At 41.4% G+C, this 72,089-nt stretch overlaps 1 protein-coding gene across 2 annotated transcripts; it reads left to right on the top strand.

Annotated features, from left to right (window-relative positions):
- Positions 1–17,751: 17,751 nt before the first annotated feature.
- TNFSF15 (TNF superfamily member 15) lies at positions 17,752–35,338 on the top strand. 2 transcript variants are annotated; one of them, XM_059925453.1, is made up of 4 exons: positions 17,752–18,045; positions 27,552–27,594; positions 28,551–28,598; positions 32,072–35,338. In XM_059925453.1, the coding sequence occupies exons 1-4, from the start codon at positions 17,821–17,823 to the stop codon at positions 32,524–32,526; spliced, it is 771 nt and encodes a 256-aa protein (XP_059781436.1). In that variant the 5' UTR covers positions 17,752–17,820; the 3' UTR covers positions 32,527–35,338. The 2 variants fall into 2 exon arrangements, with proteins under 2 accessions (XP_059781436.1, XP_059781437.1); XM_059925454.1 differs by lacking the exon at positions 28,551–28,598.
- Positions 35,339–72,089: the final 36,751 nt, after the last annotated feature.

The following is a 72,089-nucleotide window of genomic DNA, read 5'->3' as shown; positions in this document are numbered from 1 at the left end:
AGGAGGGATTACATGGAGAGGAAGAGGATTCTGCAGATTAAGAGCTGGACCTCTGGAAGCTTTCCATGAGGATGTTTCTACGCCCTTCCTGCTACCCCATTTGGGGGCACTTCTTTTCTGACCTCTTTGAAGAGGAGAAAGGAAGGTCCAAGGGGCCCAGGGTGAGGCCATCCTGGCTCAGTCCTTCTGGTGGCCACACCCCAATCCAGCAGTGTCCTGCCCAATTAAGGGAAGCAATCACGAATATATGTTGCATAATGTGCCCAGCACTTTATGAGTAATATGTCATTTACTCTTTATGACACGTGGTTCTATTGTTGTCATCCCACTGTGGCTAATGAAGACACTGAGGCTTAAGGAGGCAACGTGGTTTGCCCAAGATTACACAACCGAGAGATGCAGGAGGCACTGGAAGCCAGGCGGTGGGGCTCCTAGGTTCACGCTGACCCACTTCTCAAAGCTCACCAGAGAGACCCTGGCCTGGGCCTCCAAAACCCAACATTTCTTCCATGCTTACAGGGAGCAGAGCTAGCTTCTTCTGAATACATGGTTTGGGTGTCACTAAAATTCCACTCAGCCAAAGTCATCAGAAAGCACATTTCACTGGATTAGCCTACTCTTTTGGTACACAGATGAGAACTGTGAATCTGGGTGGGTTCTCAGCCCACTTTTTTTTCAGAGATCAGAAACAGCAAGTTTGTGACTGGTCTCCTGACTCCTTGACTGTATCATATTTGGAAACAGAAAAGCAAAAGGAAAAACACCAACTCTGAATGCTGCTTTCTCAGGAGTGGACAGAGACTTAACCTCAGGACAGTTTCCTTCTGAGACAAAGACATTTGCATGCAGTGATTCCCCAAAAGACTTTAGAGAAAAGGTTTTCTTGTCTCCCTCTGCCAGCTGAAGCAAATGGGAGTCTGGGTTGTTAAAATAGCAACTTAAAAGGGGTAAGTAAAACTGCAGAATGAAAAAGAAAAGCTATTTGCAGATCCCAAGCCCAAACAACAGTTTCAGTTCTGTAAATTTTCAAGCCAGAACCCAAAGCTCCACTTTCCTTTTTAAAGAAGGAAAGGGATACTTACTCTTTCCCTAATTTCCCTTTAATAGCAGCCATCTTCCAGCAAGAATGCTTTTGATCCACTCATTTACTCTATAGCTCACCTCATCCCCAAAGGTATTTTGGTATTTTGAGGCAACAAACAAAAGTACATGCAATGTTGGGGGGCGGGGATGGAAAAAAATCGAAGTCATGGGCAAATGAGTGTCAAATAGGAAGATGAGCCAGGGAACATGAGTAAATGGCAATGAACAGCTGTTATAATGAGCTTCCTTGTAGCCAACTCAAGGAGGAAAATCGATCTATTACCAGGCTCACAATGCCCCTAAGAAAAAAACATATTTGTTGGTCGGGAGAAAAACAGATTGTCCTTGACATGATGTGAAAAACAAACTTTTATCGTTTAAGACACCAAGACTCAGGGAGGTTGTCTATTGCAGCAACTAGCACCAACACCTGACAATTCCCCACCCCTCCAGGCCCCCACCCCACCCCCGGTTTGCAGGCACTCAGTTAAGTGCTGAAGGAAGGAATGAGCACCAACTCCACTCCAGGCTTTCTTATTTGCAGGTGATGCTCACTAGTCTTGCTATCAGGTCGGGAAGCTACGACTTTTATTCCCTAGACCAAAGTGTATTCCCTAGACCTAATATGGACATTTTAGACTGGACAGTTCTTTGTTTGGGGGAGGGGGGGCTGTCCTGTGCATTGTAGGATGTTTAGCAGCGTCCCTGGCCTCTATTCAGGAAATGCCAGTAGCACCCCTCCCCCAGTGTGACAATCAAAAATGCCTCCAGGTTAACTAACACAACATTGTAAATTAACCATAGTTCAATTTTTTAAAAATGCCTCCAGGTACTGCCAAATGTTGCCCAGTTTAGAATCACTACCTTACACATAAGATCTAAACGGACAAATTATATATCCCTCTCTCCCAGCCATCCCTATCCCCCAACATACACATCACTTATCCAAAATACAGTGGACTAAGAGGGGCAGGATAATCACAATCAACATACCTGCTGTACGGCACAGGGAGCTCAGCTTGGTGCTCTGTGATAACTTAGATGGGTGGGATGGGGAGGTGGGAGGGAGGTCCAAGAGGGAGGGGATATATGTATACACATAGCTGATTCACTTCATTGTACAGCAGAAACTAACACACCATTGTAAAGCAACTATACTCCAATAAAAAATAAAATAAAGTGAAATAAAAATTTTTTTAAAAACATACCTGCTTGGAAAGAATGGGAAACATACAAGAGTCACAGATCCAGAGCAGTTCTGAAATCCTGCTGGGCAGACTTCAGGAAGCCTCCTGCTCTGGGTAAGGGGGAATAAATGTCCTCTCAGAGCAACCAATGCTTATCCACTGTTCTCATGACCCCAGGGTCCCCCTTTTGGGAGCCATGACTTTCCTCAGACACTTATGAAGTGAGTGTTAGGGATTTATGCCCTCCCGGGTGTTGTATCTTTTTCTTAGTCTACTTTCTGTTCGTGGAAGGTTGGCATTCCAAGGGTTGTTTTAAGCCTCAAAGATTTTCTAGACCAGGCTCATGGTTTCTTGGCATTGCATTTCACCCAGTAATATAATAGGCTTCTGATCTATTTCCACTGACCACAACCAAAGTTCTTTTTAAGATATAGTTCTCAAATCTGTCCTTTTCCTTGCTTTCTCATGCCTTGCTTCTCTCTCTCTTAAGCCAATGGCAGCTATCTTGAGACTATATGGAAAAATCAATGAGAAGTCTGCTCTTTTCATTTGATCTATGCCCTGCATCATTTTTCCAAGTGGCAGGTTTTGCTGGGCCTTTGCCACTTAAATCTTTATTGAATCCCATCTCTTATTGCGTGATGTCTATAGCAGTATGCTATTCCACCCTCAAGGCCTCACATTTCTGGACTCTCTCTCCTTAATTTCTGCTTGCAATGCACCTTAGAATTTTCTGAGCTCATCCCATACTTATAATACCTTGTCAAATGCAGCCATGCTACCATCATTCTATTTTCCTACATCTTCCCTGGAATGACAAGTACAGTAAGCGCAAGCTCTGCATTTCCAAGTCACCACAAGCAACAACTTTACAAATACCTTGTCACTGAATACTCTTACCTCCATCTTTCCAGTCTCCAATTCACTTTCCCATTACCTGTCCCCGATCACTAAGATAGCATATATTTTATGTTTTTGTTATGGAGCACTCCACTTCTTACCAATTTCTGCATTAAAATAATTAACAGTAGCTGTCAAAACAGATAAATCCTAAAATTTCAGTGGATTAAAACAATATAGGTTGGATTGGAAGAATCAACATTGTGAAAATCACTATACTACCCAGAGCAATCTACAGATTCAATGCAATCCCTATCAAACTACCAATGGCATTTTTTACGGAGCTAGAACAAATCATCTTAAAATTTGTATGGAGACACAAAAGACCCCGAATAGCCAAAGCAGTCTTGAGGGAAAAAAACGGAGCTGGAGGAATCAGACTCCCTGACTTCAGACTATACTACAAAGCTACAGTAATCAAGACAATATGGTACTGGCACAAAAACAGAAACATAGATCAATGGAACAAGATAGAAAGCCCAGAGATTAACCCACGCACCTATGGTCAACTAATCTATGACAAAGGAGGCAAGGCTATACAATGGAGAAAAGACAGTCTCTTCAATAAGTGGTGCTGGGAAAACTGGACAGCTACATGTAAAAAAATGAAATTAGAATACTCCCTAACACCATACACAAAAATAAACTCAAAATGGATTAAAGACCTAAATGTAAGACTGGACACTATAAAACTCTTAGAGGAAAACATAGGAAGAACACTCTTTGACATAAATCACAGCAAGATCTTTTTTGATCCACCTCCTAGAGTAATGGAAATAAAAACAAAAATAAACAAATGGGACCTAATGAAACTTCAAAGCTTTTGCACAGCAAAGGAAACCATAAACAAGACAAAAAGACAACCCTCAGAATGGGAGAAAATATTTGCAAACGAATCAACGGACAAAGGGTTAATCTCCAAAATATACAAACAGCTCATTCAGCTCAATATTAAAGAAACAAACACCTCAATCCAAAAATGGGCAGAAGACCTAAATAGACATTTCTCCAAAGAAGACATACAGACGGCCAAGAAGCACATGAAAAGCTGCTCAACATCACTAATTGTTAGAGAAATGCAAATCAAAACTACAATGAGGTATCACCTCACACCAGTTAGAATGGGCATCATCAGAAAATCTACAAACAACAAATGCTGGAGAGGGTGTGGAGAAAAGGGAACCCTCTTGCGCTGTTGGTGGGAATGTAAATTGATATAGCCACTATGGAGAACAATATGGAGGTTCCTTAAAAAACTAAAAATAGAATCACCATATGACCCAGCAATCCCACTACTGGGCATATACCCAGAGAAAACCGTAATTCAAAAAGACACATGCACCCGAATGTTCATTGCAGCACTATTTACAATAGCCAGGTCATGGAAGCAACCTAAATGCCCATCAACAGACGAATGGATAAAGAAGTTGTGGTACATATATACAATGGAATATTACTCAGCCATAAAAAGGAACGAAATTGAGTCATTTGTTGAGACGTGGATGGATCTATAGAGACTGTCATACAGAGTGAAGTAAGTCAGAAAGAGAAAAACAAATATCGTATATTAACGCATGTATGTGGAACCTAGAAAAATGGTACAGATGAGCCGGTTTGCAGGGCAGAAGTTGAGACACAGATGTAGAGAACAGACATATGGACACCAAGCGGGGAAAACTGCGGTGGGGTGGGGATGGTGGTGTGCTGAATTGGGCGATTGGGATTGACATGTATACACTGATGTGTATAAAATTGATGACTAATAAGAACCTGCAGTATAAAAAAACAAACAAACAAAACAACTAATACTAAACTTTCATTGGGTTATTTGTATGGAAATATGTTAATATAAATGTTTCAGACATTACATGAAATTTCTAAAAATCTTATATGTTCTGGTATAATGTTATAAGTCATAATCCTAGTTATTACTTTAAAATGTATATCTCAGAAATAACTAACTTTCTTGTCAACTGCATTATTATGAACTTTCATCAAATCTTTAACCGTGGTCATTTTTAAGTCTTTCGTCATTTACAGACAGTTCTGGGTGTACTCTGATGCTTTTGCAAATATGTTCCTATAAAAGGGTTTCATCTTCAAGAAATTCATGGAAAAGACTCTGACAAGTACAGGTTTCTGGTAACTGACTGTACTGCTGAACTGAATGAATAAGCATTTTCAGAACTCTAATGAAAAACTGACGAACTCATTAAAGTGCTAACAAAAGATCAAGATGAAAAAAAAAATTAATTACATGGGACTGAGTGAACTGATGAGGATGAGTATAAGTTTTGTGACTTTCTGTTTGAATTAAAAAAAAAAATCCCACAAGGACTCAGAGGCAAAGAATATACAAATCAATTTTCACTGCAAAGTAAAGGAGCTGCTACAGTGGAGGATTACTGGACTGAATGTCAATATTATGACATAGTATGAGTGTGTTTCATGTTTGGTAATTGCAATCATTGTTGCTTTTGTTGTGGTCATCCATGTAAAATGCTTGATGTCAGTCTATTTATCTCTTGCAAAAATAAAATACAGTGTGTGTGTGTGAAAAAAACAAAAACAAAAACAATATAGGTTTATTTCTCATTCATTCAAAGCCCAAAGAAGATAAGATGCCCTTTTCCATCCTGGAGCTACAGAAGAGCCAATTGCTTCTAGACTCCAAGTGATGAGACTTTTAACAGGCACTGAATGGTAAAGTCCAGCAGAACTTAGGTAGAACGATCAAATTAAAGGTGCGCTTCCTCTGGCGGTCAGCACACGGCAGAGCCTGGCGTGGGGCCAGGGACGACCCGGAGGGCATCCGTGTGCTGCATGCGTCACATGGAGGACGAAAGGCAACGCCCATGCTCCGCTGTCCTTTGCGCCCAGCCTCCTCTCCTAGGTGGGCTCCCTGGCGCTCAGAGAGAGGCTGCTTGACCAGCCTGGGTCCTGGAATGAATATGAATTGGAGCAGTTGTTCTGGCCCAGAGTGAACATACAGCGTGAGCAAATGACAAAGATTCTCTCCTCGGCCAACTCCATTCAGGCTCCTGGGAACTGTCTTCTCAAGTATACTCTGACTTTTGAGCTTCAGTGTTCATCTTTGCATTGTCCAGTTTGAGCAACAATCCTGCCAAGTCAGTTTAGCCAGAATCCTCCATCCTCCATATCTGATGGCTCTCAATATTTATTCAGGGCTCCATCCTCCACCACCCCGCAGGTGACATGTGGTCACCTTGGCCTGCCTTCAGTGAGAATCCTGTTAGGTCCTGTCAGCCAGAATGCCCCTTACTCCTGATATTTCTCCTTAGCAATTTTCCATCCACTGATCCCCACCCTGCTCCTTGGCTATAAATTCCCACTTGCCCATGCTGTATTTGGAGTTGAGTCCAGTCTCTGCAAGGCCTTGTTGTGGTGGTCCCTACACCCATCGAAATACCACCACCCCCCTTGAATAAAAGTCTCCTTACTATTCTTTAACAAGGGTCATGAATAATTTTTTTTTCTTTAACAGTTAGAATATTATTTTTTCTTTACTATAAGAAATAACCATATGTTCCTGAGAACCCCGGGGATCTTGGGATTGTTTATTACTACAGCATAACTTAGCCTGTCCTGACTGGTAACACCAGTGAAGGAACCGAAGATCACGGTCCTGAAGAACAGAGACCATATGGGAACACGGTCATTGTCATCAACAACCGGAAGAGCCAAGTGGAAAAGCAGCACCAGATTTGCTCATGTGATGCTCCCATACTGAAAGTCGCGGGGAGGTAGCTCAGCCTAAAGAATAATATTCTGAGAGTTAGTACTAAGTGGTTGGTCTTTGCAGTTCACTGGAGGGCTGTAAGCAGAGGTGTGAGATGGGAGGATAGGAGACAGCACTGAGGCCTCTTCCGGGACTGAGATGCTGTAGTTACAGGGAAAGTCTATACTGTAGGTGGCCTTTTACCCCAGTGTTTCCACCTGTCAATGAGGAGAGCACAGAGACTTAGGACTATCCAGCACCTCAGGTAAGCCAAAGAACCCTTCCTCCCAGGAAGCCCAAAGGGCCAGGATGCAGTCCTTCTCAGGAAGTTTATATGGTTTTTTTCCATTAAACACAGCTATCCATTGGGTGTTTGTGTCACTCTTCCCCTTTCTCTCTTTGCCTCTGTCCCTATCTCTCTGCTTCTCTGATTCTCTCTCTCACTGCCCTGGTTTCTATGTGCATCTGGATCTCCAGGGTGTTGTCTCTGTGTCTTTGTGTTTTTCTTTTACCTTTGTATGTTTCTGCCTCCACCTGTCTGTCTCTCTGTTCCTGTGAATCTTTTCTCCTCTCTCCCAATCTGCACTCTATCTCTCCCCCACATACACCGTCTCCATCAATATACCACTCAGATGTTTTTTTGATGACCCCTTGAAATTAGTCCTTGGGCTTCCCTCTCACCAGAACTGGGATTAACACCATTTACTTGTTCAGCCACATCTTCTGCCTCTGATTCTCTTTTTATCACTTCCTTTTCATCCCTAGATTGTAGTTCCTCCCCCAACCAGACATTACTCATCTCCAGCCCCAAAGGCTGAAGACTTGTGCTCAACCTCTCCCTTCTCAATTCCAAAATCATCTCTGGCCCTGGTTCCAGGGCAGTGCCTTGCCCTCCTTCCCTGCCCAAGCTCTCTGTCCAGTTCTAGAAACATTCCCCAGAAAGCCCATGACAAGGGTGTGGCCACTGCAGACTTTCTTGGGGATGAAGGGTGGAGGTTTACAGACTCTACATAGAACGTCCCTGACCACGGACACCCACCCCGACCTCAGGAGCAGCCCAGCCCTCTGCTGTAGCCTCATTCCTGTTCCTCCTCCACACAGTCCTCTGGATGTGTCTAACGGCTCCTGCCTCATGCCTTGGTGCTCACCCTGACCTCCACTGGCCACACCCTCTACACGTGGCAGTGTGACAGGATGGCAGAGGGAGCAGAGCACACGCTAGGAACTTGGGGGTCTGGGTTCAGCTCCAGCTTTACGACTCACTTTTTGGGTAATTCTGAGCAAGTTGCATCACCCCTCCACTGTCTCTTTCCTACTTTTAAAAATTGGAGTCATAGTGCCTACCTGCCAAAGTTGTGTGAGAATCAAATAAGATCATGTATAGGAAGTTCCTGATGCAGAGCTGGAATACAGATGGTGACGGTGAAACATTTATTCCTGTTCTACCTCTTCACCACCCAAACCCCAGGCCCCTCCTCGTCTCCCTGGCTGACCTGCAGCTGGTAGACACCGGGACAGCAATACTATTGATATTTGCCACCAGCGTCTACTCTGCTGGACCAGCAGGCATGCAGTTCCAGTTGTTATTTACTTTGAATATCCCCACCCCACGATCAACGCCACTCCTCCCCATTTTCCCCTTCCATCTCCATCCATGAAATCCACTTCAAAGGCCAAACCAAACCACCCCCCACTTATCTCTGAGCTTCCCTGGACTCCTCCAAACAGTGATAATCTGTCCCCACTTTGAGGTCCCAGTCACTGGGCACTGATGGCAAGGTGAAATGCATGATGCTCCCTCCACATTCATGTAGCATCTACACTCTGTCCTGAACTTGGGAGACTTGGCAATGAAAAACACATAGTCTCTACCCTTAAGACGTTCACAGGCTAGTGGGCGGGAGAGCTGTGTAAATGAACCGTGACAGTGCAACGTGGTAAGACTTCAGTAAGTGACGTGTGGGCTAGACATACTGAGAGGAGGGAGCTGTAACTTTGCCTGGGGCTACCACTGTGAATGCAGCTGCATAGTTGGGCCCTCTGCTCCTCTATTGCAAGATCCACTTGATGCAGTGCTGCACTAAGAGCCAGTACTGTCCGTGTTGAGAGAGAATAAGCCAAGGACAAGATAATAATGGTGTTCAACCTCAGATCTGGGTCACATCCGTGTATCCAGTTTCTGGTTGAGGCTGGGCCACAGAGTAGGTATCCGAGGAATCAGAGAATGCCCATAGCCGCAGCCAGGCCTCACAACTTAGCAACATTCTTGACTGAATACTGTAAAAGCCAGAGAAGGAAGAAAGAGTTCAAGGAAATAGTCTAGTCGTTTGGCCAAGACAACTCAGTTTCCATCTTGCCTGCTCCAAACTTGCTCCAACCCTCTCTTCACCCAAGCACTCTCCCCAACCAGAACACGTCATCTGTCCAGAGACAGCTCTCCCCCATTTTCTTACCATAATCAAATGGTCAACAAATACACACTCATAACTCCAGGGCCTTTTAAAGGAATGCTGATTTAAGGAAAGACTTAACAATGGGACCAGGTTCAACAAGACTTCATTTATCTAGCAACATCAGCTGCTGGACCAGAATCAAGAACGAAGAAGAAATAAAAACATTCCTCTGTGAGGCCAAAACAGATACCCTGAAATCTATGTACTAACGTCCATCCACGTGATTCATTGGAAAGTCTATTAGGACCACACGCAGCACTCACTGATTCTTATTTCTTGTCTATTTTTGGATCTCAAAAAGACAGAATTGGAATTGTCATAATCCCTGGATCATGTCACACACATCATGGTCCATGCTTGGACTGCCATTTAATTAGTTAATTAATTAGTTATAACGTTGTAAATACCAATTAACCCATGATGTAAAATGAAAGCCAGGACCTTGAGGGGTATCATATGACACTATATGAAACCTCTTGCAGCCACCCATTAACTGCCCCAGCTCAGGTATCCATCATCCTGGGTCCTGTGTTCATCATTGCTTTATTCTCCTTCTTAATTAGTTGTATCATATGTATTTCTGTGTGTGTACAGGCACATGCATTGTTTTTAACTTTATATAATCTTGCTGAATATAACCTCTTTATATAACCTTGCTGTATATAACCTTTCACTTTATATCATTTTGCTAAGATTCATCCATATTGAGGCATGTTGCGTTGTTCCTCCATTTGGAAGGCTGTATAATGCCCCATTGGGTGGCTTTGCCATACTTTATTCACCACCTTTCCTGGTGACATCCAGGTTTTTTCTACCGTGGTGACTGCTACGACAAAGGTCATTGTACGTACCTCCTGTTGAATGTGTGCAAGAGTTTCTCTTGAGCAGGTGCCTAGGAGTGGACCAGTTGGCTCTAACCTGCTTGAGAATTTTGATAAGTCTAAAGGGCATAAAGACGTAAATGTAAGACTGGAAACCATACAACTCCTAGAGGAAAACATAGGCAGAACACTCTTTGACATAAAATAGTATCAATATGTTTTTGGATCTGTCTCCTAAAGCAAAGGAAATAAAAGCAAAAATAAACAAATGGGACCTAATTAGACTTAAATCTTTTGCACAGCAAAGGAAACCATTAACTAAATGAAAGACAGTCTACTGAATGGGAGAAAATATTTGCAAATGATATGACCAATAAAGGGTTAATATCCAAAATATATAAATAGCTTATACAACTCAACATCAAAAAAAACAAACAACCCAATTTTAAAATGGGCGGAAAGGACTTCCCTGGTGGTCCAGTGGTAAAGAATCCGCCTTCCAAGTCAGGGGACGTGGGTTCGATCCCTGATCGTGGAACTAAGATTCCACATGCTGTGGGGCAACTAAGCCCGCGAGCCATGACTACTGAGCTCATGCGCCTCAATGAGAGAGAGAAGGGCTTCCCTGGTGGTGCAGTGGTTGGGAGTCCGCCTGCCAATGCAGGGGACACGGGTTCGAGCCCTGGTCTGGGAAGATCCCACATGCCGCGGGGCAGCTGGGCCCGTGAGCCACAACTACTGAGCCTGTGCTCCGCAACAAGAGAGGCCGCGATAGTGAGAGTGAAGATGAAGAGTGGCCCCCGCTCGCCGCAACTGGGGAAAGCCCTCGCACAGAAACGAAGACCCAACACAGCCATAAATAAATAAATAAATAAATAAATTTATTAAAAAAAAAAAAAAAAAATGAGAGAGAGAAAACCCACACGCCACAACTAGAGAGAAGCCCGCGTGCCGCAACGAAAGATCCCACGTGCTGCAACTAAGACCCAACAGAGCCAAGAAAATAAATTAAATAAATAAATAAAATTTTTTTAAAAATGGGCAGAAGACCTGAATAGACATTTCTCCAAAGAGGACATGCAGATGGCCATCAGGCACATGAAAAGATGTTCAACATCACTAATCATCAGGAAAATGCAAGTCAAAACCACAATGAGATAGCACCTCTTAGCTGTCATAAAGGCTATCATCAAAAAGAACACAAATAACAAATGTTGGCGAGGATTTAGAGAAAAGGGAACCCTCGTACAGTGTTGGTGGAATGTAAATTGGTACAGCCACTGTGGAAAACAGTATGGAGGGCTCGCAAAAAGCTAAAAATAGAACTACCATATGATCCATATGATATATACTCCTGGGTATATATCTGAAAAAAACAAAAACACTAATTTGAAAAGATACACGCACCCCAATGTTCATAGCAGCATTATTTACAATTGCCAAGATATAAAAGCAACCCAAGTGTCCATCAACAGATGAATGGACAAAGAAGATGTGGTATATATATATATATATATATATTATATACACACACACACACACACACACGCACACACAATGGAATAGTACTCAGCCAAAAAAAATTTAAAAGAATGAAATTTTGCCACTTGTAACAACATGGATGGGCTTGGAGGGTATTATACTAAGTGAAATAAGTAAGACAGAAAGACAAGTACTGCATGATATCACTTACATGTGGATCTTAAAAATACAACAAACTACTGAACATAACAAAAAAGAAACAGACTCACAGATAAAGAGAACAAACTCGTGGCTACCAGTGGGGTGAGGGAAAGGGGGAGGGGCAATATAGGGATGGGAAATTAAAAGCTACAAACTTATGTATAAAATAAACTACAAGGACATATTGTACAACACAGGGAAGATAGCCAATATTTTGTAATGACTAAAAACCTTTAAAAATTGTGAATCACTATCTTGTACACTGTAACTTATATAATATTGTACATCAACTCTACTTCAATATAAATAAATAAATAAATAATTTTTTTAAAAGAAGAAAAATTATTTCATCAAAGAACTCATTTCCCAACAGAATCGGAAAGGGGAGGCCCTGCAACCAAGAACACCATTCCAGGAATGTGGAGCTGTGCCCTGGATTAGCAATCTCCCAGGAAGACTGTGGATGTTGCACAAGTCAAAACACACTTAGAGGTCAAGAAGTAATTCCTGAAAAATGACTTTTTCCCAATTTGGGAAGCAACAGGGGAACCTCGGCCTCCCTGTCCCAGCTGCCCATGCTCATCCCTCATTGCGCATCGTGGGGAAATTGCCATGGTACAGTATGGACAAGGGTTACTTAGCAGACAAGGATGTGTAGAGATGGGGGGGCGGGGAACAAACAGTGAGAAGACACAGAGAAGCAGAGAGACCCTGAAAACATTAATGCCAAAAGCACCTCAGCAATCACAAAGTTCAACTCCCTGTCCCCATTTTACAGATGCAGAGAATGAGGCCTGAAGAGTAGAAATGATTTAGTCATCCTGTCTCAGTGAGATCAAGAACTGTAAAAGACATCAACTCCAATCATCTCTCTAATGATTGAATTTCTCCTAAAATATCCCCCAATAAGTGGTTATTCAGGTCTTGTATTTACTCATAAGACACAGAGTTCCCATCTTTGGAAGCACCATGATTTATCATTGAAGAGTATTGACGTAGGCTTAAAATTGAGCTGAAATATGCCTCTCAGTACCTTCCACTCATTCAACTCTGTGGATGCCACACAGAATGGTAAAATAATAATAACAACAATGATAATAATACAAGTTCACAATCCAAAATCTAAAAATGTGAGACACAAATGTAAAATGCTGTTATGATGCCTTTGGCAGCAAAGCTGACCTGTAAGGGTGAGTGTGTGTGTGTAGACAAATCCCACTCAGTATGAGTATACTGGACTTACAGAAATACCTCCGTGTTTGATTATAGAGTACTTTTCCAGACCGCACTGGGAGTGTTACATAAGGCATTTGGAATGTACTATTACGGTGAACCATATAAAATTATTATTATTGTAGGTCAAGAATAGTCAGATATTGGCAATTTCATATTCAACTTAATGCTTTTCTAAAACCTGGTCCCGAGGATTTTGCATTAAGGACTTGAGGACCTGTGATTAAAAGAGGAGCCTCCATTTTAAAGCACTAACTATGTGATAGGTACTGCCTCGGAAGTGACTCGAAATTTAATATCTCCACCCAAGCCTCTCCCCAGGACCCCAGTCATCCAACTGCCTCCTCATCATGTCCTCTCCACTTGGTGTCTAAAATCACCTTAAAAGATGCACATCTTGATCCGAGATCTTGAACTCCCTCCCCCAGTCTTCCTTGTCTCCATGAAAGGCATCTCCATCCTTCCGATGTTCCAACCAAGAACTTGGACTTGGACTTTTCTCTTCTCTTTCCCGCTCATTCACATTCAGCTCGGTAAGAAATTATATCTGCTCTACTCCAAAATATATCCTGAATCTGCCATTTCTTGCGATCCTCCCTGCCACCACCCTATCCAATCCACCATCACTCCTCACCTAGGAAACCGCAGTAGTTTCCAACATGGTCTCCCTGATGCCACCCTCCTGTCTTCAGGCCACTCTCAACGGAGCAACCAGGAGCACCCTTTTGAAGCTGAAATCGGAACCCGCCACCCTTCTGCACCACACCTTCCAAAGACTCCCCAACTCACTGAAGGAGAAGCCAAGTCCTACCCAACTGTCACCCCAGAAGTCCTGTGTAGTCACCCTCCTCCAACACTGCTCCAGCCATCCTGGCCAGCTTGATGCTCCTTGAACACACCTGCTTCAAGGCCAGGAGAAATCTTCTACCAGACACCCACAGGGCTTCCCCTCACTCCAGGTCTTCACTGAAATGTCCACTCTCAGGAAAGGTTGCCTCTCTGACCACCCTATTTTAAATTGCAACTAAGGTAACTCCCTGGCTCTCTTTTCTGTTTTTTAATTTTTTTCTAAAGCACTAAGGCCATCTACTATACTATAAATGTAATTTATTTTTGCTGTCTACTGGCCGTCTCCGCCCACTAGAATATGAGCTTCATGAAACCAGGGATTTTTATCCATTTTCATCACTGCTTTATCCCATCACCTAGAACACTATCTTGTACCCAATAGTAAGCACTCAAGTACAATAGCTCATTATTTGTCTGTAAGCTATTTACCTCTGCCTTAGAATCCACTGAGAATCAAGAAGGAAGGGAGTACCTTGTAGCAGCCAAAATAGATGTCTGTATAACCAAAAAGGTTATACAGATGGCAAATGAGTGCATGAAAAGATGTTCAATGTTGTTAGCCATTAGGGAAATGCAAATTAAAACCACAGTGAGATATCACTATACACTTAACAAAATAGCTAAAATAAAAAATAGTAGTAACCCCAAATTCTGGAGAGAGGATGCAGAGAGGATGTTGGTTCTTTCACACATTGCTGGTGGGAAATAAAATGATACAACCACTCTGGAAAAGAGTCTGGCAGTTACCTACAAACTAAATATGTGCCAACTGTATGACCCAGCAATTTCACTCTTGGGCATTTACACTAGAGAAATAAAAACATGTTCACACAAGAACCTCTACACCAGTATTCACAGCAGCTTTATTCATAGTAACTCTAAACCGGAAATAACCCAAAGGTTTATCAGTGGGTAACTAGTTAAACAAACTGTGGTCCATCCATACCATGGAACACCATTCAGCAATTAAAAGACATGACGTATTAATCATACAATAATTTGGATAGACCTCAAGGAAATGATGCTGAGTGGGGAAAAAAGCCAGTCCCCAAAAGACTCAGACCACATGATTCATTTATATAACATTGGCAAATAATGTAATTCCAAGTTGGAAAGTAGATCTGTGGTTGCCAGGAATTAAGGGAGGAAGAGGGGGAGGATGGCAGCTGCGACCATAAAATGCAGCACGAGGGATCTTTCTGATGGAGATTTTCTGTATCTTGACTGTAGTGATGGTCACAGGAATCTATACATGTGATAAACATCACAGGACTAAATACATATACACAAAAAAGTGCATATAAAGCTGGCAGAATCTGAATATCAGTGTCAACTTCCTGGTTGTGGTTATTATATCAATATTATACTTATGCAAGATGTTGTCTTTGGGGAAAGCAGAGTAAAGGGTATATAGAATCTCTCTGCATTTTTTCTTACAACTATATGTAAATCTACCTCTACAGTTATCTCAAATAAATGTCTGTAGGTCCATGCCCTAAAACTCTTATCCTCTTCCCATAGGAAGTTCCCCAGGCACAAACTCAGAATCCATTGACCCTTACTTTAAACAGAATTATAACAAGCTTAGTTACCACATTTTGCAGATAGCTAGATACATTAGAATGAGGAGAGTCTGCTAGAGTTCTCAAGGTCACACAATAAATGGACTAAAACACAGGTCTCCAAATCCCCAGTCTGGTGTTTTTAGTATTCACCATCTTTTAAGGCCTTCTTATATTGTGGATGATAATACATACCTCTTCATTTGAACCCATACGTTTACCACTTTTAAGACCCTGGTTTGATCAAGCACACCAACTTTCTAAAAAAGAAATACAAGGGTAAGAACACATTTGTAAATCCCTTCAAGATGATTTGATGTTAAGTGTGATTTTGTGTTTAAAAGTTACAACAGCAAAGGGTTAGGTTAGTTTCAAGGAAAAGTTTATTTGATTTGTTAAACCAAGAATGGGTAACCAAGGAACACAAAAAATCATCCTTTGCTGGGTTTCTTTGAAAATATGTTAAGATGCTTATTTCAATAGATGTTGGTTAAGAGTCTTCTGTGTGACAGTTACTATGTTAGAAGCTACAGGGAAGGGTTGTGACTGCCCTCTTAGATTTGCTACCTTAATGAGGGTGATGAAAAACAATCAGTCACAGTCTAGTATGAAGTAGTCAATGACAGAGGAAGAATGGGAAGCTATAAGAACATAGATGAGCATCTCATCCCATCTTGGAGGCAGGGAGATGCAGGAAAGTTTTCTACGTGAAGTTGAAAAAAATATGGGAGCTTGGTGATATGAAAGGAAAGGAATGGAAGATTTCCCAGTGAAGGGAACAGCAGATATAACAGTGCAGCTAGTCCACAGTGCATTTGGAGGAACTGCAGCTTGGAAAGTAGTAAGAGAAGAGCTGGATGCCGAGGAGGGATGATGGTGGGCAGGTCATGAAAGGCTTTTCCAAGTAGCCTGAAGGGTTTAGGCTATGATATAAGCAGAAATAGCCACTGAATGGAGGCACTAGTCAGACTGGTTTCCACCACATGCCACAGGACATCCTTAAGCTTTCCTCTTTCTGTAACCCATCTTTTTGCAGGGCCCTCTATTCTTGTCCACTATCACCCTCCCTAAGTTTCAAGACCTTGTTCCAATACCACCTCTTTCTCCAGGAAGCCTCCCAACCGCTAACCGGAAGGGATGACCTACTCCGGGTAGAGTGGGTATGGGTATCTGTGTAGGCGCACTGTATGGCATCACATACAGTACAGAGTAATAATCAGGATGCTCTGGAACCAGCAGCCTGCCCCAGTTCCAAGCCTGGCTTTCCTGCCTACTCTCTATGCTCCAGTTTCCTTATCTGTCAGGTGGAAATAACAACATTTCTACGTCAAAAGATTATCTCAGGGTGGAATAATTTCATGGATACATTTAACTCACTCAGAAGAGTGACTGGCCCAAAGCCAGCGTTTGTTTAATCAGTCTTAGCCTTTGTTACATGTTGTGGCCCCCGTACACACCCAACTGCAGGCTCAGTCAACTTTGCACTCATCAGAGAGTAGAAGTCAATGTCCTCCCCTTATAGACAGTCACCTCTATGACCTCATACTCTTTCCTCAGGCAATTGGTCAACACAGGCTAGAAATACGCTTTCCTTTCACAGGCAACCGTGTAGTAGAGGCAAGAACCTTAAACCATGATTTGGAAAAACTAGATCCTCTTCCTGGCTCCTCTGTCTCAATCCCTGGCTGACCTAAGGCAAGTGCCTTCGCCTTCCAGAACGTCAGTAGTCCCATCTGTGCAATGGGAACGAGCTCCTAGGAGACTCAAAAAGACAGAGGGCTTGGCAGCACCTTGCAAAGTGGTGATGCAAACGTCGTTTCCATCTCCCAGTCTGCAAGCCACACCACCCAGACTCACTTTCACTTCCGGAAGAAGCACACTCCCCAGACTGGCACACTGGCAGGCCTCCAGCTCAGGGAGCAGGTATATTTTCATTGGCCCCTCCCACTGACTTGATGAATTCATTTTCTCCTCCTCCAGGGACTTTCCTAACTTCCTTCTGTAAATGAAGGAAGGCGCACATGAGCACACTGTATATATAAATATGCTTGGGAAAGCTTTCCTCTTCTTCTCGCCTTCTCTTTTTTTTTTTTTTTTTTTTTCTTAAACCAAACTTGGTTTCTGTTGTAGGCGGTGCATTCCCTAGCAGGGTAGGGCGGGGCACAGTGCGCTGTGGAAAGTGGAGGGGGGAGGGCAGGGGGAGGAGTAGGCAGTGATTAATTCACCCACTGTGAGAGCTGGGCTTCTATTTAATGGGGGGGGTCTCTCTGCCCTGAAGGAGTCAGAGGCAACTCTAGGACCATCAGGAGCATGGCAGAGGATCTAGGGCCGGGCTGTGGGGAAACAGCCAGCATCGAAATGCTGCCCGAGGACGGCGGCTGCAGACCCAAGGCCAGAGCTGGGCTAGCATCCAGGAGCAGCAGTGCACGCTGGGCTCTGACCTGCTGCCTGGTGTTGCTCCCAGTCCTGGCAGGACTCACCACCTACCTGCTCGTTGACCAGCTCCGGGCCCAAGGAGAGGCCTGTGTGTTCCAGGTAAGTAAGACTCCGCAGTGACCTGGGGGTCAGCAGACCCCCTGGGGCCACCTGGCCACTATCACAGCTCTGGACAGAGCTTCTTGGTCCATCATGGTCCCTGCTTCCATATGCAAAGGAAAGGTAGACTGTGGAAGGTGGAGAACTCCAATTTGGTTTTTATTCTCAGTATTTCTGGGGGATGAATTCTGCCTTTTTAGGTTTATATGGAAACAACCACAAGCCACTTATTTTAGATTATTATAATCATAATGCACTGATAATTTGGGAACATTCATTTTCCTTAAAAAAAATGAAAAACTAAAAAAAAAAAAAAACTACATTACAAAACTAATACATAGTCATTGAAAAAAGGTAGAAAACACAGATAAGGAAAAGAAGATAATTATCATTACCCATAACTGCATAGAGTGACCACTACTAACATTTGAGGATATATAATTCCATATTTTTTAATAAGATGGGATTATTTTGAGTCTCCTATTATGATTTTGTTTATTGTTAGTAAATTCACAGCAGCATGATGATATAGATGGTTGTATTGTATTCCTATATATGTATGTGCTATAATTTAATCAACTCCCCTTTCTTGGGTTTAGAAATATTCTTTTTCGAAGCTCAAGAAAGAATCTCCTACCTGATTATTTATCTCTCTGGTCTTGGTAGGGGTGGGGTGTCAGGGAGCTTAGTCAAAAAAGAATACAGGGTCTAGGGAAAACAATGGTGCAATGGTGGGCAGGTGCTGACAGGTGACGGGGAAAACATAGTTCTGGACTAGGAACTTCAAAAACCTTAAAACCTGAAGAATGTGTCATTCAAGGGATACCCTTTAAAAAAAAAAAAAAAAAAAAAAAACTCTCCTACATTATCTCTGGTAGCCAATTTAACCCCAGTCCAAAGTATTAAATTCCAGAGGGGAAAACAGGTTTTTCAGTTGGTTTAATTGGAAACCTGTTTTCTAAGCACTGCTGGCAACTTCAAAGCAGAGACCATGAGCAAGCCATGGTTAATGTGTAACTTTCACCACCCATGAGGGTCAGCAAACAGACTGAGATTCAGACAGCAACATCCATGGCCACATGCCATCATTCAGGAAATGTAGAAATATACAGACAACCGGAAATGCTGTTCATGTTACAGGAGAATGGGAGGGCCTGGGGGTTCAGGCTGTGACCCCTAGACCGCCATGGGGCTGGTTCCAACAAAGTCAAGCTGCAGCGTGCAGTCAGCATTCTGGACTCAGTCCCTCTTTAGCCAGAAAGAGATGGCCGTTCTTGAATGAGGCATTAAGTGGCTTCCAGTAACCTGAGCTCTCCTGCGTTCTGATGAAAAACACTCCCCCTGCCCCAAACGATGTCTGAGATTGCCCATGTTGTGTTGATCTAGAAGTCCATCAGGTGGGATGCCACGGCACAGCGTAGGCCAGTGAGGTGCTTAGGAAGAGAGTGTGAAGCACAAGCTGGCGCTGCACAGGAAGCCCCTCGAGGGAAGGAGCTGCACGCCTGCCCTGTTGTAGGCGCTCAAGAGATGCAAAGGCCAATACCCCATTCTGTCCTGGGGACCTCTGGAGCTGTGGTTTGGCCAGGCTATATAACTTAGAAGAAAAAGAAAGGGAAATGGGGCTAAGGCTGGGGCACATGCAGCAATCGGGAGTACTGAAAAGAAACACCTGACCCATTCAAAGAAGAGATTTAAGTAAGAATGCTTAAAGAGTTCAAAGAAAGGTCAATTTACTGAGTTGCAGACAGATTAATGAGAACCACAGGGCCGGAAGCATCCTGGGGTTACCAACAGTATGAAGCTGGTCACCACCCCTTGGCCTGAAGAGGCAAATAGAGGGAAGAGTTTTAGAGGAACCCAAGGAGACCTAAAACGTAGGAGAGGGCCTGCCTGGAGGAGCTGAGGGCTGAGTTGAGGAAGGCCATCTGCCAAAGCAGCAGGGAGGGAAGAGAAAGCAGGGAGGGAAAACTCTGACCAGTCTGCCCCCAGCCTCTCATCCCCTTGGCCAGACTCAACTGGAAGCTGGGCTCAAAAGAGCCAAGGAGCAAGTGTGCCAGGAGGTCAGTGAGGGCTCAGGGCATAGAGTGGATCCGGAGGGGCTAACAGACAATAACCAGCTCAAAAGAGATGCAAGAAGATGGAATTCAAGTGGGAAAACCAGGTCACCGGGACAGCTTGGGGACATAACAATGAAATGGCAGGACTCTTGAGTCACCTGAGTTTGACCTCCAGCTGTGTAAATAAGCATATGGCTTCTTTTTTTTTTTTTTTTTTTTTTTTGGAGTCTGTTTCTCTTTCTACCAAAAAAAGATACTAACATAAGTACTCTGACAGCACTAATAAGGTATGTGCAGGAGCAGTTTATATGTTGGGAATGTGGGGAGAGCTACAAGTACGCGGTAACAGGACTCGACAGCACCATTTGTCACGCAGAGTTCATCCAAACTTCTCCTTGTAATTGAAGTGACCATCTGTGTTAGGTAATTGGCTTTCTCCAGAGGAAAAACCAACTTCTAATTTCTTTATGATAGTTTTGCAACTTGGAGCAAGGTGCCCACCTAAATTAGGCACCTGTCTTCCTACAGAAACTGGGAGATGGGGGCATTACCTCTCCTGATGTTTACATTTCAGAGAGATTCTCCCAGGTCATGGGGGTGGGGGGGAGCAGGAAGAAAAGGCCTATCTGTTCTTCAAAAGGATTTATATACATTTCAAAGCAAGAAGAAAGTACTTACAAGTTTTCTAACCTAAATGCTCTAGGAAAAAGGAAGGGAAAGAAATCTCGTCCCTTATTTTCAACAGGGGGAACTAAGCCTCTTATTTTTCATTTGCACTTGTCCTTATGATCTAGATCCCACAGTTAGTAAGACCTAGATCCAGAACTCAAACTCAGATCTGTCTCCCTCAAAGCCTGGAACATTCCACAAGCCCTGCAAATACAAAGCCCCACTATGAACTGCCCGAGTGGACTCCCCCAGACTCACCTAGGGGCCAATAACCACCTTCGCCGCCACCCACACCCGCTTCCCCTCTGTGTCCCAGCCTTGCTCCCTCCTCCTCTTCCCCTCCCGCACGCAGCCCCACAGTCCTCCTCTTCTGCCCACAGCCTTCAGGAGATCCATGGAATCTGAGATTGTTTATGGAATGAGTTTTCCATTCCCACAGTGGCCAGGCAAAAGGCAATTCAATTCTAACACAAGAAGAATTGAGCGAGGAGGGTCTCACAGACCTTCAGATACATTCACAGGCCTGAAGAGAAGGCTCAGCAGCAGCAGAGGATAAGCTGATGATAATAATGACAGTAGGGGCTTCCCTGGTGGCGCAGTGGTTGAGAATCTACCTGCCAATGCAGGGGACACGGGTTCGAGCCCTGGCCTGGGAAGATCCCACATGCCGCGGAGCAACTAGGCCCGTGAGCCACAACTACTGAGCCTGCGCGTCTGGAGCCTGTGCTCCGCAACAAGAGAGGCCGCGATGGTGAGAGGCCCGCGCACCGCGATGAAGAGTGGTCCCCACTTGCCACAACTAGAGAAAGCCCTCGCGCAGAAACGAAGACTCAACACAGTCATAAATAAATAAATAAATAAATAAATAAATAAATAAATAAAAGAACGTGAATTAAAAAAAAAAAAAAAAAGAGTCATGTACCACAATGTTCACTGCAGCACTATTTACAATAGCCAAGACATGGAAGCAACCTAAATGTCCATTGACAGATGAATGGATAAAGAAGATGTGGCACATATATACAATGGAATAATACTCAGCCATAAAAAGGAATGAAATCGGGTTATTTGTAGTGAGGTGGATGGACCTAGAGTCCGTCATACACAGTGGAGTCTGAAAGAAAAACAAATACCGTATGCTAATGTATATATGTGGAATCTATAAAAACGGTACTGATGAACCTCGTGGCAGGGCAGGAATAAGGACAGATGTAGAGAATGGACTTGAGGACATGGGGGCGAAGGGGAAGCTGGGATGAAGTGAGAGAGTAGCATTGACATATATACACTACCAAATGTAAAATGGATGGCTAGTGAGAAGCAGCCGCATAGCACAGGGAGATCAGCTCGGTGCTTTGTGACCACCTAGAAGGGTGGGATAGGGAGGGTGGGAGGGAGGCTCAAGAGGGAGGGGATATGGGGATATATGTATACATATAGCTGATTCACTTTGTTGTACAGCAGAAACTAACACAACATTGTAAAGCAATTGTACTCCAATAAAGATGTGGGGGGAAAAAAAACCACACCGTCCAGTGCACCTTAGAGGAGGATGAAATGAAACAACCTTGGAATCAAACAGGTCCAGGTTGGATTTATCCTTGTGCAAGTACAAACAGGAAATTGCAAGAGAAAAAGGCAAAGGCAAATGTCTGTGTATTTCTCCTAGAAGTGCTGGGAGGATGTTATGGATCATAAAACATTTATGCCTTTGCAATTGTGGCATTTATGATGGCAAGAAATAGATATCTCTTCCTGTTTATGAATATACTAGAGAGTGAGTACAGAATATGGGAGAAAGGCTAAATGGGTCATTAGTTAAAATACTGGGGAAATGCCAATAAGAGAATCTCAAAGACCACATCGCTTCAGGCTCATCCATTATGTAGTCAGCTAATGTTTATGGGGCTCCTGATATGTGCCAGTCTGTACTTGGTCTAAAGGTTTAGCTCCCAGGCCTTTCATGTACTCTTTGCCTTTGGCTTACAAAGACTGTAATCAGGTGATAAGCTCTTTTAAGTGCAGCTGGAGTACTTACTAGATGAGGAGCACACATAAACACCAGTAGGACCTGGCCCCGGGAAACCCTCAGCTAGACAGTAGTCTCCTCCTTCCCTCCATCCTTCTTTCTTCCCTGTTGGAAGTATTAGAGAATTCCCAAAATGCTTAAAGTAATAGGTCATGGTTAGTTTGAGTTGGGGCTTACCAACCTATATGCAGCCCCCACCCCAAAAAAAAAGCCAGAAGAAAAAAGGAAATAAAATCAAGTGAGAGTGAAAATTCCCTGACCTATAAGAAGTAAGGGGTGAAAAGCACCAGCTTACTTTGCTCGGGGTTAATAAATACCAGGGCGGCAGGCAACCCACTCTCCCACTAATATGTATGCCCATCGGCAGACACATTTGCCTTTTCTGGCTCTGATCCTGGCCAACTGTCACAACTCGCAACAAACCTTTCTAGAGCCATGGCTATGCTCCAAGCAGAGCCTGATGAAAAACTTTGGAGGCCCCAGTACTAAAAGATTATGGCTACCCACCTCTACATAATCAAGTTTTTTAATTTAAACAAAAACCCAAAACTTTGCATGTATTCTTTTTTTTTTTTTTTTTTATAAATAGGTATTTTTTATAGTGGGTAATGTGAAGACTTCAGATGAAATAGATTGAGAAACTGATTGGAAATTGAATGCAAACTAAGACCACTTGACTGTTACTGAAATGAATAGCCCAGTTTGCTTTTTTTTTTAAAGAAATTCACGTTCTTTTATTTATTTATTTATGACTGTGTTGAGTCTTCGTTTCTGCGCGAGGGCTTTCTCTAGTTGCGGCAAGTGGGGACCACTCTTCATCGCGGTGCGCGGGCCTCTCACCATCGCGGCCTCTCTTGTTGCGGAGCACAGGCTCCAGACGCGCAGGCTCAGTAGTTGTGGCTCACGGGCCCAGTTGCTCCGTGGCATGTGGGATCTTCCCAGACCAGGGCTCGAACCCGTGTCCCCTGCATTGGCAGGCAGATTCTCAACCACTGCGCCACCAGGGAAGCCCTGCATGTATTCTAAAATGAAAGGGTCTCTTTCCTAGTTTTTTTAATTGTAAAACTCTGGCTGAAGTCACTGAAGCTGAATCTTACTCCATCTTCTGCTCTGTTTTCTGCCTGTCTTACTGGTGCCTGAGCATCAGTGTATTTTGACAATTGGATAATCCAGTGGGAGTGCCAGGCACGGTCTAAGGTGCTACAAATATAGTGGTGAGCAAGACAGGCAGAATTCTACAGGCAGCTGGAATTCTGCTAGAGAGAGAAAATCAATAGCATACAAATAAGTCATATCACTTGAGGGAGTAATAAATGCTCCGAAGGGGAAATAAAATTGGACCCTAGTTCTCAGCCAGTGATTTGAGAAGGTATTTAAGGGGAAATAAATCACATCCTTCAGGGGTGTTCTTGGACTCCATGTCTATTCAGATTTGGAAGCTAATGTTGCAGTGACCAGCATCTCTCGGGAGCCATCATCTCCTTGGTATCCCAGAATAATCAGAAGTGATGGAGACGAGTCAGAGTTGGAAGACAGTAAGCCATTTATTGACTTTTTTTTATAAGCAACCATCTTGAGAGCAGGCATTGAGCCAGCTCACATGCATAAACCTTTCCTCAAAGACCTACTAGTTCATCCTTTCAAATCTCCTCTTCATTCATTCCTGCTTCTTATCACAATAATCTTCCTCGCATGATAAACAGAGTGATTATTAAGAGAAACAGCAATGGAAGGCTTTAGATATTGTTCTTGGAAATAGAGTCCCAGCTGATGTTCTTCTTGGAGACTCTTGGAATGTTGTGTTCTTCAAACCTGCCAACAGGCACTATCGTAGCCTCCAGATGTTTAGTAGTATTCTGGTTGGGCCACTTAAAACCCACACACATTCCATCCATATATGAAAATAAAATGTGTGTCCAAGTTACAGAAATCCAGCAGAGCAAATAGGGGAATGTGTTCACTCCCAAATTCTTGCTAATGACAATGGGACTCTGAGCCAAAAGAAATGCTCCAGACTCTTAGCTGAGGGTCTGCTTAGACAAAAAGAAGTAGGATGTTCAAGAAGGTTTCTCAGCAGAGAACTAAATGAAGTAGAAGGTGGCCAACCAGGGCAGCCATTTCCTACACAAGGGGATGCCACCAGGCTCTCCCAAATTCTTTTTGAGAGTTCACCTTCAGTTTTCTGCCTTGCCAAAGGATCGAGTCCTTTGTCAGCTCTGTCAATAGCAAGTAAGGAAACAGCCTACAGAATAAGGCCATTTCTAGGCTGCTTCTCCACCTCCCAAGCTCATCAAAGTGATTGATGCTGGATAAGTAGTCATGTCGATTGGGTTTAGGTTTTCAAAGACTATGGTACTCATGACCCTATGCTAAAAGCGTATAATATATTCACTTGGCAGCAGAAATGCTTGCAGTTTCCCAACTGCTTCTGTGCTCTGTTGGGCCTCCTTACTCTTGCACAAGCTTTTGGCCTTGTCTGGAATGGTCATTATCTTTATTACCTGGTTAATACCTGTGAGTATTATATACCTGTGAGTATATATAAGACGCAGTTCAGGCGTAATTCCCCCTGATTCTCCCACTTCTGGGCCAGGTTCCTGTTTTCTGGTCTCTGTGTTTCCCCCACTGTTACAGTGCATGGAACCACTAGTACTTATCCATCCACCTCAGCAGATGAGGGGCTTGCCTAGAAGTTATAAGGAGCAATGTTTGAGGGCTTGGGATTCTGGAGTCAGTTGACCTGGGTTAAAATCCTGCTCCTCCACTTTCCAGGTATAAGACACTGGGCAAGTTTCTTAATGTCCTAAGCCTAATTTTCAGTATGAGGATATAAATAGCATCCACCGTGGAGAGTCATTGCCAGGCTGAAGGAGATAATGCATGTGAAGGGCTTAGCACAGCCCAGTGCCACTACTCAGAGAATAAACGGTAGCTACATTTACTGCCTTTTTCATGTCCCTTGAATCATTCACTGTGGTTGCCTCTTATGGCTGGAGTACAGAGAACTTGGAGAAGGATAAATAGTAGGTAACAGGACTGGGATGGCGGTTGGGACTCTGAATGCCAACATAAGTATTTGGGACTGTGTTAAAGGTTGTGGGGAGCCATTGAGGGTTTATGAACAGAGACGTGTCTCAAAGTGATGCTTTAGAAAAAGCCCTCTGAAGGCAGGCTAAGGGATGGGTTCAAGAAAAGGAGGAACCAGGTGGAGGAAGTTCTGTTAGGAGCCTATGGGAAGAATCCAGGAGAGCAGCGTGCTGAGGCCTGGAGTAGAGGCATGAATGAGAAAAACCCCAAAATAGAAATGACAGCTTGGGTTTGTGGAAGAAGAAAGAAAGAAATTGCAGGCTTGGTAACTGAGGAGAGGCAGTAGTGCTGCCATCAACAGAATTAGGGAGTGGAAAGAAGAGCACTGGAAAGGGGAGAAAGGCAGTTAGTCATTCAAAGACAAGATCTCTGCCTTCAAGAGGGCTTCCAATAGCGGTTAGGTAACATGTCTTGGAGTAAAAAGAGCCTGGTGGTCTGGGCTCTAATAAGATCACTGTTATCACAGGACTGCTCACAGACCTAGACTCACCAATGACACAGCTGCATCCACACAACCACACATGCATGTAGAGAATCCATGCACACAACACCAGACCATAGATACATGTAGACACACAGATGCAAAAACACATTGACTCATACCCTCTTCCACTGATGAAGCTGTCTTCTCTCATACTCACATGGACATACAATTTCGCATTCACAAGTACACACACACACACACACTCACACAAACACACATGAATTTTAAGACGTAAAACTGACAAGTGTTCATGGTGACATGAGGATCAGTGGTCTTGGGGGACTGTGTAGTTATGAGAATCAAATCGGAAGACTCTGGGTTGAGTCAAAATTGTACCAGGGAAGAGAACATTGGAAAATGTAAGAGAGTGATGTCACTCCTAAACTAAGAGCTTAGTTTTGCTCCTGAGTTTATATGCAGGTCTTGTGAAGGGTGGTTCTTCATTTTCCACGCATTCTTTGCATTGACTGATACATTTTCTTCATCTCAAATCTGGGAGTTATCTATCGCTGGGGTTGTTATTATTCCCATTTTTCAAATGAAGACACCACAACTCAGAGCGGAAGTGTCTTGCTCAAGATCATATTGTTAATAAATGGTGGAACCAGGATTCAAATTCAGGTCCGTCTACCCCCAAAGCAGTTACTCTTTAACTACCATGTGGTATCTGAAATGGCTCACAAACTAGGGTTGCAAGAATAAAAAAGTCTTCATATATTGCATGGAAACAAAGCAGAATTTTGGAGGTTGATGAGAAAGAGAGCATAGTCGTTATTTATTTTTTGGTATCACTTTTTGCAATAGTTCCAATTTTTAAATTGTGCTGAAGAAAAGAAAATAAAGCAAGTGAGGCTGTTTGTTCAAATAATAGAAGCAATGATAAGATGACAGAGCGCCCTAGAATGGAACAGGAAAAGCTCTCAGGACAAAACTTTAAAGTTGAGCTTCAGAGACAAGCATAGGAGAGAGAAAGGTCATTGGGGTGCTGGAAGATGAAAGAAGAGAGCTTGGGTGCAAGATTCCCATCAACCCAATATTCTCATTCCCATTTCCCTTATCTCTGAGTACCAAGGCTGGGTAGCAGCAGCATATTAAACAGGCCCATAACATGGGCAGCTGCATGGGTGTGGGGTCAAAAGGACCACAAGATAATATGAACCGTATCTTTCTTTCCCAATAGACTCCAAAAGGACAGGAGCTTGGACCTTCACATCAGCGATCTTGTAAGTGTGTTCATATTTTATGCCTTTTCTTGTGGGGAACAAGAACATTTCTCATAGTCTGATACATGGGAAGTTAAGATGCAGACCCAGAGGAAAAGAGAGGCTCCTCCCCAGTCACTAAGAAGGCAAAATGGTGCCATGTCCAAGTGCATGGCCTGTGGAGATGACAGCCTTTAGGCAAATAATTTCACCTTTCTCTGTCTCAGTTTACTCACCAATAAAAGTGGTTATAATAGTACTTACCTCCCAGGGTTAGTGTGGATTAAATTAGTTAATTCCTTTAAAGATATTAGAACAATACCTAGCACATCAAAAGTATGCAATAATTTTTCCTTTTAGCATCAATAACATCATCTTTATCACTGTAGTTAGAACACACTTGTCCAGTATAATCATCTCTGAGAACCAAAAGGAAATGCTGAAGCCTTCTGGAGGACTGATAGGGAAACAGAGGTCCAGAGAGGGAAAGGGATTTGCCGAGGTCATACAGCTACAGAGTAGTCCCCACCTAGTTCTGTTAGGACATCCAGATGGCTCAGTGGATATGGTTAAAGGGACTATGAAGAAGGCAAAAGGCCAACCAGCTCCCACAGAACCAATAGAAGCAAAGGAGAGGCAAGGTGAGCTTTGCTGAACACCAAGCATGTGCCAGGAATCATTCTGAGCATCCATCATCCATAGTAGGAATTGATGTACCCATGTTAGATGCGAGAAAACAGAGTCTCAGACAGGATGGATAACTTGTCCAAAGTCATGGGACCAAGGTTCATTTGTGTTCAAGATTATTTCTCCTGAGGCTGCCTTGTCCCTGCCCCCCCCCCCAAAAAAAGACCTGGACCAAACTGGAGGAGAGGAATGTTTCCCTCCAGCTGCAGGCACCACGCAGCTCACCAAAGGCTGTCTTCACTCCAGTCACCCTCTGACTCATAGAAAGCATTTTTCTCCTTTCCTTACAGACGCACCTCCTGGAGCCGGTGGGGATAAGCCAAGGGCACACCTGACAGGTAATTCTTCCGGGTGTGTTTTCCAGGAGACTATGGGCCCTGGGCCTGAGATTTCTTTCAGTGTTTGCCAAACTCATTCTTGTAGCTTTAAACTGGAAACCACACCCTTTGGTAACAGACCTCTCCTCTCAGTCAGGGTTTTCAGATGTCTTCCTCCCTCGAAGTGTCAAAGCCCCATGTTTCTTGGGCATTTTCGTCCAGATTCTATCAGCTCTCTTCCTTATCTACTGTTTCTCTCTTTCATTCTCACACTCAGTCATTCAGAAATGGCTTTCCTCAGATTCAGAGATTCATGTAATTTTGAATCTAGTCAAAGATGAAAGCTCCCCTAAGCCAATTTATTGAGTCCATTCAAGAAGTTACTGGACACTTACCATTCAGGTAGGTATTTCTAAAGAATTTTCATTGATGTAAAGAGATTATGAGCAATCTCTTAACATCACCAGTTGGCCAGATTCCCAGGTCTAGTGTCAAAATTCCTGACACCTCATATCTGGAGTCACATATACCTCTACGACTCCAGAGAAAAGAGCAAGACAGTGCAGAAATACGTGTTAAAAATCCATTGATACTACATATAAAATAGATAACTAATGAGAACCTACTGTATAGCTCAGGGAACTCTACTCAGTGCTCTGTGGTGACCTAAATGGGAAGGAATCCAACAAAGAGGGGATATATGTATACGTATAGCTGATTCACTTGGCTGTACAGTAGAAACTAACACAATATTGTAAAGCAACTATACTCCAATACAAATTTTAAAATAAATAAATAAACTTTGCTGATTTTTCAAAAAAAAATCCATTGAAAAACTAGAAAGTTAAAAAACAAGCATATTCTTCTGATCTGTAAGAAAATTTGCAACCCACAAGGGGATATCCTTGTGGCCCACAACATTTGTCTTAACGTTTGACCAAGAGGGAACCGTGGTGAGTCCTGAGTGAGGATTAGGGCCAGGGAGATGCCAGTCACTATCACTTACCATTTGCCTATAAGAATGGGAGTTATTGAACAGGCTGGGCACGAAAATCCTAGAAACTGAGTATGGAGATGCCAATCCTCTTCCTACTGAATGGGGGGAGTGGAAATTGGGAAAGGAATCTAGGTTCTACTGAGCTTTTAATATGTACCAAGCACTGTGGTCGGCATTTTACGTCCAGGATCTCTTTTAATCTGCATATAAGCCCAACAGGATGGGGAAACGGAGGCTCAGACAACTAAATTCACTTGTCCCAAGTCACAGGACTAGGAAGGTTGAGGTTTGAGACTGACTCCAACTGTTTCCATTACAAGTACTTCCTACCCAAACTCCTACTTGCTGCTGTGTTAGCCTAATTGCATACCAAGTTAATAGAACTTGCTTTGTCTAGAAAATACATGATTTTTGCTTTTAATCATCTGAGATGAATTTTTTAAATCTATTGCATCACCCACAAAGAAGGAGTAGAGACTATAAGAGGTGACTAATAAAAATGCCCCTTACAGATTTTGCAAAGAAGCAACAGAGCTCTCCAGGGGTCACTTAGTGCAGGGGTCAGGGGATCCACACACATTCTGAACATGTGTCATAATTGCAAAAGAAGCCATAGTCTAGTCAGCAATGGGAAAGACACTTTAGAAAATCCAGGAACCAGGTTTTTGGTCAATTACCAGGTGAGAAGTTTGCTGAACACTTATTTAAATATGACCTATCCCAAAACTATGGCCAGCAGTGCATAATGGTAATTGCTGTGGATTTCAAAAGCGGTTGTAGGAAATTAAAATGTGTTTTAATTTTTTCTGAAAAGTATTAGTTTTATTGCAGGTTATCTTATTTGAAATCAATGGTTTGAATCAATGGTGTGATTCTATTCATTTTTTTCTGCTATAGATATAACCTCATAAAAAGCATTCATTCATATGTTCTATATAACATATACTTGTAAATAATGCAAACATAAAAACATATAAAAATACATAAAATGAAGCAGGCTTATTTTTTAATCTGTCAAAATGAAAGATGTTAGTTTATTTGAGGAAAGAAAATAAATATGTATTGAGTAACACTGTATCCAGCCATCATGATAAATATGTCCATGTCTCTTTCACTCATTTGATCTTCAGAACAAGACTATAAGGGAGCTTTGTCTCCAGTTCACAGACAGGAAAATGAGACTCAGAGAGAAGAACCTACATGATACAGAGGCGGGATTGGAACTGGGCCTACGTGGCCTGGAGCCCCAGTCCCTTTCACTCCACAACTCAATTATATTCTGTCTTACATTTTGGCCCTGTTGATGGGAGAGAAGCATTTGCAAAATCTTCTGGATCTCTGGTGTTCTGCATGCTAATTTTTTATTAACTACTGCCTGTGTTTCATGTGGCTTTGGACCATGCATTGGAAGGGAGTAACAAGGAACATGACTCTCTCTCTCTGCAATGCCCTCTTTCTGTAGCAGAGCATTTCTGAAACCAGAAGCCTAATAAAAGTAAATGTAGTTTAGAGGATATTCCTAATTCCACATTTAAAAAAAAAAATTAACCATCTCTTAATCCTTTCCACAGGTATTATTATCTCCTTTTCCTTTCCTTTTTTTTTTTTTTCTTATTTGTTTGTTTTTTAAGGAAAGGTACGTCAAAAAAACAAATCTTCGCTTAGTGAAGAAATACTTTAAGCAAAAGGATTATCACAAGGCGGGGAGGTAGGGGAGGGAAGGGACTATTGCGGTCAGGGGAACCTCTGACCATAAAGTCTGCAAGTGTCTCAAGAGTTAGGCTAAAAGGGTTTTTCTTTTATAGAGAGGAGGACACAAAGCTGAAAAGAATCAGGTGTGGGGAAGTGGGATGAAAGGTTGGCTTGATAGGCTCAGAGAATGTTTTACCCTGAGGCCAGCCTATTTTCAGGAGGCTGGTTCAGGTTGAGGGTCAGGTTGAGGGTGGGCCGAAGTTCAGGGGCCTGGAGGAAGGAGAGAAACTTACCTAAAGTTTGGTTAAAAAACATTTTGTTCTGATGAATCAGTGAGGATAAAACAGTCCAGCTAATCATTTATGAAGCAAAGAATTGGGAGGGTCTGGTGTCTGGCCTTGGCACAGATAAACAAGGGAGGTCATCCATCAGTTTTATCTAAGTCACTGGGGAAGAGTAGTTCTTTGTTGTAAGCTGTTTTCCAAAACACAAAGGAGTAAGGAGATTTTTTAACCTTAACTCTTTTCCAGGATCACAGGGCTCAGGAAAAATTCCAACTTTTCAAATAAGAAAACTCAGGCTCAGAGAGGCAAAGCGATTTGCTTGAGGTCACCTACCTAAGATGCTACTCTCTGAACAGATGTGTATGTCCACTCACATATCCTCTACTCATTCCTCCTCAAAGAACTTGACAGCTGTTGGTTTTATCCAATCTCTTTACTCTTTGAAACTGATGTAAGACTCTTTTTAGCAAATTCCACAGGTTCTGACACAAGCAAATGAAACCTCCCTCTTGTCTTTGCAGTTGTGAGACAAACTCCCACGCAGTCCTTGAAAAATCAGTTCCCAGCTCTGCATTGGGAACATGAACTTGGCTTGGCCTTCACCAAGAACAGGATGAACTACACCAACAAATTCCTGGTGATTCCAGAGTCAGGAGACTACTTCATTTACTCCCAGGTCACATTCCGAGGGACCACATCCAAGTATGGTGAAATCAGCCAAGGGAGCAGACTAAACAAGCCAGACTCCATCATCGTGGTCATCACCAAGGTAACGGACAGCTACCCTGAGCCGACCCAGCTCCTAATGGGGACCAAGTCAGTGTGTGAAATAGGCAGCAACTGGTTCCAACCCATCTACCTAGGGGCCATGTTCTTCTTGAATGAAGGGGACAAGCTGATGGTTAACGTCAGTGACATCTCTTTGGTGGATTACACAAAAGAAGATAAAACCTTCTTCGGAGCCTTCTTGCTATAGTGGCAAGGCAGATGTCATTGTGTGAAGGTCCTCTGCCTCTTAGCTCCTAATTTTCCTCATTCATATGTAATTATAACTAGAAGGTTTTTTGGGAACATCCATAGAGACAGTGGTTAAGCCATGAAATTTAGGGACCCAAAGTTCACACTTTATGCGCCTTACTGATGAGACTACTAATTGGAAAAAGGCATAAGAGAACAGACCTATTATCATGGTTGCTTGGAAGAGTGGTGAGTTTCTAAACATTAAAACACTGATCACCAAATGAATGGAACATTTCCACGACTTCCTACTACACATTTGTCACTAGAGGGCCCAGATACTGTTCAATTTTATTATGAAGCATTTGCTTCGGTTCAGGAAACTTAAAAACAAAATCTAATGCCCTAGAAAACAGTGTAAACCCTTCAGAGGCAAAATCCTACGTCAGTTCCTCTAAACACATACTTTAATGCCTTACCTAAAAAAATGAAAAGAGAGCTGATATTTCTCATAAATGTTCTCAAAAAAAACATTGATTTTCACGCCATCTATGGCAAGTGAGGAAAAACTACCTTTCTCTTTATTATGTACACATGCATCAAAACAAGCAAGTGTGAGTTCCACATGTATATGTGGAAATACATATAACAATAGCATCTATTCAGAACAGTGTTCTTGAGCACCTTTTATGTGTGTGCTACCTTAACCCAAAAGACACTATGAAGAATGAGACAGACTCTACCCAAATGTATATGAATACCACTAGATGGCTTCTGGTCAAATATCGCTCAACATATTCCAAGGACTAATTCTAAGTCCTAACAAATCAGACACTGTTACAGAGGATTTCTGAAGCTCTCCTGACTATGTAATATAACCAGCTGATTAGGTCACTCAAAAAACTTGAAGACAGAGTTCTAGCTAACAGACCAATTATATAACAAACTTGATTGATGCCAAGAGACAATGGACTTATTCCCTGGGGGGCAAAATATCAGTCACCAAATCTGGAGATGTTAACCGAGATCTGCTTTGAGGTTTGATTCACAACTTTATATGCAGAGTGTTATATGGGTATTTTTCTCTTAAAATATTCAAAGGGATTTAAATGTGGAATTGGCTAATCAGCCCAGCCAAGGCATCTTTCCTGAAGAAGAGGCTGAACATTGAGAAGGTCCTTCCATTGCTTCAATGATTTCATATCCTCTAATCTGTTTGAGTTTCCTGCACTCATATGTCAAGGGTTGGAGAGGCATTTCTGCTCTCTTAGCCTCTGTTGACTTGTCTGTAAAGGAGGAATCCACCAATCTGTTTCCCAGGATCAAATGAGCTCATGGGGATGAAACATGCTAACTTCGAGCATTCTGTGAACTCTGAGAGCGTGTCAGTGTGACATGCGGAGTGATCTCCGGCACCTTGGCCTCTATAATAAAGATTCCCTATTGTGAGAGACCTCGCAGGTTGGTCCGAAAGCAAATTTGGCAATGACATCACTCTTACTCTTTTTACCAGGAGACTACAGCAGCAGAGACAAGCATTATGGGGTTCCTGAACATGATGACTGGTGTAGCAGTACTTGATCAATATCTGTTGAGTTATAATTAAATAAAAATTAATTTCTAATTTCTTAGTTGGGAGGTTAAGGCTCTAAAGCCCTCAGCTTCTCAAAACAGTCAGCACAGGCCCAGCATGAGCACAGAGCAGGGTACGGTCACCTCCACCTGGTTCAGAAGTGACTTCACAAGGGAAGTGAAGCCTGAGTGACTCCTGAAAGGAGGTGGGCAGGCAGCGGATGGCCTCAGGGAAAGGGCATCTCAGACAGACTAATTACCCTTTGCTTAAAGCAGAAAGGAAAGGTTTCTCAGTAACTACAAACCCAGCTTGATGAGAGAATGTTTCCTCAACCAACTCCTAGAACAATATTTATTGCTAAATCAGGAATGCTTTATCAATGACTCCAGTCTGGCTCCAAGATCAGAACTAACACCCTATTAAGGAAATAAAATGCTCTGCCTGCATCTGCATGAGCGCACCCAGCAACCTGGGATATGGGAGAGGATCTGCATGCATAGAAGGGTCCAGAGTGGCCTACTCACTTTCCCCTCCACTGAAAGGCACCCCTATACCAAGGGCCCTCAAACCTTCCCTCTGTTCCATAGGGAATCTGGTGAATTTGTAAGTTTATCCAACAAATAGGAATTTCCTACTATCCTAGAAGACTTGAGGCTTTGGAAAAATCCCTGCCACGTATTTATTTCATTCCTGTCATAATCCTGTTTATTGAAGATTGTATTGTGCTCAAGTCTTCACTGCTGAATTTGTTCAATTCTCTCTGATATTTCTTTTACTGTTCAGATAGGCCCAGCCAGACATTCCTAGTGGAACTCAAGTCAGAACTTCTGTTTCCTAGGCATTATGTCCATAGCAAAAATTAGCATACTAGTTGGGAGAATGAGGTGGGAGAGTGCTTTTTAAGAATGTGATGGTCCCCTAAAAGGAGTAAATGGGGTGCATCCAAAGATTTGGAAGGGAAAAAGGAGCATGCTTATGTGCTTTAGAAAATAGTTAATGTAGGGAGAAAATGTTTTACTGATTCAATGTCTCTGAAAAGGCTGAATTCAAATCAATTCCACAAACACTTACTGAGTACCTACTTGCCCTGGGGATACAAAGATAAATTATTTTAGTTTCAGACATATTCATTCTAACTGCTTAGCAGCTCCATTGTCTGCAGATCCTTTAATTTATTTTGGTTGTATTAGCTAATTAATTAGCTAACTTTAGACACATGGATATTTTCTCATTACAAAAATGGGTGCCATTTGATGAAGGATGATCATTAACAAAATGACTTGTGTATACTCTAAGTGGTTTTTTAAATAGCTATTCAAGGATAGTTCTCCATAAATAAAAGGGGAGAAAATAAAGATACTTTCTATGGTAAAATCCATTACTTAAGCCACATGTAGAGAAAGGTTTATTATCTCCTGGACTAGAGTTTGGCCATCAACACCCATGAAAATATTAGAACTTTATGGATAACCCAGATGTCTTGAAAAGCCTGTGTTTCTCAGCCAATACAGGAGCCATGATCAAAATGCATGGGGTCACTAGTATTTTGACCCTGGTTTAGATCTATTTGGAACAAAATTGCTTAAGCTACTAAAATTCCTAGATTTTTTTGACTAACATACTGTAGAATGTGAAAAGGTACACTTTCACATCCTGGAAGGTGTCTGGTTCAGTTCAATAACTAGGCATGCCAGAGCCCTTGGCTCTATTTCAGTCTAGGCTATGTCACCCCAGAGGAAATTCCACCTCTGTGATCGTCAATAACCCCTCTGGATTATAAAAGTTCAACTAGCTCACTGTGCACACGGCAGGTCTGTTGCCAAGTTTCTCTTGCAAGGTATTTTCCCAAGTCCTCTCCCAGTCGTGTTTCCATGATTGTGACATTGGGGATTAATTCTTCAGCACAGGACTCTTTACGTGCTACACCTTGCAAAACACATGCAGAAGCCACTCGCCTCAAGACTTCTTACTCTCCCAGGACCCAGAGTCCTGGAAGTATTCTGCCATTTTTAGAAGAAATTTTTTAAATGATGTACCGCTGTCCTGGATATTAAGAGCTATTGCATCACACTGGCAGCTGGGACTGGGAAGAATTCAGTGGACTATTAACCCCTGAATGCTTTTGCTCCAGCAGTGAGAGAGTGAGGGTCAGAGTAGTCACATCTATGCCCTGCTCCACTCTGTTAACCATATTTACAACTTTCCAAGCTCTGAGACACATTTGCCCCCTGCCATCCCTTCCATCACCCATTTTAACAAAAAAATACCATACCAGCCCAGACAGAACTTACTTGTTCAGGACCACACAATGAGTTATTGGTGATCTAGAGCTAGGATACTATCCCCCTGAATCATAATCCTAGGCTCACCCAATTACCGTCTGCTCTTATTAAATAAAAATAAATAATAACTGGAGGAGAAGTTGGAGGAAGACACGAGAAATATTATCAAATATCTATGGGGTGATGTAGAAAGGGGGAAGAAATTTCTTCCATGTCTCCCTAGAGGAAAAAGCTAGGGCTAGTAAGTTGAAGTTACAGGGTTACCATTTCTGGCTTGATATCCAAATGAACTTTCCACCCCAAAATAGAATGTTCCCAGATAGTGATTGCTCAGTCCCAGGAGACATTCAAGCAAAGGGCTCATCTCAAGGCTTTTGTAGAAACCATTCCTTCATTGAGGTGAGAGAAAGGATTGAGCCAAAGGATTTCTGAGGTCTTTTCCAAATCTTTGATTACATGGCCATTTTTCAATTGACTTCTGTGTGTTCTATTTGATCATTAAGAACCTGGCAGGTCTCGCCAGGAGTTCAGGACTTCTAGCCTAGAAGTGGTTGCCATTTCCCACTTGTTCAGAAATTGTCCAACACAAGTGACTCTGAGATCTTGACCAATAGAGCCCGTCATGGAATTTTAGAGCTGACAGGATCTGCAGAGCTTATCTGCTGCAAGTTACATCATTTTAAGGATGAAGGAAGCAAGGCTCAGAAAAGTGACGTAAATGGCCCAATGCCAGACAGTAGCTAGTAGCAATGTGAGGCTAGAATGCATATCTCCTGACACCCAGCCCAGCAATCTTTCCATGTCATCCATGACTCAGTTATTTTCTTGAGCGTACGTCACATGGCAGCACTTGCCTAGATGCTGGAGAGCCAAGGCAAGAGGGAGTATGACAGGCAAGTCCCACTATCATGTTGCATATGCGTTCAGGAGGAAGGAGACACACAATGCTGAGTAAATAAAGTAGCTGAAATTAATCAGATGACTTTATTTGTAAAGTCATTAAAATATGTAACTTCCCCCCTTTTGTTTCAGGGGTGAAAAGATTAAACAAGTATAGGTGTTTATGTGGTTTTAGTGATAAGCCCCATGCGTTTTTATTGATTTTATGTTTTATGTTAAAACATCACAAACCCAAGGTAAATTGCGTATTGTATGTTGTTGGATATGTATTTAACTGATATGCATGCCCTGTCTTCCAGCACTACTGTATGAATTCCAGTCACTGTGAATGAAATGTTGTACGTGTTTAAAGTATTTAATAGATGTAACTTAATAAATTGGCATTGAAAGCTGCAGAATTTTAATAATTAGATCAATTCTTTTGTCCATCTGTTCATTTATTTTTCTTTCTAGATTAAGGTCTAAGGATAACCTCTTGGGGTTTTAAAATGCCTCTAGTTCTCCATGTATTTGAATTCAAAATGGCAACTGATTTTCACAGGTTATAATAAATCCTATGACAAATTGACTATGAAACCCCACAGATAGTGTCACTCTAGTCAGATGAGGGAAAGGAAGAGAAGGAGGGAATATACTTAGTTCCTTTTATGAATTAGGAGACTCTGTGGTTAAGTGGCTTAAACTCACACCAAACAACCCTAAAAAAAGAGAAAGAAAGGCCAGAGAGAGTCATATTAGTACTTGATGGAGCCAGAATTTGGACCCAGGTCTCTCTGAAACTACATGCTGCCACTCATGAAATGGCAATCAGCAAGAATTAAACGGGTTCAACTCATCCATCTCTTTCCATTTCCCAGAGCAGTAGTTGGAGTCACCATTGATGCTCAGCCAATAATAGGGTGGGACCATATTAAATTGCCATTTCTGTGGGTCAAAGAGGGTCACATTGAAATTTCACTTGTTTCCAGCTAATAGCTGTAGGTAAAATGAGACATGGATTAAGGGAGAAGAGGATAACGCTCTCCTCCAAAAACTCAGTCTCAAAATTTCCCCTCCCAGTGGGAAATCTAAGCATATAGTGGTGTCCTTCTGAAATTCAGTTCTCACATTTAGCTTGTACCCAACTCCTGGGAGTGATAAGAACAAAAGATTTTTTACCCTTATGTAAAGAAATGAATTATTTGCCCTGAATTTATTAAAAGCCAAATGTCTACAAAAGTCATAATGCCAGTTCTCCAGATGAAAAATATTGTTCCCCTAATCCAGCTCACCAAACACAACTTTTGCACTCAGTTCTCAAAGGGACTCTTCATCCCTAGGAACTTTAGATCAAGGAGACAAAACTGACCAATTTTTATATAGTTTGACTACCATCCCTGTTCACATTGCTTCCACTCACCCACATGTACACACCAGAATAATAGTAATAATAATAATAATAATGCTCCAGGGTGGAATTGTAGAAAACACAGTGGATTGGAGTCAACAGATCTTTGTTCCAGGCCCAGGTCTGCCAGCTGGCAAATTCTGAGGCCTTGGGCCAACCACTTCACTTCTATGAATCTCAACGTCCTCCTGTGAGAATCATGAGTAGCAGTGGATAAAGTGAGCTAAAGCCCCTTCCGTTTGTAGTTTAGAAACTGGTCTCAATATTCTATGCTTATAATGCTTGACTTTCAAACGAGCTTCCCTTTTTCAGTGTGTCGGGGGAGAGGAGAGGGTTTCTGCAAGAGAAAGCAAAATTCCCCATGTACTGTACACTTCGTGTATCTTACACTTGGCACACAGGGACTTTTTACCCCTTCGGGGCATGAAACGGAAAGGTAGCTGGAATTGAGACCTAAACTCCAGGGTCGGTGAATGCTGTTCCATGCTGGCAACACTCTCCATGCCCCTCTGCTCCCCCCACCTCTCTGATTCTCCACCGGATTTGGCAGCCCACTCACCATCCCACATAACAGGGATGGCCCCTCACGGGCTGAGGTTGGACTTTAACACTAGTGCTTAGAGCAGGCATTTTTTGTGTTCTTACCTTATGTCAGACATTGAACTCAACTCTTCAGACAGTTCATCTTACTTCCCAATGTGATGAGATTGCACTATTATCCCATTTTACATATGAGGGAAATGAAGCCTAAAAGATTAAGTTTACCTGCCCAGAATTACTCAGCTAAGTCAACATTTGAACCCAGGCAGGATAAAAGTGCCCAACTCTCAGGGTTTATTGTTAGCAGTAAATAACAATCACTGACATTTAGTGGGCACTTAGATAAGCACTGCATCATCTCATTTAATCCTCAGTCAGAGGCTGATTTCCTAGTCTCAAAACAGTAAAATACATCTGCTCCCACAGAGATTGGCATTCTCAGGAACGGACCTCCAAATCCTCCAGAGATGACTGGGTCTTCCGTTCAGTGTAATACCACTGATTGAACAACCACTCTAACCTGAGAAGGGATCCAAGGATGGCCTCCCTTGCTGAATACCACGTCCCACTTGATGTCCTAATCCTGGTACCTGGAATAGGAACACTGGCAGCAACACTGTCCTGTCAGCCCAAACTTACCCCGGCTGGGACGCCCTAAATCTGGCCACACTCATCCCTCACACCAGCTCCAGCTCACTTGATTTCCTTCTCTACTGGCCCCAGGGTCTTGGCAATATCACCACCTACCACTAGAGCCCCATTTTGCCTTTGTCTTGATTCTCCATTCTGCTTTTGTCAACCCCAGAAAGATTTAAGCACCTACCCAGGGCCAAGCACGACGCTAAGCATGTTGCAAACACAATTTCCTTTTAGCATCACAAAACACTAGAGGGTAGATACTATTACCACTATGGCTAGTTTGTAAATGAGGAATCTGAGGCTCAGTGAAGCACAGTGACTTTCTCAAAGGCACACAGCCAGAGTGATAAATCTGGATTTGGATCCATCAGTCAGTCTAATCCCAACCTCTTATCCACTGTCATGTTCTGCTTCTCTGTTTTCCCCACGTCTCTACCTCTTACCCACTGCGTGGCCTTGGCCAAGCCATCTAACGTCTCTGGGCCACAATGTGAATTTCTAAGTTCACTTGCAGCCTAAGATTCTTGGAATCCCAGCTGAGCAATGCCAGAATTGTCATCTTCCCCATATTATAGATGAGGAAGATCAGGTCTTGCTTTTTTTTTTTTTTTTTTTCACACACACACACTGTATTTTATTTTACAAGAGATAAATAGACTGACACCAAGCACTGTACATGGATGACCACAACAAAAGCAACAATGATTGCAATTACCAAACATGAAACACACTCATACTATGTCATAATATTGACATTCAGTCCAGTAATCCTCCACTGTAACAGCTCCTTTACTTTGCAGTGAAATTTGATTTGTATATTCTTTGCCTCTGAGTCCTTGTGGGATTTTTTTTTTTTTTAATTCAGACAGAAAGTCACAAAAATTATACTCATCCTCATCAGTTCACTCAGTCCCATGTAATTAATTTTTTTTTTCATCCTGATCTTTTGTTAGCACTTTAATGAGTTCGTCAGTTTTTCATTAGAGTTCTGAAAATGCTTATTCATTCAGTTCAGCAGTACAGTCAGTTACCAGAAACCTGTACTTGTCAGAGTCTTTTCCATGAATTTCTTGAAGATGAAACCCTTTTATAGGAACATATTTGCAAAAGCATCAGAGTACACCCAGAACTGTCTGTAAATGACAAAAGACTTAAAAATGACCACGGTTAAAGATTTGATGAAAGTTCATAATAACGCAGTTGACAAGAAAATTAGTTATTTCTGAGATATACATTTTAAAGTAATAACTAGGATTATTACTTATAACATTATACCAGAACATATAAGATTTTTAGAAATTTCATGTAATGTCTGAAACATTTATATTAACATATTTCCATACATATTTCCATACAAATACAAATATAAGATTTCTAGAAATTTCATGTAATGTCTGAAACATTTTATATTAACATATTTCCATACATATTTCCATACAAATACAAGATTTTTAGAAATTTCATGTAATGTCTGAAACATTTATATTAACATATTTCCATACAAATAACCCAATGAAAGTTTAGTATTAGTTGTTTTGTTTGTTTTTTTATACTGCAGGTTCTTATTAGGCATCAATTTTATACACATCAGTGTATACATGTCAGTAGGTCTTGCTTTTTAAGGGGACATCCTACCCAGAGCCCTCTCCTCTCCAGGTTGTGCGTTCATCCCAGGGGACCATGATGAACCGTCATCAAAGCCTTTCCCAGGGAGCTCTGCCCCCAAGCAAAGCGGCTTGACTGGCTTTGTGTTTATCTCATGCTTTTCAGGGCAATAGTTCTCAATTTTGACTACACTTTGGCCAGAGTTGGGGTGGCGGATGGGGCTAGATTAAAAAACCTGATGTCCAGGCAGTACCCCAGACTGATTAAATCAGAATCTCCAACAATGCAAGACAAGCAACTATTTTTTTAACTCCTAGGTAATTCCAATGTGCAGCCAGAGAGTTGAACCAGAATTTTTGAAGCACTGGCATATGAAGCAAAAAGCAAGGCCCTGAAGCTAGACAGATCTGCCTTATGTTCTCAACTCCACCCTGCTCCAGCTGTGAGACCTCAGACAGATTAGTCTAGCTGAGCCTGACTTTCCTCATCTGCAAAATGAGAATGACGATAGTGCATGCCTCAGGTGCCCTTGTGAAGATAAAGTGCGATATTGCCCATGAAGGTGCATGGCCCCTGGTCAGAGCTTAATAAATGGCGACTGTCATTCTGTCAGAAAATGACCTGGAGATTCTGCTCCCTGTATTTCTTTTCTTCCGCATTTAAGGAAGCAAAACCAAATTACGGAAATTATATGATCATAATGAAATGGGGTAAGATAAATGATGAGCTGCAGATTTGGTTATTCATTCATTCAACTGATATTTAATAAGCACCCTCAATGTGTTAGGCTCCTGCTGGGAGTTGTGAGTGAAATCGACATGGCTATTGAGCTCACCAAGCTTCCAAGCTATTGAGTTGAAATTGTGAGGGAGGTACAATAAAGGAATTAAAAAATGATAATACATTCTGATAAGCCATCATCTAAAGGAAACAAACAGGGTGCGAAGATAGAGAACAAGAGGGACCCATGTAGGTGATTCAGTGTGTCTGATTTAGTAACATTTGGACTGATGACTCCACAACACAATTACTGACTGCTAGCAAGCATGACTCACCCAGCGGGTATTGCTAATTACTAGGACTTTCAGGGGCAAAGAACAAGATGACTGAGCCCTGGCCAGCTGCCAGCTGTCCCTGAGCCAAAAGCAAATGAGCTGCACCTTGGACTCTTCTGGCATGGCTGGTAACAACCACCCTACCAATCCCTAGAACTCCATTCCATGCTCTCAGATGGGAAACATTTCTCCTGTACCACTGCATGGGGATCGAGAGCGCTTCTTGGCACTCTCTGCGGTTTTTTAGAAATGACACCCAACTGGACTTTGCTTCCTGTGCTAGGGAACTCTCCCAGTTATTGCCCTGGCACTAAGAAACACAATCTGACACCATAAAAAAAATTAGTGGCATGTATCCCTTCTCCTAAGAGTTCCATGGAGAGGAGAAGAGGGTCTGGATGACAGTAACCATTTTATAGAGAAGTAAACTGAGGCCTAGAGAGGAAACCATCAGGCCCAAGGATTCATAGGAATAAAGGGAGCCATGTCTGATCAACACCAATACAGTGTTCCCAGCCCCTATAGTGCCTCCCTAGAGGGTGTGGTCCCTGAGCAAAAGGGCCAGACATGTCCCACTCTGGAAGTCTACACAGCAAAATTAAGTCCCTGTAAGTGCTTGAGATATGATGCAGGCAGGAACAGAGAAGTAAGGACCAACACACTGGGACCTTCTCACGTCTCCACGACCTTGTCCAGTATTTTCACTGTGAGCATTTCTGCCATAGACATCTTTGCTGCAAGCATTTTTGCCACACAGCCAATTGGTTGTAAGGCAATTTTGCCATAAAAATAAAATAATAAAAAAAGAGGGACATTTAAAAGGACATGACATGTATACACTGATGTGTATAAAATGGATGACTAATAAGAACCTGCTGTGTAAAAAAATAAATAAAATAAAATTCAGAAATTCAAAAACACCAAAAAAAGCCTAAAAAAAAAAAAGGACATAATGACTTATTTACAAAACAGAAACAGACTCACAGACTTAGAGAACATACTTATGGTTACCAGAGGGAAGGGTGGGAGGCAGGGAGGTAGACTGGGAGTTTGGGATTGACATGTACACACTGCTATATTTAAAAAGGATAACCAACAAGGACCTACTGTATACCACATGGAACTCTGCTCAATATTCTGTAATAACCTAAATGGGTAAAGAATTTAAAAAAGAACAGATACATGTATATGTATAACTGAATCACTCTGATGCACACCTGAAACTAACAGAGCATTGTTAATCAACTATCCTCCAATATAAAATAAAAATTTCAAAACAACTCAAATCTTAAAAAAGGACATAATGAAACATGAAAAATGAATAACAAAGTTAAAGACTTTATTGCAAAATACAAAATATTTGAATACATTTAAAATGTGCGTAGATTCATGGCAATACTGCACAAAGAACTGATTTTATTTTGTGGGTTGTACCTAAGCACTTGTCTTCCAAGTCTTCCATTCACAGTAATATACATTTTTTGGCTTATTAATTCGTCTCCTCGTTCAGCACATCATACATTTTCCTTTTTGCTAAAATTTCTTCTGTCATTAAGAGAGATTTGCAAATACTAGGATGCATATTTGTAACCGAGCTCTGTATTGTATGGTGAAAGCCTGTTGCTTATTCTTGACATACTGGCACATGTCCGTTGATAGACATCCCATGGGAAAGGTGGGTTCAACTCTGTGCCTTCAAAGCCCTTGGCCCATTTCATCTCCAATGTAGGGTGTTTCAAAATAAGAAACCAACTCTTGGGGCAAACCATCATGCTCTGTCAACTTGATAAAGCCATCAATAACGTCGCTAACTGGGAAGAACGCTATTCATTCCCACCACTTGAAACCAAACTGTCAAGCCAAACTGTCAACCAGTTATTTTATCTTTCACAGCAGAATTGCCTTACCATCAATTTGTTATGCGGCAAAAATATTTTCGGCAAAAAGTCTCATGGCAAAGATGTTTATGGCAAAGAAGCTCACAGCAAAAATACCTAGAACCCCCTAGGATATTCTCCCTGTCCATATATTCATGAGCCCTAGCACTTCAGAGGCACCGCCATCCTCCACCAAGTGTCCAAAAGAAGAAAGAAGGAAGGACGGGGAGGGGGAAGGGGAGGGGAGGGAAAGGGAAGGATATCTGCCATTACTGAGCACCTCCCCTGAGGCAGGCGTGACACAAGGTGCTTTACCCTTGTTAACTCATTTAACCTTACCTAGAAGATAGGTATTAATATTCCCGTTTTACACATGAAGGAACTGAGGCTTAGAAAGCTGTAAGAAAATTGACCACTGCTGTTCACCTCGTAAGTAATAGAACTCAGCTTTCAGAGGCCTTCTTCCTTCCAGGGTTTACATTTCTGACCCGACGCAATCTTCTAACCCGATTTCCCCCACGGTCACTCCCAGGAAATGGCTTAAATAGCAATTGATGGCTCAGCGTTAACTCAAAAGAGTGTGAGCCAGTCAACAGTTGCTCCAGATGGACCAGGCTAATCATTAGGATTATTCAGGAAGACAGAAAAGTAGCCCCCGATTGAATCAGACAGACGCTCTAAGCAATGTTCCATGGCTTTGGTAAATGAAGAAGGAAGCTATGAAGAGAGTACTGAAAAACACTGGACATTTGCCTGTGCTTTCCCCATAGTCCCCCAAAGTGAATCCTGAAAGGTTAAAAGTGGTTTCATCACAAGTGTGCTTGTCAATTTCATAAAACGGGGAAGAAAAAGTCATTCGTGGGGAACTTAAGCCTTCTTTCTGCAAAGGTGAACACCGGGCCCCAATTCATAACCACAGAGGGAAGAAAATGAAGCCCCTTACAGTACAGCATAGAAAAGCAAGAGCAAGAGGCTAGAGACATGGGGTCCCTGTAATGCCCCACCGCATGCCCTTATCCAGGTCACTTAACAAAATTACTGTGCACTCATTCAACCAACATCAGCACCTAGTTCTAAGCACTACCCTGAGAGAACAAAGATAAAGAAGACATTGCGGGGCTTCCCTGGTGGTGCAGTGGTTGAGAATCTGCCTGCCAGTGCAGGGGACGCGGGTTCGAGCCCTGGTCTGGGAAGATCCCACATGCCGCGGAGCAACTGGGCCCGTGAGCCACAGCTACTCAGCCTGCGCGTCTGGAGCCTGTGCTCCGCAACAAGACAGGCCGCGATAGTGAGAGGCCCGCGCACCGCGATGAAGAGTGGCCCCCGCTCGCCGCAACTAGAGAAAGCCCTCGCACAGAAACGAAGACCCAACACAGCCAAAAATAAATAAATAATAAATAAATTTTAAAAAAAAACAAATATTACTTATACTTGAAAAATACTGAATTAAAAAAAAAGTTTAAAAAAAAAAAAAAGGAGACATTGGGACTTCCAGTTCTAGCCATGCAGAGTAATGACTAAAAGACTTCCTGTCATAACAGCTATAAAACTGGACTAAGTATATGAAGCAACTGCTTTTGGGCATTGGACAACATAGGGCTGTGATCTTGAGAGAAAGGAAATATGTGAGATGCGCTCCACATTCATCTCAGCTTCCTGCCTGTGCAGTTTGCAAACAGTGACCCAGGGAAGTGGTGCCCAAAGAGAAAGCAGCAGTCTTACAAAGTAGAGGAAACAGCAGGTTTGGGGACAGCTAGAATTTGTGCGGAAGGATACAGGAAAGAAGGATGTTGTGTAGAGAAGCTGCAGAAATCTTCATGCAGGTCCCTTTGGTTGAATATTAAACTGTGCAAACGCAGAAGCATCACAGCAAACAGCTACAGGGAGCTTAAGAGCTGAATGGAGATTACAGAAGTCACACACTATTGTGATATGATGGAATTCTGACCAACCACAGTAGAGACAGATGACTGTAAGCCCAGGCATTCAGCTGAGACCCTAGAAAGACCACATTTAGGAATAGGATAAATGTTAGTAGACATTAGTCTCATCCTAACAAGCCCTTTGAACATGCCTTGACAGGATCAAGACTTCCAGAAACAAAACAAAACAAAACAAAACAAAACAAACAAAAGAGAACACAAAAAAGCTCAACATTTTTCAAAGTAAGACAACAAAAATCCAGGCTCTCAACAACCTAGCATCCATAATATCCAGCATACAATAAAAATTACCAGACATGGGCAAAAGTCAGGAAAAATGTGACTTGCAGCCAGAAAGAAAAAAAAAAATCACTGAAACATACCCAGAGATGGCAGAGCTGTTGGAAATAGGGGACAATATCTATTTGATATTACATATATGGTCATTGTTTTAAGTCAAAAGATGGACATGACAAGTAAACATCTGGACTCTCAGTAAATAACTGGAAACTATAAAAACAATCAAAAGAAGATTCTAGCACTGAAAAATACCACATCATAAATTTCAAAATTTGCTGGATGGGTTTAACAGCTTAATGGACATTGCAGAAAAAAAAATATTGGTGAACTCTAAGACAGGTTAATAGAAATTAACCAAATTAAGACAGAAGAAGAAAAAGTACTGAAAATATTAACAGAAACCCAGTGACCTGAGGGACAAAATCAGGTCCAATATATGTTTAATGAGAGTCCCCAAAAGAGAGAAGAAAATTCATTGAAGCAGAAAATATACATGAAATAATAGCAAAATTTTTCCAAATTAGATGGAAAAAAAACAACACATGAACCAAAGAAACTTAAAGCCACCAACAGGATATGTTTTTTAAAAAGAAAGAAAGAACACCAAACGAAGGTTATCATATTCAAATGAATGGAGAAGAGAAAAATCTTAAAGCAGTCAGAGAAAAATACACATTACATTCAGGGAAACAATGATAGGAATGACATCCGATTTCTCAACAGAAACAAGACAATGGAATAACATCTTTAAATTGCTGACGGAAAAAATATATCAACACACAATTCTGTATTCAGTGAAACTCTCCTTCAGAAATGAAGGCAAAATAGAGATTAGATTGCAGCATGGGAGACCCGAGAGAATTTCAGTAGTCTAGGTTTGCCTGTGGATGAAATGAATCGCGACTCTCAAGCTCTGAGGTTAAAATCTCAGGGAATGAAAGAGATGATGATAACTTTACTGACCCACCATGAGAAGGGCAATTTCTTCTAGTTGTTCACCCAGAAATAGCTTTTGACTAGCAAAATTTTTTGAAAACTTTTTCTATGGAAAAAGATTCTTTGGGAACCTTAACAAAAGCCACAAAAAGGCACATTTCTTGGGGGACAATGAATGAAGAGAGACTGCATGGGAAACTTCTCATCATTCAGTGTTCCAGCTTATGGTACAGAGAAAATCTGGACAGGGTTTTTTTCATGGAAACAATGAAGTAAATGTGATACTGCCTCTGTGATCAGAAAGCATTGTGTGAACTGAGTAACTAGGATTCCCTTTTTAAAATACCCCAGAGAATTTCACTAGGGTAATTTTCCTGTGATTGACAACATATCAACAGAAAGGACCTATGGGCTTGATATCGTTTTAGGAGGCCAATGCATTCAGCTCATTCATTCACCCAGTATTTGTTGAGTGCTTACCTTGTACCAGACAGTGTTCTATGTGTCATGACTATAACCATTAACAACATAGGCATGGTCTCTGCTCTCAAGAAGCTAACATTCTAGTAGGGTGGGAGTGGAGAATCTTTTAAAAACACAATTTGGATAGTACACATGCTCTATATGGGCAATAGGAGCCATGGAGAGAGTGATGGAGTTGGGGACAGAGATCTTAAAAAAGGAGATGATGATGATGATTCCGGGGGGTCGGGGAGAGGGATAGATTGGGAGTTTGGGACTGACATGTACACACTGCTATATTTAGAATAGATAACCAACAAGGACCTACTGTAAAAAAATAAATTAAAAATTTAAAACAAAAACAAAAAATAAAATAAATTTTAAAAATCTATCAAATGGAATGGAGGTTAATTGCAAAGATTTACGTGTACTCCTAGAAGTCATCAAGTCTCTCAACTGAAGTAGTTGAGCACCTGGGCCCCAGTGCTAATCCCCCAGGTGAATTGTGGCCTCTTCCTAATTCTATAGGTAATAAAGCCCTAGTTGAAGAATTTTCAAATGCTGAAACACAGAATCTGGACACCTGGAACAAGTTGATCTGGACTTTTTATAGTTGACAGTCTTGGTATTCAGGTACCAGTGGACTCTTCAGAAGCTACCCTAGGTCTTTTGGACCACAATTCCCAGCAGCAGCTCTTTCAGGGCACTGATGAACTAACATTTCAGCAGGTAATACAGCTCAGCTGTAGCAATAGGCAATAGCTCCAGTTCAGCAGCCATACATAGGAACACTTCGAAGCCTGAACGAAAGGCAACTAGATTCCATATGGCTACAAGTAAACTGAAAAGAATCTACTGTTGTCTCAGATGGCCCATAGAGACCATCCTTCTCACCCATGTTTTTATCAGTCATTATTCAAAGTCATCCAATTCATTGATTACCTCATTAGTGAAGATTTCCCTGAAACTCTACATATAGCCCTGCATCTCTTTTGTTTCCTTCATATCACCTTGCATAGTTTATTTTTAAGTGCTTATAAGGCAGAACATATGCATTTTTACTGCAGAATCCCAGCAGTTAACACAGTGCCCTAACTATAGTGACTATGTAACAAAAATGTGTTGAATGAATACTCAACTGGAAAATAGCTTACTGAAAGGCAGAAATGCAGATATTATACATCTTTAAATATTTACACTAAGTAGTTTTATAGTTTTTAATTATAGCCAGTCTGTAAGATAAAATTTTAAGTTGAAATTGAAGTATAAAGGTATAAACATTCTACAAAGAATGTTAATTCTATTCCTGAGGTATACGAAAACTATGAAACATATAAAAATATTTCAGCTTAAACTTGATCACCAAAAAAAGTCTTTAAAGCCACAATATATCTGCACTTTCTTCTCCTTAATGGAGAGTTCCATATGCTGAATTTTAAGCACACATGAATTTCATTTTGGTAACCTTAAGAATTTGAATTTTCATCTAACTGAATAACTTCAATTGGTTGATAGTTATAAAAAAAGAGTTAAATTGAGAGCAGAGGAATATAATGTTTTTGGAATTAAAGCAGACCTTAGCTTTCACGAAGACTTGATGAAGATGGAGACAACTGAGAGGGTGTAACACAGAAGAAGATCCAGAAAAGAGGAACTCCAGATTTTCTTGACATTTGTAAACTTTTGGGTAGAGGACCAAAACATGCATGCACATACCACACACATACACCTATTTACACACACCTCTTGAGATGTGCATTATCACATAAACAATTGTACCAGCATCATGTTGGAACTAAAGAAAGGAGAAAAATGTATCTAATAAGCAGTGTGAATGCTAATTGGAAATTAATAGTATTGGATATTTTGATGGCCAAGATGGAATATAAATGAGTGATTACAGAATAGAACTACAAATTGCTTCTCATTTCCTTAAAATGTTATTAATATTGTCATTATTTGGTGTACTGCCTTTTTTTTTTTTGTCTTTGTGAAAATAAAAATACTTAAATGGGCATAATGGGGACTTCCCTGGCAGTCCAGTGGTTGAGACTTCACCTGCCAGTGTGGGGACAGGGCAGGAGGGTCGATCCCAGGTCAGGGAGCTGGGATCCCACCTGCCTCACACCCAAGGAGCCAAGGCATGGAACAGGAGCGGTATTGTTACAAATTCAGTAGAGACTGTAAAAATGGTCCACATCAAAAAAAAAAGGGGGGGAGGGGAATAATGAAGGCAAAATAAACCATTTAAAATATACAGAAACTGAGAATTTATCAGTAGTAGATCTGCACTGAAAGAAATATTAAAGGAATTTCTTCAGGTTTGTGGGAGATGAAACCACAGGAAACAAAGATCTGTGCAAAGAAATGAAAACACCAGAAATGGCAAATATAAGAGGGAATATAAAAGAAATTTTCCCTTATTTGTTAATCTTTTAAAAGACCGTTGACAGCTCAGTGTTCTGTGATGGTCTAGTTGGGTGGGATGGGGAGGGGAGGGAGGTCCAAGAGAGAGGGGATGTGTGTATGCATATGGATGATTCACTTCACTGTGAGGCAGAAACTAACACAACATTGTAAAGCAATTATACGCCAATTAAAAAAAAAAAGACAATTGACTTTAAAGTAGAGCTCGTCAAGCTACAACAAGCAGGTCATATCTGGCTTGCTGTCTATTTTTGTACAGCCCACAAGGTAAAATGCCTTGTTAAAGATAAAAATTTTTTAATGTTGCATGGCTGAAAATGAATCAACACAGTAATAACATTTCACAACATGTGGAAAATTATATGAAATTCAAATTTCACTGTCCATAAAAACACTCACTGCATAGAACACAGCTAAGCTCATTTGCTTAGGCAGCATCTATGGCTGCTTTTGCACAATAATGGCACAGTAGACCAACAGAACCGGTATTTGCCCCTCCCGTCACCTCTCACTGCTGTGTAGTAAACTGCAAATCACAGTAACGCAGTCATAACTTAAGAGCATTTTGAGTTTCATACTTATACCTGTAATGCAACTTTTCTTAATATTACCAATGCAAATCTGTCATGTTAAAAAAAATAAAAGTGGACTTCCGATGTCTCGCTTTAAGGTACTGTGGAGTGTGGATTATTTTTTTGCCAAATAGATGGCAATATAGTCTGTTTATTATGCAATGGCACTGTAACTGTGTGAAAAGAATACAATATATGTTAACATTACCAGACTAAGCATTTGTCACAATATTCCCCATTCGTGAGCTAGCAATGGTCAGAAGAACTAGAAAATTTAGAAATAACAAATGTCCTCACAACACAATCTCCTCACAAAAATGAGAAACGGAAATGAAGCCGCAGTAAAATAAGTTCCAAAGGGCTCATATGTTAGCCAAGCAAGGACAAATCACTCATCAATGGTGAGTTAATTTTTTTTTTTATTACTTAGAAAGCAATTTTATTTATTTTTAACATCTCTATTGGAGTATAATTGCTTTACAATGGTGTGTTAGTTTCTGCTTTATAAAAAAGTGAATCAGCTATACATATACATATATCGCCATATCTCCTCCCTCTTGCGTCTCCTCTCACCCTCCCTATCCCACCCCTCTAGGTGGTCACAAAGCACCCAGCTGATCTCCCTGTGCTATGCGGCTGCTTCCCACTAGCTATCTATTTTACATTTGGTAGTGTATATATGTCCGTGCCACTCTCTCACTTTGTCCCAGCTTACCCTTCCCCCTCCCCATGTCCTCAAGTCCATTCTCTACGCCTGTGTCTTTATTCCTGTGCTGCCCCTAGGTTTTTCAGGACCACTTTTTTTTTTTTTTAGATTCCGTATATATGTGTTAGCATACAGTATTTGTTTTTCTCTTTCTCACTTACTTCACTCTGTATGACAGACTCTAGGTCCATCCACCTCACTACAAATAACTCAATTTTGTTTCTTTTTATGGCTGAGTTATATTCCATTGTATATATGTACCACACCTCCTTTATCCATTCGTCTGTCAATGGACACTTAGGTTGCTTCCATGTCCTGGCTATTGTAAATAGAGCTGAAATGAACATTGTGGTACATGACTCTTTTTGAATTATGGTTTTCTCAGGGTATATGCCCAATAGTGGGATTGCTGGGTTGTATGGTAATTCTATTATTAGTTTTTCAAGGAACCTCCATACTGTTCTCCATAGTGGCTGTATCAATTTACATTCCCACAAACAGTGCAAAAGGGTTCCCTTTTCTCCACACCCTCTCCAGCATTTATTGTTTCTAGATTTTTTGATGATGGCCATTCTGACTGGTGTGAGGAGATACCTCATTATAGTTTTGATTTGCATTTCTCTAATGATTAGTGATGTTGAGCATCCTTTCATGTGTTTGTTGGCAATCTGTATATCTTCTCTGGAGAAATGTCTATTTAGGTCGTCTGCCCATTTTTGGATTGGGTTATTTGTTTTTTTGATATTGAGCTGCATGAGCTGCTTGTATATTTTGGAGATGAATCCTTTGTCAGTTGCTTCATTTGCAAATATTTTCTCCCATTCCGAGGTTTGTCTTTTCGTCTTCTTTATGGTTTCCTTTGCTGTGCAAAAGCTTTTAAGTTTCATTAGGTCCCATTTGTTTATTTTTGTTTTTATTTCCATTTCTCTAGGAGGTGGGTCAAAAAGGATCTTGCTGTGATTTATGTCATAGAGTGTTCTGCCTATGTTCTCCTCTAAGAGTTTTATAGTGTCTGGCCTTACATTTAGGTCTTTAATCCATTTTGAGTGGATTTTTGTGTATGGTGTTAGGGAGTGTTCTAATTTCATTCTTTTACATGCAGCTGTCCAGTTTGCGCAGCACCACTAATTGAAGAGGTTGTCTTATCTCCATTGTATGTTCTTGCCTCCTTTATCAAAATTAAGGTGACCATATGTGCATGGGTTTATATCTGGGCTTTCTGTCCTGTTCCATTGATCTATATTTCTGTTTTTGTACCAGTACCATACTGTCTTAATTACTGTAGCACTGTAGTATAGTCTAAAGTCAGGGAGCCTGATTCCTCCAGCTCTGTTTTTCTTTCTCAAGATTGCTTTGACTATTCAGGGTCTTTTGTGTTTCCATACAAATTGTGAAATTTTTTGTTCTAGTTCTGCCAAAAATGCCATTGGTAGTTTCACAGCGATTGCACTGAATCTGTACATTGCTTTGGGTAGCACAGTCATTTTCACAATGTTGATTTTTCCAATCCAAGAACAAGGTATACCTCTCCATCTGTTTGTATCATCTTTAATTTCTTTCATCAGTGTCTAATAGTTTTCTGCATACAGGTCTTTTGTCTCCTTAGTTAGGTTTTTTCCTAGGTATTTTATTCTTTTTGTTGCAATGGTAAATGAGAGTGTTTCCTTAATTTCCCTTTCAGATTTTTCACCATTAGTGTATAGGAATGCAAGAGATTCCCGTGCATTAATTGTGTATCCTGCTACTTTACCAAATTCATTGATTAGCGCTGGTAGTTTTCTAGTAGCATCTTTAGGATTCTCTATTTATAGTATCATGTCATCTGCAAACAGTGACAGCTTTACCTCTTCTTTTCCAATTTGGATTTCTTTTATTTCTTTTTCTTCTCTGATTCCTGTGGCTAACACTTCCAAAACTATGTTGAATAATAGTGGTAAGAGTGGACAACATTGTCTTGTTCCTAATCTTAGAGGAAATGTTTTCAGTTTTTCACCACTGAGAACGAAGTTGGCTGTGGGTTTGTCATATATGGCCTTTATTATGTTGAGGTAAGTTCCCTCTATGCCTACTTTCTGGAGGGTTTTTATCATAAATGGGTGTTGAATTTTGTCGAAAGCTTTCTCTTCATCTATTGAGATGATCATATGGTTTTTCTCCTTCAGTTTGTTAATATGGTTTATCACATTGATTGATTTGCGTATATTGAAGAATCCTTGCATTCCTGGGATAAACCCCACTTGATCATGGTGTATGATCCTTTTAATGTGCTGTTGGATTCTGTTTGCTAGTATTTTGTTGAGGATTTTTGCATCTATGTTCATCAGTGATATTGGCCTGCAGTTTTCTTTCTTTGTGACATCTTTGTCTAGTTTTGGTATCAGGGTGATGGTGGCTTTGTAGAATGAGTTTGGGAGTGTTCCTCCCTCTGCTATATTTTGGAAGAGTTTGAGAAGGATAGGTGTCAGCTCTTCTCTAAGTGTTTGATAGAATTCGCCTGTGAAGCCATCTGGTCCTGGGATTTTGTTTGTTGGAAGATGTTTAATCACAGTCTCAATTTCAGTGCTTGTGATTGGTCTGTTTATATTTTCTATTTCTTCCTGGTTCAGTCTCAGAAGGTTGAGCTTTTCTAAGAATTTGTCCATTTCTTCCAGGTTGTCCATTTTATTGGCATATAGTTGCCTGTAGTAATCTCTCATGATCCTTTGTATTTCTGCAGTGTCACTTGTTACTTCTCCTTTTTCATTTCTAATTCTATTGATTTGAGTCTTCCTTTTTTTCTTGATGATTCTGGCTAATGGTTTATGAATTTTGTTTATCTTCTTAAAGAACCAGCTGTTAGCTTTATTAACCTTTGCTATTGTTTCCTTCAATTCTTTTTCATTGATTTCTGATCTGATCTTTATGATTTCTTTCCTTCCACTAACTTTGGGTTTTTTTTGTTCTTCCTTCTCTAATTGCTTTAGGTGTAAGGTTAGGTTGTTTATTTGAGATATTTCTTGTTTCTTGAGGTAGGATTGTATTGCTATAAACTTCCCTCTTAGAACTGCTTTTGCTGCATCTCACAGGTTTTGGGTCGTCGTGTTTTGTCATTTCTTTCTAGGTATTTTTTGATTTCCTCTTTGATTTCTTCAATGATCTCTTGGTTTTTTAGTAGTGTATTGTTTAGCGTCCATGTGTTTGCATTTTTTACAGATTTTTTTCCTGTAATTGATATCTAGTCTCATAGCGTTTTGGTCAAAAAAGATACTTGATATCATTTCAATGTTCTTAAATTTACCAGGGTTGATTTGTGACCCAAGATATGATCTATCCTGGAGAGTGTTCCATGAGCACTTGAGAAGAAAGTGTATTCTGTTGTTTTTGGATGGAATGTCCTATAAATATCAATTAAGTCCATCTTGTTTAATGTATCATTTAAAGCTTGTGTTTCCTTATTTATTTTCATTTTGGATGATCTGTCCATTGGTGAAAGGGGGGTGTTAAAGTCCCCTACTATGATTGTGTTACTGTCGATTTCCCCTCTTACGGCTGTTATCATTTGTCTTATGTATTCAGGTACTCCTAGGTTGGGTGCACAAATATTTACAATTGTTATATCTTCTTCTTGGATTGATCCCTTGATCATTATGTAGTGTCCTTCTTTGTCTCTTGTAATAGTCTTTATTTTAAAGTCTATTTTGTCTGATATGAGAATTGCTACTCCATCTTTCTTTTGATTTTCATTTGCATGGAATATCTTTTTCCATCCCCTCACTTTCAGTCTGTATGTGCCCCTAGGTCTGAAGTGGGTCTCTTGCAGACAGCATATATACGGGTCTTGTTTTTGTATCCATTCAGCCAGTCTATGTCTTTTGGTTGGAGCATTTAATCCATTTACATTTAAGGTAGTTTTCAGTATGTATGTTCTTATTACCATTTTCTTAATCGTTTTGGGTTTGTTATTGTAGGTCTTTTCCTCCTCTTGTGTTTCCTGCCTAGAGAAGTTCCTTTAGCATTTGTTGTAAAGCTGGTTTGCTGGTGCTGAATTCTCTTAGCCTTTGCTTGTCTGTAAAGGTTTTAATTTCTCCACTGAATCTGCATGAGATCCTTGCTGGGTAGAGTAATCTTGGTTGTACGTTTTTCCCTTTCATCACTTTAAATATGTCCTGCCACTCCCTTCTGCCTAGCAGAGTTTCTGCTGAAAGATCAGCTGTTAACCTTATGGGGATTCCCTTGTATGTTATTTGTTGTTTTTCCCTTGCTGCTTTTAATATTTTTTCTTTGTATTTAATTTTTGATACTTTGATTAATATGTGTCTTGGGCTTCCCTGATGGCGCAGTGGTTGAGAATCTGCCTGCTAATGCAGGGGACACGGGTTCGTGCCCTGGTCTGGGAAGATCCCACATGCCGCGGAGCAACTAGGCCCGTGAGCCACAACTACTGAGCCTGCACGTCTGGAGCCTGTGTTCCACAACAAGAGAGGCCGTGATAGTGAAGAGGCCCATGCACCGTGATGAAGAGTGGCCCCCGCTTGCCGCAACTAGAGGAAGCCCTCGCACAGAAATGAAGACCCAACACAGCCAAAAATAAATATAAAAAATAAACAAATAAATAAAAGAGCCTTCCCTAAAAATTTAAAATATATATATATATATATGTGTCTTGACGTGTTTCTCCTTGGTTTTATCCTATATGGGACTTTCTGCGCTTCCTGGACTTGACTATTTCCTTTCCCATATTAGGGAAGTTTCCAACTATAATCTCTTCGAATATTTTCTCAGTCCCTTTCTTTTTTCTCTTCTTCTGGGACCCCTATAATTCGAATGTTGGTGCGTTTAATGTTGTCCCAGAGTTCTCTGAGACTGTCCTCAAGTCTGTTCATTCTTTTTTCTTTCTTCTGCTCTGCAGTAGTTATTTCCATTATTTTATCTTCCAGGTCACTTACCCGTTCTTCTGCCTCAGTTATTCTGCTATTGATTACTTTCAGAGAATTTTTAATTTGATTTATTGTGTTGTTCATCATTGTTTGTTTGCTCTTTAGTTCTTCTAGGTCCTTGTTGAACGTTTCTTGTATTTTCTCCATTTTATTTCCAAGATTTTGGATCATCTTTACTCTCATTACTCTGAATTCTTTTTCAGGTAGACTGCCTATTTCCTCTTCATTTGTTTGGTCTGGTGGGTTTTGACCTTGCTCCTTCATCTGCTGTGTGTTTCTCTGTCTTCTCATTTTGCTAACTTACTGTGTTTGGGGTCTCCTTTTCGCAGGCTGCAGGTTCGTAGTTCCCATTGTTTTTGGTGTCTGTCCCCAGTGGCTAAGGTTGGTTCAGTGGGTTGTGTAGGCTTCCTGGTGGAGGGGGCTGGTGCCTGTGTTCTGGTGGATGAGGATGGATCTTGTCTTTCTGGTGGGCAGAACCACATCCAGTGGTGTGTTTTGGGGTGTCTGTGACCTTATTACGATTTTAGGCAGCCCCTCTGATAATGGGTGGGGCTGTGTTCCTGTCTTGCTAGTTGTTTGGCATAGGGTGTCCAGCACTGTAGCTTGCTGGTCGTTGAGTGGAGCTGGGTCTTAGCATTGAGATGGAGATCTCTGGGAGAGCTTTTGCCATTTGATATTTCTTGGAGCTGGGAGGTCTCTGGTGGACCAATGTCCTGAACTTGGCTCTCCCACCTCAGAGACACAGGCCTGACACCTGGCCGGAGCACCAAGGCCCTGTCAGTCACACAGCTTCTGTTCCAAGTGCTTGGCTCACGGATGAGAGCCTCCAAAACTCTGGGGGTTCATTGATCCCTATAGACAGTGCCCTTGGTCAGGAAATCGATTTCAGGAAGTGTCTGCAGGCTCCATTGACTGTTCCACCAGGCAGACAAGTTCCCATAGGACCTGCAGGTCTTGGAGGGTCTCCTGGGGAGGTGGGGGTGGCTGTGACTCATTGTGGGGACAAAGACACTAGTGGCAGAAGTTCCAGAAAATATTCCTCCGTGTGAGGTCTCCTGGAGGCTGCCATTTTCTCCCTTGTAGCTTATTTTATACCTAATAGTTTGTTCCCCTTAACCCCTTACCTCTATATTGCCCCTTCCCCCTTCCTTCTCCCCACCAGTAACCACTAGTTTGTTCCTATATCTGTGAATCTGCTTTTTTTCATTATGCTCACTAGTTTGTTGTATTTTTTAGATTCCACATATAAGTGATATCATACCATGTTTGTCTTTCTCTCTCTGACTTATTTCACTTAGCATAACATCCTCCAAGTCCATCCATGTTGGTGCAAATAGCAAAATTTTATTACTTTTATGGCTGAATAGTATTCTACTGTGCGTGTATATACATATACATATACATACACACACACACACACACACACACCCCACATCTTCTTTATCCATTCATCTTTCGATGGTCACTTAGGTTACTTCCTTATCTTAGCAATTGTAAATAACACTGCTATGAACATTGGGATGCATGTATCTTTTTGAATTAGTGTTTTGTTTTTTTTTTTAATATATACTCAGGAGTGGAATTGCTGGGTCATATGGTAGTTCTATTTTTAGTTTTTTTGAGAAACCTCCATACTGTTTTCCCCAGTGGCTACACTAATTTACATTCTCAGCAACAATGCACAAGGGTTCCTTTTTCTCCACGTCCTCGCCAATGTTTATTATTTGTGTTCTTTCTGATGATAGCCATTCTGACAGGTGTGAGCTGATATCTCACTGTGGTTTTAACTTGCATCTCTGATTAACGATGTTGAGCATCTTTTCGCGTGCCTGTTGGCCATCTGCATGTCCTCTTTGGAAAAATGTCTATTCAGTTCTCTTGCCCATTTCGTAATTGGGCTGAAAAACAAACAAACATGATTTTGGATAGTGGTACATGCTCTGTATGGACAACAGGAACCACGGAGAGAGTGGTGGGAGCAGGGGTAGGGTTCAGGCTTGCTAGGGTTGGGGGAAGCCTCTTCAAGAAGGTGACATTTGAGCTGAGACTGATAGGAAGGAGTGAGGCACAAAAAATTCTGGGAAGAACATTATGAGCACAAGGACAGCCAGTACAAAGTCCCTGAGAATCCCTGGAGGAGAGTGGTTAAAGGCAGGTGGGGTCCTGTTATGCAGGGCCTTGTAGATCACAGTCAGCAAATCGCCACAGTGGACATTTAATTCTAATTGCAATGGGAAGCCATTGGAAGGTTTTAAGCAAGAGAATGGGATCATTCATTATTTGCTTGCTGCGTCAGCTTATTCCCCTGCAAAAGGAAGGATTAGATCAGAGATTCTGAATCACCTCACATAGAAAGATTTAAAGTAATACTTATCCAGGCCCAATCTTAGAGATTCCGATTTATAAGGCTTTTGGAAATTGGAATGTTGAGCCTTTCCTGGTGTTTCTGCTGTGCAACTTCTCCATATGATCCCCTTTTGCCTCAAGTGTTTACAAGTAGGGAAATTAAGATCATAGGTTATTAATGATATATTTTCCTTCTTGGATGGGAATGAAGCTTACAATTAAATAAGTGCAAAAGAGTGGTTAAATTTAGAAAAGATAGCAGAAACTTAAAACCACTACCATTGTTTTGTTGAGCACCTGCTATATTTCAGGTACTGGGCTAGTGCTTTATGCACCTTATCACATTTATACCTTGTAAGAAGCATGTGAGACAGCAGATAAAGTCCCAGGTCCTATGGCCAGAATATGTTTGGCTGAGCCTCCAGGTGAGAATAAAATTTTCACAAAAATGGGCCATCAGACAGGACTAGATGGTTCCTTACTCTTGTACACAGAGGGACCCATCATTTCCCCAATGGATTTAAGACTTATCTCATACATTCCTTAGCACTTATCAAATAGAAAAAAGCCTCTCTCTATTTTTAGATGATCTGAATTGATATTGGTGTACGGTTTTAGAATTTCCAAGCCCTAAAGCTTGTAGATTTCATTTCCAAGGCTGAGCTGTCTTCATTAGTGCTAAGAGGAATTCGTATATTCACCCAAAAATCCTTTAAAATTTTTAGTTTTTGTAATGCTCTTGGCCACTTCTTTAACATTTTTAATGGGGGAAGTATAGTGACTGAGCTCCCAAAGGCACAGCAGTCCCTGAAATACAGCTTCACTCTTCTTCCTGAATTGGCCCCAGGTAAAGAGCATCTTCTCCTTGGTTCTTAAAGATATCGTTGCTAACTGTGAGACTCTGCTCTTGTGAGCTAAGTAAGTGAAGGTTTCCAAATCACTTGCAAAAGAATTCTTTCCTTGATTTTTAAATGTCGTCCCTTTTAGAGCCTCAATTTTAGTCCATTTTACATGGAAATTCTAGCCCTGTTCCACCAGGTAGAACTTCTTGCTCCTCTTAGGTTACTTCCAGAGCTCTGCCCTTCATGCTCATCTACTCCAAATTCCTTGCCATGGTCTTTGAGGCCCCCTACCCACCTCTCTCTCCTTCCCCACTGCTCTGCCCTCCCCAGTCCCCTCCAGGTCCAGGTCCAGCCACACTGTCCTCCTTGCTGTTCCCGGAAGATGTTAAGCTCCTTCCCTCCTTGGGACATTTGTACCTGTTGTTGCCTCTGCTTGGCATGCTCTTCCCTCTGATCTTAACCTGGCTGGCTCCTTCCCTTCATTCAGATCTCAGTTCAAACATCACCTTCTCAAAAAGACCTTCTCTGCTCACATGAGCCAAACAACATCCTCACTGAAGGTGAGCAAACAATAATAAACTATTACTCTTTATCATATTAATTTTTTTCCTCCATGGACATATCATTATGTGAAAATTATTCTGATTATTTCTTATTTGCCTGTGTTCCTGCCCAAGAATGTAAGCTCCATGAGGGATGGAATTTTGCCATTTTTGTGCCCTGCTATTTTCCCCAGTGCCTAGAATAGTGCTGGGCTCAATAAACGTTTATTCAGAGAAAGAATCTAATGTAATTGTTTTCAATCTATTTCCCCCCCTCCACCCTCTGCCATGTTCTGTATCAAATGTTAGACAGAATGTCAAAATATAAAGCAAGTCAAAGTGAGGTGTCCCAACAGAGACAGTGGCAGGGCACCCCACATCCAGTTAGTGCAGTGTCCCCTCCTGCTCCACAGAGGCCGAGAAAGTGCTCTGTGGCCACTGAGGGCTCCACGGAACTCAGTGTGAGAACCAGTGCTTAGTCCAACCCTTTGACTGTGCAGAAAGGAAAGCTAAGACTCAGGCAGGAGATGGGACTTGCCGAGGTTCAAACAGTAAATTCACGACCTAGAGAAAACTAGAACCCTGGATTTTTTATTCCTATAGGCCAGGACTTTCTACAGCGTTCTTCACTTCCTGGCAGTGCTATTCACTTCATTCATCCATTTACTCATTTATTAAATGCATTTTAGGTCCTAGGCATCAAAAAGAGATTTAACTATTTAAGATTTAACCCAAAGGGGTGTCTTCAGATGATGCCACTTAGTGTTTCCAAGTCTCAAGCCCGGAGATCCTCATGTTTTTTGATCCAAACACATCAGAACAAAATTTGCCAGAAAGTGGTCATGCACCATGCTCCGTATTTCTTGTTAACCTCTGTGAATAACAAGATGCACATTCCATAAATGTGCAGTGGGTCTCTGCCATGTGAAAGACACGGGGACACAGAGATGAAACAAGCAGAGTCCCTGCCCTCACAGAGCTTACCATCCAGGGAAAGAGGACAAATCAATGCAAATGACACAGCAGAGTGGGCAAGTGTTATGGGTGACGTAAGCCCTGCTAGGGAGAAAAGAGGGAAAAGCTGACCCAGTGGCACATGTGGAGTCAGCAAAGGCTTCCTGGAAGAGGAGACATTTCATCTGGGTCCCAAACAATGAGTAAGAGTGAGCCAGAGGAGACTGAGGAAGGGGAGAGGGCTGAAGATGGGAAAAGGTTTTCCAGACCTTTGCAACATCCCGTGCAAAGCATTGAGTTATCAAGGAGCTTTTCAGGGATCTTTAAGTGGCTCAGAGTGGCCAAATGTTCTGGGAACAGAGTACAATGGGCACTTTGGGAATAAAGACTGTGCACTTTCATTCTAACCCTTAGTTCTATCGATATTATATCAGAATTGATGTGGCCGAGGACAATGATCCTTAGATCCAACTTTCAAATTAGTTTTACTCCTTCACTTGATTGGCACCACCCAATGGCATCCTTTGAACCCCCAAAGCAAGGGCAAAAGCAACAAGACTGATAAGGTGGGGCTTTCCTGCTCCCTCTCCAAATGTAGAGGACGGTGAGGCCACTGGTGTGGAGGACTGGTCCTCTATGAGGAAGAGCAAAGGGATCCTCAGTCTGCGTGTGTGTGTGTGTGTGTGTGTGTGTGTGTACACACGCAAGTGTAAATGTGTGTGAGAATATATGTGTATGTGTGTGTGTGAGCATAGGGGACCAATGCGTGTGTGTGCGTTGTGTGTCTGCAATTGGAATGAGACTGAGGGAGGGCTGGGAGCTAACACAATGAAACAATAATGAATATCTTTTCTGAGGTGTCGCTTTGTTTCAGAAGCTAAGGGGTTAATACTGATTTCACAGAACAGTAGCTTTGTCTGGAGAAGCACATGGCAGCTTATCTCACTCTCTGGAGGATTCTTGTTTCACTCCTGTAGGAACATTTATTTATTTATTTATTTATTTATTTATTTATTTAGAATTTAAATATTTTATTATATAAAGTTATACCCAAAATTGTGCCTCATTTTTTCACTATATACTTTAACTCAAGGACATTTGTAAAAGCAGTACATTTCAGAAATCCCGGAAGAAATTCCACTAGCTATAGGCTATTTAAATACTGCTTACAGAAAGTATTAAATTAACTTGTTTTGACAGTCTTGAGTCCACATGGCAGACAACACAAGATAGAAATGTGCTCACATTACCTAAAAAGAAAAAAAAAAATCTGCGGGTTTGCCCACAACAGCTTACTCAAGCCATTTGTGAGCTGATACCCCTTAAGAGAATTTTGACTTTCCTTCTTGAATATTTTGCACAAATGGGAGAAGGGCACTGAAAACGTTAGACAGTGTTCAGCCCAAGGGAACAGAATTCTGAGATAAAGATAATAGTAATAGATAACACTCCTGGAGAACTCAGAGAATGCTGAGCAGTTTATACATGGGGTCTCATTTAATGCTCATGATTTAATCTAATGTGGAGGCATAATTATCCTCATCCTCACGTTGCTGATGAAGAGGCTGATGCTCTGAGCCGCTGCCCATGGTCATGCAGCTCATGGAACCTGGAGACCCTAAGTCGCTTGCCCACAGTTACTCAGCAGGTGAGGAGTAGAGTTCAGAGCAGGACCCCAGCTGGTTGACTCCACTTTGCACTCCTAACCATGGTGAATATGACGTCCCAGGGTTGATTCCTTGTTTAACTTTTTCTAAGGTTTACAATCACAATGGGGCCTCATTTGGAAAGATGCTCACTTGTCTGCTTTTTAATGGACTAGAGTGAAAATTTTTCTTTACAGAAAAACACTCAAGGACCCACATCTTCTGGAGACTTTGGTTTTGAAACGGACTGTGAAATCAAGCACTTAGAGTGGTTCTAAATTCAGCTGCTGCTGAGTCCATGGACCACTTGGAGCTCATTAAAACATTCCAAGTAGAATGATCAATGTGCAAAATCAGAGCTAAGGAACTCAAGTCGACTGTGAGACAGTTTGCAAAAGGAGGGTGGTGGGAGGTGAGCTAGATCACACAGGATCATGCCTGGGAGGAGATGGAACTTACCCTAGGGGCCCTAGAGAGTGACACTGGAATATTTCTATTTCAGACTGATTGCTGACTGCAGTGCGGGGGACTCACTGGAGAGGTCGGGCTGTAGATGGGGAATCTGGTTCGGAGCGTCAACTACTGTGGAGAAATGAGGCTGCAGTTGAAACGGATGGAATGGAGAGATGATAAGGAAGGATTCCATTCATGTCCTGAAGGAACTTGCAGATAAGAGGGTGAACCTCTTTAGGACAATGTCAAGGTCTTTTTTTAAAAAAATTGTAGTCTAATTTACATACAGTGAAATGCACAGAACGTGTGCAGTTTCATATGTTTTGACAAATACATACAGCTATGTAACCCATATCCCTATCAAGATATAGAAAAATTCTACCATTCCAGAAAGTTCCCTAAAAGCCCTTCTCAGTCAATCCATGGCTCTCCCCTGTCCAGAGGAAACCATTGTTCTGATTGTATCACTGTGGATTAGTTTGGCCTATTCTACAGCTTCACATGAACGGAATCATACAGTGTGTACTCTCTTGCATCTTGCTTTTTCATTCAACACAATGTTTTTGAGATTCATACCTGTGGTTGCATCCTGAGTAGTATCCTGCTGTGTGCATATACTACAGTTTATTTATCCATTCTCTTGCTGATGGATGTTTGGGTTGTTTCCAGTTTTTGGCTATTATGAGTAAGTCTTTTCAATACATTCTTTTTGGGGATATATATTTTAATTGCTCTTGAAAATTACCTAAGAGTGAAATTACTGGGTCATAGGTAGATATATAAGGTAACTGTATAAGACACTGCAAACGGCTCTTCAATGTGATTGTACCATTTGCCACTCCCTCCAGCAGTGTGTGAGTGTTACAGTTGTTCCATATCTTGGACCTAAGAGTCCATTGACAGATGAATGGATAAAGAAGATGTGGCACATATATACAAGGAATATTACTCAGCCATAAAAAGAAACGAAATTGAGTTGTTTGTAGTGAGGTGGATGGACCTAGAGTCTGTCATACAGAGTGAAGTAAGTCAGAAAGAGAAAAACAAATACCGTATGCTAACACATATATATGGAATCTAAAAAACAAACAAAAAAATGGTCATGAAGAACCTAGGGGCAAGACGGGGATAAAGACGCAGACCTACTAGAGAATGGACTTGAGGATATGGGGAGGGGGAAGGGTAAGCTGGGACAAAGTGAGAGAGTGGCATGGACATATATACACTACCAAATGTAAAATCGATAGCTAGTGGGAAGCAGCCCCATAGCACAGGGAGATCAGCTCGATGCTTTGTGACCACATAGAGGGGTAGGATAGGGAGGGTGGGAGGGAGATGCAAGAGGGAGGAGATATGGGGATATATGTATATGTATAGCTGATTCACTTTGTTATAAAGCAGAAACTAACACACCATTGTAAAGCAATTATACTCCAATAAAGATGTTCAAAAACAAAAACAAAAACAAAACATATCTTGGACAATACTGTTTTTAATATTAACCATTCTAGTGGGTGTACTGTGGTTTCTCATTGTGCTTTTATCTGTATTATCCTAATGACCAATGATCTTAAGCTCTTTTTCATGTGCTTATTGGCCACTTAAATATCACCTTTGGTGATATGTATGTTCAAGTTTTAGCCTATTTTCATATTGGTTTGTCTAATTTTTTTTTTATTGAAGTGTAGGAATTCTTCATATATTCTGAAGTCCAATTTATTATTTTTTCTTTATGGTTAGTGTTTCCTGTGCCCTGTCTAAAAGATCTTGCCTGCCCCAAGGTAGGGAAGATATGTTCCTTTACTTTCAGGTTTTATATTTAGGCCTATGACTCATTTCCAATAATTCTCGGGTGCATGGTGTGATTTACTATCTTTCATATACACATCTAGTTTTTCCTGCATCATCTGTAGAAAAGACTTTCCTTTCCCCCTTGAATTATTTGGCCCTTCATAAAAAATCAATACAAGGTATAAATATAGGAGTATTTTGGACTCTATTCTATTCCATTGATCTATCTTTGTATCCTTGTCTTGATTACCATAGCTTTATCATAAGTCAAAATCAGATAGGATAAATCCTCCAACTATTTTCTTTCAGAGGATTGCATTGAATATTCTAAGTCATTTGCAATTCCTTATGCATTAGAATCAATCTATCAATTTCTATTAAAAAAAACCCATGGGATTTTAATTGGGATTATATTGGATTTATCAATCAATTATAGGGAGAAATGACATTTTTTTAAAATTAATTTAACTTATTTTATTTATTTTTGGCTGCATTGGGTCTTCGTTGCTGCATGCGGGCTTTCTCTAGTTGAGGCAAGCAGGGGCTACTCTTCCTTGCGGTACGCAGGCTTCTCATTGCGGTGGCTTCTCTCGTTGCAGAGCACGGGCTCTAGGCACACGGGCTTCAGTAGTTGTGGCACATGGGCTCAGTAGCTGTGGCTCATGGGCTCAAGAACGCAGGCTCAGTAGTTGTGGCACACGGGCTTAGTTGCTCCGCGGCATGTGGGATCTTCCCGGACGAGGGCTCGAACCCATGTCCCCTGCATTATCAGGCGGATTCTTAACCACTGCGCCACCAGGGAAGTCCCTGACATCTTAATAATATTGAGTTTTATGATCCAAGAAGTGGTAATTCTCTCTACTTTTTAAGGTCTTCTAAATATTGTTTACTAGTTTTCAGTGTAGAGCAGAGGTTGGCAAACTTTTTTGGTAAAGGGCAAGATACTAAATATTTTAGACTCTGTGAGCCAACAGGCAAAATCAGATATTATATAAGTTCTCATATAACAAAAGAGAAAACAAATTTCAACAAATTTTCATTGACAAAATTATAAATATTGAGTACAATTTTTTCTGTAATATAGGTCTACTAATGAGAAGAATGGAATTCTTTTTTTTGAGGGATAACATTTCGTCTAACTGGAGTTCAGAGTTAGTATTCTCTATCATCAAATTCAATTGCAAATGTTCCTCTGTGAATCCTGATCCGTAATGAGATTTTATGTATTTTATTTCTGAAAAATGTTTTAATCACACAGGTGGTACTGGGAATACCAACACCAAATTGTTAGCATATGACTATAATTGAACATACTCACCACTCACCACCTGGAAGGCATTTTAAAATTTTACTAGATTCTTCTCTTGATATTTTCCTTTTAGCATGTCATTACAATGCAGATTAACCACTTTCAATTGAAATTTAGGGGGAATCTCCTCAACTGCCCACTTTAATGGATTTTGAAAATGAACATTTTGTTTGCACTTGCATTAGGGTTTCAAAAACAATGCTGGAACTGTAGTTTGAGCTCAGAAAATATGTATGTTGTAAACTTGCCTGAGAATAGAGATTTTGCTTCTTGTTTTAAGTTTTGACAGCATGGGTTGCACCAAGCAGCTTGACATTATTTGTGACTCAAATGATGTTAGCTGTAGTCAAATGACTTTGTTGCAGGACACGATCCACAAATACATGCTGTGTTGTCTTGTAATTTTCAGTTGAATTCAGTAAGAAACATGACGGACTCTGCAGCAAAAGCTAATTTCCTGTCTTTCAAAGGTTGGTTAACAGGAGTTTAGGGAAGTTCTTCTCATTCAGAAAAATTTCAATCTCATCCCTGAGCTTAAAAAGGAAATTGCAATAAATGTTTACCACTACTAAGCCATCAGACTGCTATGTGGTAGGGCAAGTAAAGATATTCACTTTTATTGTTGACAAAAATTCATAGAACTGATATGAACTTCATTCACTCCCGTATGAACTCACCATTAACACTACTGGTTTAATAACACATGAAAGATTTAAATATTTTCAGCAAAGTACCTACTGATGAATAACATAATGAATAAACCATTGGTCTCAAACACCTCACATTTTCACAACCTTTGTAAATTTGCACAACTAAGAGTTTTTCTTCACACACATTTCTACCACCATCAGTTGTAACACATCTTAGCAGATCCCGCTTCAAGTTGTACTGAACTCGAGTTTTCTCAGCCTCTCTGAAAATATTCTTACCTGTAATTTTTCCACAAAGACTATTCATAGAGACTGATTCTTTAGTCATTTCAAATGGCAGTGACTTCTAGAATAAACAACAACCGAGCAGTATTGGTAACATCTGTCAACTCATCAACAGCCAAGGAAAATAGCTGAAATCATTTGCCTTGTTTTTTAACTGACTACTGATGTTGCTCCCAATGTCCTCAGCTTTTCAAGCAACTCTTCTTGCCAAAAGGTTAATAGTCTTAAATAAGTATATTTCCTCTGGACACATTTCTTTAGCTGCTGTAAGCATGATTTAATTAACTCACCATGAGAGACCTTCAAAATGGCAGAGGAGGAACACATAGAGATCACCTTCCTCCCCACAAATACATCAGAAATACATCTACATGTGTAACAACTCCTACAGAACACCTACTGAATGCTGGCAGAAGACCTCTGACTTCCCAAAAGGCAAGAAACTCCCCATGTACCTCGGTAGGGCAAAAGAAAAAAGAAAAAACAGAGACAAAAGAATAGGGACGGGACCTGCACCACTGGGAGGGAGCTGTGAAGGAGGAAAGGTCTCCACACACTAGGAAGGCCCTTCACTGGTGGAGACGGGGGGAGGCGGGGGAAGCTTCGGAGCCACGGAGGAGAGCGCAGCAACAGGGGTGCGGAGGGCAAAGCAGAGAGATTCCCGCACAGAGGATCGGTGCCGACCAGCACTCACCCGACCGAGAGGCTTGTCTGCTCACCCGCCGGGGCAGGCAGGGGCTGGGAGCTGAGGCTCCGGCTTCGGAGGTCAGATCCCAGGGAGAGGACTGGGGGTGGCTGCGTGAACACAGCCTGAAGGGAGCTAGTGCGCCATGGCTAGCCGGGAGGGAGTCCGGGAAAAAGTCTGGACCTGCCTAAGAGGCAAGAGACCATTGTTTCAGGGTGCGCAAGGAGAGGGGGTTCAGAGTACCGCCTAAATGAGCTCCAGAGACGGGCGCGAGCCGCGGCTATCAGCATGGACCCCAGAGACGGGCATGAGATGCTAAGGCCGCTGCTGCAGCCACCAAGAAGCTTGTGTGCGAGCACAGGTCACTCTCCACACCTCCCCTCCCGGGAGCCTGTGCAGCCCGCCACTGCCAGGGTCCTGTGATCCAGGGACAACTTCCACAGGAGAAGGCACAGCGCGTCTCAGGCTGGTGCAGCATCACGCCGGCCTCTGCCGCCGCAGGCTCGCCCCGCATCCGTACCCCTCCCTCTCCCCGGCCTGAGTGAGCCAGAGCCCCTGAATCAGCAGCTCCTTTAACCTCGTCCTGTCTGAGCGAAGAACAGGCGCCCTCAGGCAACCTACACGCAGACGCGGGTCCAAATCCAAAGCTGAACCCCGGGAACTGTGCGAGCAGAAGAGAAAGGGAAATCTCTCCCAGAGCCTCAGGAGCAGCGGATTAAATCTCCACAATCAACATGATGTACCCTGCATCTGTGGACTACCTAAATCGAGAACGAATCATCCCAAAATTGAGGTGGTGGACTTTGGGAGCAACTGTACACTTGGGGTTTGCTTCCTGCATCTAATTTGTTTCTGGTTTTATGATTATCTTAGTTTAGTATTTAGAGATTATAATCATTGGTAGATTTGTTTATTGATTTGGTTGCTCTCTTCCTCTTTTTTTTATATATATACTTTTTTTTTTTCCTTTTTCTCTTTTTGTGATTGTGCATGTGTATGCTTCTTTGTGTGATTTTCTCTGGATACATTTGCTTTTACCATTTGTCCTAGGGTTCTGTCTGTCAGTTTATTTTTCGGTTTTTTTTTTTTAGTATAGATTTTAGTGCTTGTTATCATTGGTGGATTTGTTTTTTGGTTTGGTTGCTCTCTTCTTTCTTTCTTCTTTATTTATTGCTATTTAATTTTTTTATTTTTAATAATTTTTTTCTTTTTTATTTTAATAACTTCATTTTACTTCATTTTAGTTTTTCCTTCATTCTTTCTTTCTCCCCTTTCTTCTGAGCTGTGTGACTGACAGGGTCTGGGTGCTCGGGCCAGGTGTCAGGCCTGTGTCTCTGAGGTGGGAGAGCCGAGTTCAGGACATTGGTCCACCAGAGACCTCCCAGCTCCAAGTAAAATCAAATGGCAAAAGCTCTCCCAGAGATCTCCATCTCAACATTAAGACCCAGCTCCACTCAACGACTAGCAAGCTACAGTGCTGGACACCCTATGCCAAACAACTAGCAAGACAGGAACACAAACCCACCCATTATCAGAGGGGCTGCCTAAAATCATAATAAGGTCACAGACACCCCAAAACACACCACCGGACATGGTTCTGCCCACCAGAAAGACAAGATCCATCCTCATCCACCAGAACAAAGGCACCAGACCCCTCCACCAGGAAGCTTACACAACCCACTGAACCAACCTTAGCCACTGGGGACAGACCCCAAAAACAACAGGAACTACGAACCTGCAACCTGCGAAAAGGAGACCCCCAAACACAGTAAGTAAAGCAAAATGAGAAGACAGAGAAATACACAGCAGATGAAGGAGCAAGGTCAAAACCCACCAGACCAAACAAATGAAGAGGAAATAGGCAGTCTACCTGAAAAAGAATTCAGAGTAATGAGAGTAAAGATGATCCAAAATCTTGGAAATAGAATGGGGAAAATAAAAGAAGCGTTCAACAAGGACCTAGAAGAACTAAAGAGCAAACAAACAATGATGAACAACACAATAAATCACATCAAAAATTCTCTAAAAGGAATCCATAGCAGAATAACTGAGGCAGAAGAACGGATAAGTGACCTGGAAGATAAAATAATGGAAATAACTACTGCAGAGCAGAAGAAAGAAAAAAGAATGAACAGACTTGAGGACAGTCTCAGAGACCTCTGGGACAACATTAAACGCACCAACATTAGAATTATAGGGGTCCCAAAAGAAGAGAGAAAAGAAAGGGACTGAGAAAATATTTGAAGAGATTATAGTTGGAAACTTCCCTAATATGGGAAAGGAAATAGTCAATCAAGTCCAGGAAGTGCAGAGAGTCCCAAACAAGATAAAACCAAGGAGAAACACGTCAAGACACATATTAATCAAAGTATCAAAAATTAAATACAAAGAAAAAATATTAAAAGCAGCAAGGGAAAAACAACAAATAACATACAAGGGAATCCCCATAAGGTTAACAGCTGATCTTTCAGCAGAAACTCTGCTAGCCAGAAGGGAGTGGCAGGACATATTTAAAGTGATGAAAGGGAAAAACGTACAACCAAGATTACTCTACCCAGCAAGGATCTCATGCAGATTCAGTGGAGAAATTAAAACCTTTACAGACAAGCAAAGGCTAAGAGAATTCAGCACCAGCAAACCAGCTTTACAACAAATGTTAAAGGAACTTCTCTGGCAGGAAACACAAGAGAAGGAAAATACCTACAATAACAAACCCAAAACGATTAACAAAATGGTAATAAGAACATATATATTGAAAAATACCTTAAATGTAAATGGATTAAATGCTCCAACCAAAAGACATAGACTGGCTGAATGGATACAAAAACAAGACCCGTATATATGCTGTCTGCAAGAGACCCACTTCAGACCTAGGGGCACATACAGACTGAAAGTGAGGGGATGGAAAAAGATATTCCATGCAAATGAAAATCAAAAGAAAGATGGAGTAGCAATTCTCATATCAGACAAAATAGACTTTAAAATAAAGACTATTACAAGAGACAAAGAAGGACACTACATAATGATCAAGGGATCAATCCAAGAAGAAGACATAACAATTGTAAACATTTATGCACCCAACGTAGGAGCACCTCAATACATAAGGCAAAAGCTAACAGCCATAAAAGGGGAAATCGACAGTAACACAATCATAGGAGGGGACTTTAACACCCCCCTTTCACCAATGGACAGATCATCTAAAATGAAAATAAATAAGGAAACACAAGCTTTAAATGATACATTAAACAAGATGGACTTAATTGATATTTATAGGACATTCCATCCAAAAACAACAGAATACACTTTCTTCTCAAGTGCTCATGGAACATTCTCCAGGATAGATTATATCTTGGGTCACAAATCAAGCCTTGGTAAATTTAAGAAAATTGAAATCATATCAAGTATCTTTTTTGACCACAATGCTATGAGACTAGATATCAATCACAGGAAAAAACCTGTAAAAAATACAAACACATGGAGGCTAAACAATACACTACTAAATAACCAACAGATCACTGAAGAAATCAAAGAGGAAATCAAAAAATACCTAGAAACAAATGACAATGAAAACACGATGACCCAAAACCTGTGAGATGCAGCAAAAGCAGTTCTAAGAGGGAAGTTTATAGCAATACAATCCTACCTCAAGAAACAAGAAACATCTCAAATAAACAACCTAACCTTACACCTAAAGCAATTAGAGAAAGAAGAACAAAAAAAAAACTAAAGTTAGCAGAAGGAAAGAAGTCATAAAGATCAGATCAGAAATAAATGAAAAAGAAATGAGGGGAACAATAGTAAAGATCAATAAAACTAAAAGCTGGTTCTTTGAGAAGGTAAAAAAATTCATAAACCATTAGCCAAACTCATCAAGAAAACAAGGGAGAAGACTCAAATCAATAGAATTAGAAAAAGGAGAAGTAACAACTGACACTGCAGAAATACAAAGGATCATGAGAGATTGCTACAAGCAACTATAT

The sequence above is a fragment of the Balaenoptera ricei genome, chromosome 6 (genome assembly GCF_028023285.1).
Source record: "Balaenoptera ricei isolate mBalRic1 chromosome 6, mBalRic1.hap2, whole genome shotgun sequence".
NCBI lineage: Eukaryota > Metazoa > Chordata > Mammalia > Artiodactyla > Balaenopteridae > Balaenoptera > Balaenoptera ricei.
This window is presented reverse-complemented; position numbering and strand designations above follow the sequence as displayed.

What these genes read in the sequence shown, in the direction of transcription:
- TNFSF15 (XM_059925453.1), top strand. Translation starts at nt 17,821, where the DNA reads ATGGCAGAGGATCTAGGGCCGGGCTGTGGGGAAACAGCCAGCATCGAA. An exon ending in GAGAGGCCTGTGTGTTCCAG is followed by an intron (nt 18,046 to 27,551) that starts GTAAGTAAGACT and finishes CTTTCCCAATAG; the next exon opens with ACTCCAAAAGGACAGGAGCT. An exon ending in ACCTTCACATCAGCGATCTT is followed by an intron (nt 27,595 to 28,550) that starts GTAAGTGTGTTC and finishes CTTTCCTTACAG; the next exon opens with ACGCACCTCCTGGAGCCGGT.